Source organism: Abrus precatorius, unplaced genomic scaffold (genome assembly GCF_003935025.1).
Source record: "Abrus precatorius isolate BTA unplaced genomic scaffold, Abrus_2018 Scaffold7, whole genome shotgun sequence".
Classification (NCBI taxonomy): Eukaryota; Viridiplantae; Streptophyta; class Magnoliopsida; order Fabales; family Fabaceae; genus Abrus; species Abrus precatorius.
The window spans coordinates 19,115,500-19,187,588 of record NW_020874417.1 but is presented as its reverse complement, the minus strand read 5'-3'; the positions used below and the strand labels follow the sequence as shown (position 1 = coordinate 19,187,588).

The 72,089-nt window shown below is 35.4% G+C and overlaps 1 protein-coding gene and 2 non-coding genes across 5 annotated transcripts; all 3 read left to right on the top strand.

Moving 5' to 3' along the window:
* The first annotated feature begins 15,882 nt into the window (after positions 1–15,882).
* On the top strand, positions 15,883–21,322 carry LOC113872202. 3 transcript variants are annotated; one of them, XM_027509557.1, is made up of 7 exons: positions 15,883–16,241; positions 17,270–17,365; positions 17,452–17,685; positions 17,952–18,054; positions 19,930–20,159; positions 20,605–20,738; positions 20,856–21,322. In XM_027509557.1, the coding sequence occupies exons 1-7, from the start codon at positions 15,949–15,951 to the stop codon at positions 21,080–21,082; spliced, it is 1,317 nt and encodes a 438-aa protein (XP_027365358.1). In that variant the 5' UTR covers positions 15,883–15,948; the 3' UTR covers positions 21,083–21,322. The 3 variants fall into 3 exon arrangements, with proteins under 3 accessions (XP_027365358.1, XP_027365359.1, XP_027365360.1); XM_027509558.1 differs by lacking the exon at positions 20,605–20,738 and having other exon boundaries at positions 20,739–21,322; XM_027509559.1 differs by lacking the exons at positions 20,605–20,738; positions 20,856–21,322 and adding an exon at positions 19,043–19,080 and having other exon boundaries at positions 19,930–20,137.
* A 30,145-nt stretch (positions 21,323–51,467) lies between these two features.
* Positions 51,468–51,574, top strand: LOC113873910. The gene has a single exon (XR_003505976.1). It is a non-coding gene; the product is annotated as a small nucleolar RNA R71 (small nucleolar RNA).
* A 3,614-nt stretch (positions 51,575–55,188) lies between these two features.
* On the top strand, positions 55,189–55,293 carry LOC113873947. The gene has a single exon (XR_003506012.1). It is a non-coding gene; the product is annotated as a small nucleolar RNA R71 (small nucleolar RNA).
* Positions 55,294–72,089: the final 16,796 nt, after the last annotated feature.

The following is a 72,089-nucleotide window of genomic DNA, read 5'->3' as shown; positions in this document are numbered from 1 at the left end:
AACTTAACTTTTTTATTATTTATATTTTATTATCATTAATATTTTTTAAATCTCTTAAAGAAATATATAAATATATTTATGACATGAGATTTTATTGTTTTTTAATTATTTTTAAAATATATTTATAAATATTTTTATAAATTTTAAAATATGAACATATATGATATGTCAATTTCATAACTTATTTTTATTAATAAAAATTTAAAATATTTTCATGTTAGGTTAATTAACAAAATATTGATAGATTTATTACAATTTAATTAGATACAAATAATTTTTAATAAATAATATCACTTAAAATAATATAATTTTATATTTACTTAATAAATTAAAATAAAATACCTGAATATAATTTATTGAAACAAAATAGAAAATATCAAACTAAAAAATATATTATTTATTTGTTTGGATAACTCTTAAGAGTAGACATGATTACAAAACACAGAAATAAAGGAAATTGATAAAATTACTTACATAGATTAGGGATGGCAATGGGTAGGGTATGGGTAGGGTACTATAGTACCCATCCCCATACCTGCATTTTAAAACAAATACTCGTACACGGCCCTATACCCGCGTAGGTATGAACATTAATCCCCGTACCCATACCTTATAGTACCCGCATACCTATCTTGTACCTATTATCCGCGCTTGTTTCAGAAAAAAAATATTTATAAAGAAAAATATGTTTATATAACTTCACATAAGTAGCATAATAATACAAAAATTCAATATGTAGTTGCCAAACAAGGTACAAACATAGATAAAAAACAAATATTCAAAGATCATAAATGCTAAATGTATCTTAATATAATAATTTTCTAAACTAAAATTCTTACAAATAATAAGCGAAACCAAACACACAAGTTATTTGTCAGTGATAACTCTATCTTGTGTGAGATTTGATCGATTAGTAATGTCAGAGCGACAACGAAATAGATCGACACAATGGTTGTCCCTTCGTGTGGGATCACTTAGTGACCTCTTGTGACGGCATTGACAACTAACTCTAATGAATAACGTTTCACAGTTGTTAGATTTTAATGAGACAGACATTGAAAATGAGAATAGAGTTAGAGTAGAGAAGTTCAATACTAACAACAAAAAATGGATACATAAAATATTTTTTTAACTTTTAAATTTGAAATTGTAAAAAAAATAATAGATTTAATTAAAATAATATAACATAATTAATATATATATATATATATATATACACATATTAATACTAGTATTTTTAACTCATATATTATACGAAAGTATTTTATTAAAAATACAAATTTTTGAAAATTTATTTTAATGAATTAAATATTTATAATGTATATAAATTTTAAAAGAAAGAATTTAAAAAAAAGATAAATGGTTACAATAAAATTTTATAATAAAGAAATATACGTGTATATTAAAAAAAATTATACTTTTTTATCTGAAAAAAATTAACAAATAAAAATTAACAATAATTTTTTATATTTATATCTTTTCAAAAACTTCTTTGAATATGAATAAATAGTAAGAATAATATTATTTAGATTCAATTGATTATAATTGTGCTTGTAATACATTTGTTGCATAGAAAAATATTATTTTAAATTAAAATATAAAAATAAAATTTAAATATTATTAATAAATAATAAGTTTACGGTAATAGTAGGTGATTGTAAAATTTATAAAATATTTATAATATATTTATTATTTATCATTCACTTTATGATTTAAATATCAATATGATTTTATTAACAAAAATATTTGTGTAAAAAGTATTTTATGTGTGTCATATATAAATAATATTTTAAAAAAAGTCAATCTCATATTAACCATATAATTATTAAATTGTATTAGCCTAATTAAATAATATAAAATAGTAAATAAATTTTTCTATTAAAAATATAAACCAAAATAAATTTTTTGGTTTACTTTATTATTAAATATATTTTTATATTAATCTTATATAACTTCACATAAGTAATATAATAATATAAAAATTCAATGTATAATTGTAGAATAAAGTTTAAGCATATATATATATATATATATATATATATATATATATGCAGGTATGGAGTGAGGTGGGTACTTAGATACCCATACTTGCACCCATCTCCATTAAAATTTGTGAATTTTTACTCACACCCGTACTCGTACCCATATAGCGAGTAAATACTCTACCCATTGTGAGTAAATTTTGCGGGTGCCCATCGGGTACTGTACCCATTGTCATCCCTAACATAGATAGATGAATATTAAATCTTATTTAGTAATATATAAAAATTAATGTAATAAAAGTTTTTTCATCTATATTATAATTTAGGCAAAGTTAGTGTTTTTGTCATCTAATATGAAGATCAATTTTGATTTTGTCATCTAATATGTTTTAGTTCCATTTTTGTCTTTTAACTTGTAAAAATATTTCAATTAGATCTTTTTCCATTAAAAAATTATATTTATTAAAAAAATTTATCATTTTTTTGTCATATGTATTTTTCATCATCTTCTCTAGTCTATCCAAATTGTATTGCTTTCACTTCTTTCCTTTGCCCCTTCATTTTTTTTTTTTTGTCTTTTTCACCACTATAGTCACTCCATTAGCAATCATAGCCTTAGATGAAGATCCAAATGTCATTTCCTCGTATTTCCATGACTGCCTTTATCAAGTTTTGCAATCCAAACACACCCTTCTTACCATTTATTATCACAACCTCTCCAATGCTCTTACCATGACTATATTCTCCCTTTTTGTTTGATGATGCTTTTTTAATTGATATATCAATACCACCTCAATATCACTTTTCACTAATGTTGTAACTACTTGAACTTTCCCTGCATTAGCAAACACCACTCTAAAATTCCAACTACTTTTGCCTTAAAAAATTATTTGTCTAAATACCCTAGTGTGTTATAAACCTAATTTTTCTATGGTTTATCAAAATTAAGCCTAAAGAAAAATTAAAGGGAAACTATGGCTATATTAACAGTGGACCACATGGTGATAATGACGTCAAATTGTCATTTTGCGGATTCTTTACATTATTTTTCTATTAGGGTGAAATAGCAAACACCAATTAATGGACAAGTAAGCCTCTTAACTTGTTGCATTTGAATTTTATCTTATTAAGAAATGGTTCATGCAAGTCTTGAAATAGATATGAGTGGTGCTGAGATTGGAAGAATAATTAGGAATTGGAAGAAATGATAGAGGAAATGCAAATCAGACATTTGAGGAAGAGATGAACATTAACTTGCACATTACATATGGTTGAAAATGACAAAAACTTTTAATGATGTTTGTTTCTGTTTGAGAAACACTAATCTTCAAGTCTCTGATCCGTAGCGATGACGTCTCTCTAACTATTGCTGACGTGGGAGGGTACCTGCAAAAGGCACTCCGATGCTGAAGTCAATATTCGGTTCTGAGCAATAAATGCTATTTAATACTGAAAGTCAACCCTTTACCTGTACTTCCTACCTTTCTTTTATAGGCGTTATTATGGGCTAATAGGCCTGCTGAGTCTGCCTTGATTTTGGCCTTTTAGTTAACGTCGATAATACTCTGATTATTATTCTTAATTGGGTTAATTACCTTGTAATCCTGATAACTAGATATTCGGCCAAACTAGGCCGAATAGATATTCGGTTTACTTTTTCTACATATGGGACCGAGCAGTTTCTCTTCCAGTACACTAGCCCCCAAGCCCGAAGAGGTACGAGGTAAGGGCTTTTAAAGATGGACAAGTATCAAATAGATAGATGAGGGGGTACTCGATTTATTAGGAGGGCCAAATACAAAGGGGGATAATTAGTTTAAATGGCGAATAAGAATACCGAGGGGGTATTTGGTTTGAAGAGATGCGTACTAGGCCAAATAGGGTATTCGGTTAAAGTACTTGTAACCTTTTTTGGTGAGCCGAGATGCAAATTAAAGGGTATTCAGTTTTTCAAAAAAGTGGTGTAGATTGAAAAAGTAAAAAATAAAAGATAAATCATAAATAATAATAAAAAAGATCATTCTAGAACTTAAGAGTTTTTAGGGTTTTTTCAATGTGTGCGCGCAAGACGAAGGGGTGCCCGCTCTTAACCGTTGATCTGGAAAAGATCTAACGTTTCAGAAGGGAAGTGAACCTTCGTATACCCGACTGCTCCTCTCCTATAAGTATATAGTGGTCCAGGTCTTTTGTTCTCTACTTTTTCTCTGAGCCGAATAGTATTCATTATTGTTTCAAACTGAAGGGTACTTAAATTTCTATCTTCCAAACTGACTACTTGTGAGGTACGCTTTGTTTTCTTTTCCTTTCCCTATTTAAACCATGGCCGGATCCTTAGAATAGAAGGACTCGTTGTCAGATTCATCTATGCCGACTAGTGTCGATGAACAGAGCGTTGACAGAACCGAAGGGGGGTGGAAACTTCTTCAAGGCTGAATAGGGTAACTAAAGAAGTAGAAACTCATCTTAGAGAATGTAGTGATGAGGCTGAATCATCTGAGTCAACTGACTCTGACTCTGCTGAGCTTCTTCCAAGCATGAGTCCTCCTAGGGAAAGACCAGTATTCCCTCCTTGTACAGTTCCTGGATACGAGTGGGTACACGGTTAAGTAGCCGTCTACTTCTCTCAGTTTAATAAAAATAGGAGTCTTCAATCTTTCATGAACCATTGAAATATTTCACTATGGAAACCTTTTGATCCCTATCCCATATCTATTGACCCTTGCCGAGGGGATGAAACTGAGAACCCTAAATTTGTTTTTCTAGGGGGTGCCAGGATGGCCGACACCTTCTTTGTATATGAGTATATGTTTAGAGAACTAGGTATAAAATTTCCCTTTGGTGACTTTCAAATGGGAATATTAAGGGTTTTAAATGTAGCGCCGACGCAACTCCATCTGAATGGGTGGGCGGCTATCCAAGCCTTTAGAGTACTTTGTAAATTTCATTATATAGAACCTAGTGTAGGCTTATTTCATTACTTCTTCTGTACTCGTTCATCAAACTTGGCAAGATGGATATCTTTAATAAGGCAACCAGAATTGCCATTGTTTAAGCCCTACGCTTCGTCTTTCAAGGGTTTTAAGACCGGTTACTTTAAAGTAACCATCCACCCTGTAGGTAGGAATTTTTTCTTTGATAGTGAAAATAATCCCCTTTTTCCTTTCCACTGGACCCGAATACCTTGCCAGTACGACTGGATTCCTGAGGACTTGTTATCAACTAGGGAGCTGTCGGCTTTAGATTATTTGAAGTCTCTACCTTGAGAACTTCCTGCCTGACACATACTTTTAGTGTTAAAATCTCCTCATCCTCGCCTTGACATGGAGGGTACATTTCGTCACCATACTTGATTTTTAATTCAATTTGTATTGATTTGACTTGTTGTTTTTATTGCAGGTCTGATGGCTCAACGAGTTGTTGACGTGCTGACCTTTCGTCATACTTTGAAGAAAAGGATACCAGAAGGTACACCAATTGAGGAGCACCGACACCCTCAACTTGATCATCTTCCCAATGTGTCCGAGCCTCGCCCTCCTCCCTGAGACCTAGTCCTTGTGGAAAATCAACCCAAGAAGCGCAAGGACAAAGGCAAAAGCAAAGAACCCGAGAAGGAAAGGAAAAGAAAACATGCCCATTCGGGTTTGCCGAGTGGTGTAGAGGAGGCGCGCAAGCAAACCTGAATCGCTATTATAGAAGGGGCCAGTAGTTCCTCCCACTCGGTAGTTCCTATTGCTATGCTTACCGAGTCCTTCTTGGCGTCTGGTACACATACTGGCCAGGTAGCTGCTCCTGATTTGCTGTCTGATTCGGGGAAAGAATTAGTCGACAGCCTAGACCTTGAATCTCTCTGGCGCTGCTTTGCAGAGCTACAAGTGCGATCAACAACTATGCTCCGAAGGCTGGTTGTGGATCCTATTCTTGAGATGAAGAATATGCAGAAAGCATATTCGGCTTCTCAACAAGCTTTGGCTGAATGCAGAGAGACTCCATCTGTCTTGGCGAGACTATTCAATCGCTAGAAGCTGAGGTGAGTCAATATAAAGAGCACTACCGCATCGTGGAGGGTCGAGTTCAGGCGACCGAGGAGGCATTGAGGGTCAAGGAAGAGGAAATGGAGGCACTAAGGGTGAAGTCTTCACAGATGGAGGAGGCCTTAAGGGCCAAATTAACCGAAATGGAAGAAGCCCTGGCACGTGAAAGGCAGAGAGGGCTGAAACCGACATGAAGGCTTTTGTCGAGAATTGTTCATAGCAAGTTGCTTTTGAACATGAGTCTGGTTTCAATCATGCCATTCGTCAATGCCATGGATTCTGTCAAGTCCCAGCTGATTTCCATTTTGACATTACTAAAGACTTCTTCGGTAGCAGGTTCATACCGTATAATTAAGTAGATGATGATGTGGAACCTGACGCCGAAGCCCCTAGCCGAGCTGCCAATAATGAAAATGCTCCTGCTCTCGAGGCCTCCAGCCTTGATGCCGAACAAGGGGAAACTTAGAACTTCCTTTTTTGATTTTCGTTGTATTCATGGGCCAGTAGTGCCTCGATTTTGTAATTCCAGTTAATTTTGAAATACAATTTCTCTTTTTTCTTCAATTCTTGTACCATGTATTGGAAGCTTTAAATAACTCAACTAAACATAACTGAATGCTTGCTATATAATCTGACAACTATTCATAAAGATAACGTTTGTAAGGGATACTCGGGAAGGAATTTTAAAGAGTCATCCTTGGCCAAGTAGGGGTACTCGGGAGGAAATTAATTAATTCGGCCTTAGCCAAGTAATACTTGAGGAATTTTGAATAACGATTCATCCTTGGCCGAGTAGGGGTGCTCGGGAGGGAATTTAAATAATTCAACCTTAGCCAAGTATTACTCTTGGGAGGAAATTTTAGTAATGATTCATCCTTGACTAAGTAGGGGTACTTGGGAGGGAATTAAATTGATTCATCCTTGACTGAGTAGGGTACTCGGGAGGGAATTAAATAATGATTCATCCTTAGCCGAGTAAGGGTACTCGGAAGGGAATTTAATTAATTCAACCTTATCCAAGTAATACTTGGGAGGGAATTTTGATAATGATTCATCCTTAGCCAAGTAGGGGTACTCGAGAGGGAATTTAATTAATTCAACCTTAGCCAAGTAACACTTGGGAGGGAATTTTAATAATGATTCATCCTTGGCCGAGTAGGGGTACTCAGGAGGGAATTTAATTAATTCAACCTTAGCCAAGTAACACTTAGGAGGGAATTTTGATAATGATTCATCCTTAGCCAAGTAAGGGGTACTCGGGAGGGAATTTAATTAATTCAACCTTAGCCAAGTAACACTTGGGAGGGAATTTTAATAATGATTCATCCTTAGCTGAGTAGGGGTACTCGGGAGGGAATTTAATTAATTCAACCTTAGCTAAGTAACACTTGGGAGGGAATTTTAATAATGATTCATCCTTGACCAAGTAGGGGTACTTGGGAGGGAATTAAATTGATTCATCCTTGATCGAGTAGGGTACTCGGGAGGGAATTAAATAATGATTCATCCTTAGCCGAGTAGGGGTACTCGGAAGGGAATTTAATTAATTCAACCTTATCCAAGTAATACTTGGGAGGAAATTTTGATAATGATTCATCCTTAGCCGAGTAGGGGTACTCGAGAGGGAATTTAATTAATTCAACCTTAGCCAAGTAACACTTGGGAGGGAATTTTAATAATGATTCATCCTTAGTCGAGTAGGGGGTACTCAGGAGGGAATTTAATTAATTCAACCTTAGCCAAGTAACACTTGGGAGGGAATTTTAATAATGATTCATCCTTAGCAGAGTAGGGGTACTCAGGAGGGAATTTAATTGATTCAAATGAATTGCTTGAAAGAAATCTTGACGTATTAAATCCATAACTGAGAAGGAGTATTTTATTGATAAGGTGCCCCTTTAAAAATCTTCCCAGGAAAACCTCTTCACATTCTTTTAAGAGGACAAAACCTGGGCGAGAAAATGAGTACACCGATTACAAATTACAAGTCTTTAACTAAAGTATTGCTTCAAATGTGTAACATTCCAAGTTCTTGGTATAAGCTTTCCTTCAAATGTCTCCAACTTGTATGCTCCATTGTCTAATCTCGTCGATACCCGAAAGGGTCCTTCCCAGTTAGCCGCTAACTTCCCTTCTCGTCGATCTCGTCGTGCATCTCCGATTACTCGCCATACCAAGTCATTCTCATGAAATTGTCTTGGGTTGATTTTAGAGTTAAACTTTCTTACCATCATCCTTCTGCTAGCCTCGTTCATAATTGCTGCTTGGCCACGTACTTCATCTATCAAATCCAAGTTGACGGCTAAAGATTCGTTATTGGCCGAATCCTCAAAGTTCTCCCTTCGAAATGAAGGTTCTCCAATCTCTACAGGCACCATGGCATCAGTACTATAGGTAAGACGAAAAGGAGTTTCTTTTGTCATGGTTTGCGGCGTGCATCGATAAGCCCATAGTACCTCGGGTAGCTTCTCCGTCCATTCTCCTTTTGTCGACCCCAACTTCTTTTTAATTCTCGTAAAATAACTTTGTTTGCAGCCTCGGCTTAGCCATTAGTTTGAGGATGTTTGACGGACATGACCCTGTGTTTGATGTGAAGCCCTTCTAAAAATTCGTTGAACCGTCAATTTGTAAATTGTAGCCCATTATCTGTAACCAACGCATGAGGGAGACCGAAACGTGTGATGATGTTTTTCCAAGTGAACTTTTGAACATTATTAGCCGTGATGGTAGCAAGGGGCTTGGCTTCAATCCACTTAGTGAAGTAATCTACGACGACAATGAGGAACTTACACTGCCCTTTTGCCAAGGGAAAAGGGCCGAGGAGGTCCATACCCCAAATAGCAAAGGGCCAAGGAGAGCTAATAGGGCGGAGGGTGTCAGCATGTTGGTGTAGGTGACGACTGTGTTGTTGACAGGGGATGCATTTCTTCACAAACATGTGGCTATCTTGGGTGAGTGTCGGCCAATAGTACCCAGCTCTGAGTATTTTTGCTGCCATGGTTCGTCCACCTGAATGGGTACCACAGATACCTTCATGAATCTCCCTCATGACATAGCTAGCTTGGTCATTGTCAAGGCATTTAAGCATAGGTGTTGAAATCCCTCTTCTATACAAGTCTTTGCCGAGAAGGAGGTATTTAGCCGCATGCATTCTTATTTTCTTAGCCGAGTCTGGATTATTTGGCAGGCTACTGTTGGTAAGGTATTGGATAATGGGGGTCATCCAATTGTGACGCATATTTTCTATGTCCATGCACTCTTGTTTAGCTATGCTTGGTTTAAGGATTTCCTAGTGAATTAAACTTTTTAATTGCCCAGGTTTTCTTTGACTAGCCAACCTAGCAAGCCTATCAGCTTGTTCATTCATTGTTCTCGGTGTGTATCGAACACATACCTCGTCGAATTCAGCTTCTATATTTTTAAATTCTTGATAATATTGGAGCATGACCGAGTCATTCACCTGATATGTTCCATTGACTTGTTCGGTCACTATCTTTGAATCACTCCAACAAGTGACACGTTTTACTCCAACATCCTTTGCCAATTTGAGACTGGCCAGTAGGGCTTCATACTCAGCTTGATTATTGGAAGCTTCGAATCTAAACCGAATGGATTGTTTGATTGTTACAATGTTCGTTCCTTCAAGTATAATTCCTGCTCCACTCCCTAATCGGTTTGATGATCCATCAACATGCAGGTTCCACATATCCAAGCTGGTGTGTGGCTGGGCAGTAAATTCATTGACAAAGTCGACAAGTACATGAGCTTTAAGGAGGCATCGGTTTTCATAGTGTATATCAAATTGGGATAATTCTATCGCCCACGCTACTAACCGACCAGCCAACTCCAGTTTTCTTAACACTTTGGACATTAGACAATCTGTGCGTACCACCACCTGATGACTATGAAAGTAATGTCTTAACCGACGAGCTGTGTGGACTAGGGCGAGCACCACTTTCTCCATTAATTGATAACGGAATTCGGGTCCTTGGAGTTTCTACTAATGAAATAGACTGGAGCCGGTTCAGGTGTTTCTTGTTACAGAACCGAACTGATAGCATTATCCGACACAGCCAGGTAGATAACCATCTCTTTCTCATGCTTCAGTTTTGCTAACACGGGCGGTGCTGCCAGCATATTTTTGTACTGGGTGAAGGCGGTCTCACATTCATCAGTCCAAGCAAATTTTTGAGATTTTTTGAGCAAGTTAATGAAAGGCCGAGATCTTTCTGCCATTACAGGAAGGAATCTGGAAAGGGCAGCAATCTTGCCGGCAAGTCGTTGAACTTCCTTGACATTCTAAGGACTAGCCATGTCGATGATAACTTGACATTTATCAGGGTTTGCCTCGATCCCCCTTTCGGATAACATGAAACCCAAGAATTTACCGCTAGCTACTCCAAATGTACATCTTTCAGGATTGAACCGCATCCTATGTTGTCGAGCCTGACCGAACACCTCTTTTAAATGCATGAGGTGGTGTTCCAATTTGGCAGATTTGATCACCATGTCATCAACATATACTTCCATGCATTTTCCTATTTGTCCCTCAAAAATTTTATTCATCAGCCTCTGGTAGGTCACCCCCGTATTCTTCAAACTGAAGGGCATTACTCGGTAACAAAAATTAGTAGAGTCAATGATGAATGCAGTTTTTTCCTCATCCGGTGGATACATTCGGATTTGGTTATACCCAGAGTAGGCATCTAAGAAACTGAACATTCTGTGGCCTGCTGCACTGTCTACTAGGGCGTCAATGCTCGGGAGAGGGTAAACATCTTTTGGGCATGCTTTGTTTAGATCTGTGTAGTCGGTACACATTCGCCATTTGCCATTTGCTTTTTTGACCATGACTACATTGGCCAACCAGGTAGAGTATTTAACCTCTCGGATAAAACTGACCTGTATTAATTTAGCAGTCTCCTCCTTTACCACTTTCGCTCTGTCGCCTCCCAATTTCCTTTTCTTTTGTGCTATTGGTTTTGCTGCTTTATAAATCCAGAGGTGATGACAAGAAATGCTGGATCAATTCCGGGCATGTCTGAAGCCGACCAGGCAAATAGATCAGCATTTCGTATCAATGTTTTTTGGAGCTCCTGTTTTTCTTGGCCAGATAGGCCGACTCCTAAGTAAGTAACATGCTCAGGCTTCGGTCCAAGCTGAAAAGGTTGCTTATTTTCATTGGGCTTAACCCGACACCCTTCGTCAGTCCTAGGATCAAGTTCAATATCTAAGTCCTCCCCAGACCTAAGGGTGACATTGTTAACATCTTGTTTGTAGTCTTGGAGTGGTTTGATGCGTAGGCTTGCAAAATAACACTCCCTCGCTTTCTTCTGATCAGCATGAACTATGACTATTCGGCCCTTTACGGATGGAAATTTCATAGCCAAATGTGGAGTAGATACTATGGCTTTAAGTTTGTTAAGGGACGGCCTGCCGAGTAATATGTTGTATGAGGTATTTGGGTGAACTACCAGGTACGTGACCTTGATACGCTTTCCTTCATGCTCTGATCCAAATGATATGTAAAGATCAATACACCCACGAGTCTCCACCCTTTCTCCTAAAAAACTGACTAGGGGTTCATGGTATTCTTTGAGTTCCTCCTCTGGTATTCCCAGTTGCTTAAAAGTATTCTAGTAGAGGATGTCGGCTGAACTCCCCTGATCAATGATTGTTTTTCGGATAGTGTAGTTGAGAATGTCTACACTTATCACCATGGGGTCGTCTTGTACAGGGTCCACTCCTTGAAAGTCTTCATCAGTAAATGTAATAGAGGGATCCGAATCCTACTACCAAGTGAGATATTGTTGACTGATCTGACTTGTCTCAAATGTCTCTTTCTGGCCAAATAGGTAGGTCCTCCACTGGCAAACCCTCTAGCTATGGTATTAATGACCCTTTTAGAATACTTCTCACGTTCATCGTATCGTCTAGTTGGAGGCTCCCTAGATCTACTCCTCTGTCGTTCAAGTCTTTTGTCATTGTATCTCCTCGATGACTCAGGGTAACAGTCTCTTCCTTTATTGTATTGACTGACGAGGTTTGTCTGCACAAAATCTTTTAAATGTCCTTCCTTGATTAATTCTTCAATTTTATCCTTCAGCGCTGTGCACTCCTCAGTGGTGTGACCCCTGTTTTGATGGTAGCAGCAAGCCTTGCTTTTATCTGCCCGAGGAGGGGTGTTGGCGCGTCTAGGCATTCTCAGTATTTCTGTGGCCAATGCCTGATCAAGTACTCTGGACCGATCAGTGTTGAGCATAGTGTAGGAAGGATATTTGGGTCCCCTGGGCGGCCTTTCAAGTTCATTTCTTTTCTCCTTATTTTCCTGCCTAGACTTGAAAGTTTCTCTCTTATCTGTATTTTTTGAATTGGACCCCTGGTCCATCCGTACCTGGTTTTGGTACTCGGACTATTCCTCCATCTACATATACTTTGCAGCCCGACTTCTCAATTTGTCTAGGTCAGCAGGTGGTTTCTTGCAGATGCTGTTAACAAAAGGTCTTGGCTTAAGGGCCGTTATGAGGTGGTGTATAGCCACTGCTGGTTCCAAGTTATGGATCGAAAGGCTCACTTTGTCGAAGCGCTCCATGAATGCTCTAAGTGATTCTTCCTTTTCTTGCCTAATATTGACCAGCGCCAAGGATGTTAAGGGATGAGGTCGGCTTGTGGCGAATTGCAAGCTGAACCGTCTTGTGAGAGTTGCAAAAGAGTCAATGGATGAAGGGGAAAGTCGGGTGAACCAACTGAGGGCTGGTCCTCGAAGTGAGGTGGGAAAAATCCTACACCATAAAGAATCGTTCTCGGTAGACAGACCGACCTGGGTTGTGAAGACGTCCAAGTGTTCCCTAGGATCAGATGTACCATCATATTTTTCTATTGTTAAGCCTCTCCAGTTGTCGGGTAGCTTAGCTTCCAAGATGTGGTGAACGAATGGGCTTCGACTCACAAGATCGTCTTGGTCATTTTTGGCTTCAGATTGAAAAACATGCTTTGATTTCTCCTGCAACGCCGAGGATTCCCCCTGATCCTGGACGAAGGGTGTAGTTTGGGAAGGGATGTGTGTTCTTATTTCTTCTCTCAAGTTAGCATTTTCCCTTCTTAGAGCCAAGAGCTCTAGTGCATCCTTTTCTTTCTCCCTCTTGATCTTCGTCATTTCTGCTTTGAGTTGTCTTAGTACAGCTAAGAAGCTCTCGTTAGTTCCTCCTTGCATCACAACTTCAGGTGTTGGTTCATCTGGTGTGACACCCTCCAGCTGTTGCCGAGAGGTTCCTCCCTGTTGAGCATGTCCTTCCTGCTGGCTTCTCGTTAGTACCATGATTAATATGAAAAACGAGGCTAATCGTGCCCCACGGTGGGTGCCAAAATGTTCCTGCTTGGGAAACACTAATCTTCAAGTCTCTAATCCGTAGCGATGATGTCTCTCTGATTGTTGCTGACGTGGAAGGGTACCTGCAAAAGGCACTCCGATGCTGAAGTCAAGATTCGGTTCTGAGCAATAAATGCTATTTAATAATGAAAGTCAATCCTTTACCTCTACTTCCTACCTTTCTTTTATATGCATTATTATGGGCTAATGGGCCTGCTGAGTTTGCCTTGATTTTGGCCTTTTAGTTAACGTCGATAATACTCTAATTATTATTCTTAATTGGGTCAATTACCTTGTAATCCTGATAACTAGGTATTTGGCCAAACTAGGCCGAATAAATATTCAGTTTACTTTTTCTACATATGGGACCGAGCAGTTCCTCTTCCAATACAATGTTAGCATTTTTAATAGAAAATGACTCATTTCAAACATTTTTATAAGTTAGATGACTAAAATGAACTAAGAAAAAGTTAGAAGACAAAATTAAAATTTATCTTAATATTAGATGATGAAAATACTAATTTTTCTTATAATATATTTGTAATGATGTATACTATTTTTTATTTCAAATATATTTTAATTTTTAATACATATTTTTAAATATTGAATATATTAAAATAATAAATGAAACTATTTAAATCAATATTATTCAATTGGAATATGACTTGATACATTTTTAAATAATCAGTATTGATAAATTTTTATTAAATGTAATTCATAGTAAATTTTTTCTTTATGTTTGACCTAAAAACATTTGCAATTACTATATATAACATTTAATTTTTATAAATTGTCACAACATTTTTTATCATACTATTTTAAAATATTTTAAAACTCAATATTATTAAATACATCTATATCTATCTATCTATATTTATATTCATATGTAAAATTAACTAAGACTATTTATATCTATCTATAGTTATATTTACTTTTTATATATATAATTTGTTTTAACAATAAATCAAAGCTCTTCAACTTTTTAATATTTTTTCACATTTCAAATATTTCTTTTATAATTATAAAAAAAAAATCTACAATCAAATAAACACATGAATTAATTTTAAAATATTATAAAAATATTTTTTAATATTTTTAATATTAACATTTTAAACTAATACTTTATTTATTAACATTTTATATTCTAATTATGTGATTATTGAAATTTTTTTGAAATTAAAATTAAATTTTGATTGCTTTTAAATATTTTTTGGAGTATTCAATCATGTAATAGGCTTACAATTCATTGTCTTGTTGTAAATTAAATTATACCTAAAATATAAAGTAAGATAAATATATATTTTTGCATTCATATAATTATTTATAATATTATATTCTTAAAATTAATACTAATTTAAAAGTTAAAAAATATTTTAAATTAAAATCATTAATTATTAGTATACATTTATTTGTTATAAGCCAAATTTAAATATGTTATTTTAAAATTATAAATTAATAATTTTATATATAATTTATCAAATAAGTTTATGTTAATATTTATTTTAATTCTTGAGAAATAAAAATTAGACTTTATTCAAATGGATCTTACTTGAGTATAATACTAAAACTAATTGTTTATTAAAATATATTTTTAATATATTTCTACTTATTTGTATATACTTTCTTTTATGTATTTTTATTTTTATTTTAAAATATTTAATAATAATAATAATAATAATATAATAGATTTACATTATTTATATTAAAAAATAATTAAAAAATTTTACTATTTATTTTCATATATTTTTTAATTTATTTTTAAAAATTTATTTTTTTATGTTTACATCAACTAAAAGAATAACAATTTTTATTATTGAATAGAATGAAAAATATATAAAATATATAAATAATTTTTATATAAAAATATATTTATTATATTTTTAATGTAATTATATTTGATATCATTTAATATGATAAAATTTTATTATTATATAATTTTATATTTAAATTATAATTTTTATTTATTTTATAATAAAATAATTTAACAAAAATATAACTAAATTTGTATAACACACAAATATATTTACTAATTTATAATTAAATTATTATTATTAAAATTTGAAGTATTTAAAATCTATATAAATTAAGTTTAACTGTAATATTTATTTTTTATATATAATTTATTTTAAAAAATAATGAAAATTTTTATTTTTTATTTTTCTGTTACGTTTAAAATAAGTATTATTTAAATTATAATTATTTTTAAATTAAATTATTTAATACAAAATATAAATATACTTATAGAAATTCATGAAACACATTAATATATTTATTAGTATTATGATATTATTAAGTGATGATAAATATTATTTTTTAAAAATAAAAAGGTAAAAATGAAAGAAAACTTATTCATAAATAGTAAAAACATACATTTAAATACGGAATAATATTTATTTATTTTGTAACTATGGTCTTTTTTATTAACTGAAGTATCCCACAGAATAAAGCTAACAATACAGAAGAGGAGGTTTCTTTTTACGAATAGTTGAATACTGAAGAATCTAATCTGTGAAATCTGCCTCACTCCCTCAACAGCAATAACAACACAGACGTAGCAGAAATTTCGATGGCATTTCACAGAGGCGCAAAGACGAAACCGAAACCCGCGAGATCTTCAATTTTGCTCCTTGTCGCAGCAGTGACAGCGATTGCAATCCTCTTCCTCTTCTCCTCTATGCTCTCAACCGACAACGTACGACGACGACAACAACAACAACAAAAACAGGAGTCAGAGGAGAAGTACCTGTATTGGGGAACCCGAATCGACTGTCCCGGAAAACACTGTGTATCTTGCGAAGGCCTGGGCCACCAAGAATCCAGCCTCCGATGCGCCCTCGAAGAAGCCATGTTTCTTCAACGGTGCTTTTTTTCTCCATCCATCTCACACTCTCCTCTTCCTTGTATTTATCCTTTTACTATAATTGCCACCCAACGCAGTGGTGTTTTTCTTTATGTGACGTTAGTGTCATTTACCTATTAAAATTAGCTTTTTATTTTTTTTTAAACTCTAATTTTGATTAACAAACAACACTTAAGCAACTGCACCTAAATTTTCTTCTATTCAATATGGCAAAATTAGGAATACGTGACTATGATTGGGAGTGTAAACCATTTTAATACTTGAAAGGGAGTATGCTTGAATTTGGTTCATTTATTTAAATGACACAACTTTAAAGCTTGAACTTGAATTGATTAAAAGTTTCAAAGCTCGTCCTTGACTTGTTAACTTGTTTGTTCTTCTTTGTCGAATTTCTCTTTGAATTAGTTTTGTTTATTAATTTATTATTTAAGAGATACTTTTGTACTAATAAGTAAAGTACAATAGTGATAACATATAATTTTATATTTATAAAGATAATTTAAGATTAGAAATGGAGTCTTTGACGACAAAAATAGTGCATTTCTTTGAAAAAAAATTATTATTCATTTAAAACATAACACTAGAAAATTGAAATTAAGTAAACATTATGTATATATATGATAGCAGACAAAATTCTGATTTTTCAAGCAAATATAATAAATAGAATTACAATTATCTGAATATAGATGTACATATGCAGATGTATCATGTCAGAATACTTTCGTGCTAATAAGTCAAGTTTAAGCTTGTTTGTTTACCTAAACAGAGAAACTTGAATGAGCATTTAATAAGTCAAGGTCTAGCGATTTACAAATAACTCAACTCAGAAGCTCATTTACTTAAGTTTTCTCATATGAATCTCTTATCTCTTGCTATTGGAGATCCCATTTCCGTACTAGCTCTAGATATTTACACCCCTAGCTATGATTGCAGTTGTGGGCAGTAGTTTAAAGCCTTAATTGTTATCAATACAATTGCAAGGGCATTACTGCAAATCCTAAGTGAAGTTGTTATGTCGTGGTTGCAGAACTTTTGTGATGCCATCGAGGATGTGTATTAATCCCATACATAACAAGAAAGGAATCCTTCATCATTCCACTAATGCTACTACTTCTGAGGAAAGGTTAGTTGAGTTGTTTTGTCATTGTTAATATACATATTATAATTTAGCTTTGCCAGATTTTGGTTGATTTAACTGGCCTTATTTAGGTGGGCTGCGAGTTCTTGTGCCATGGACTCTTTGTATGACATAGAACTCATATCGGGAATTGTTCGTGTGATTTTGGATGATTCAAAAGAGTGGTATACGGTTCTATCCACAAGCATGAAGTTGGGAGCCAGAGGAGTTGCACATGTGGAAGGAGTTAACCGTGTTGATCTTAAAGAAAATAACCGCTACTTGGATTTGTTGCTCATTAACAGAACTGCAAGCCCTCTGTCTTGGTAAGTTCTTAAGGCTTTGTTTGGGAGTAAAATTTAGGAGGGGAAGGGGAAGGGGAAGGTTTATTTAATGGTAATCCTTATTCGGGAGTTTTTAAATGTGACCCTTCCCTTCCCTCTCCCTCTACACTCCCAAAAAAAAAAGGCCTAAAGGAAAGTTGTTATATGATAGAGATATATTTGTTTGGAAAGACACTTGAGCTATTAGAACTGCTGTACATGACAAATATGTAACTGACTGCTTTGTGGTTCAATTGATGACCTTCCAGGTTTATGGAATGCAAGGATCGAAACAACCGTAGTGCCATAATGCTGCCATATTCATTTCTGCCATCAATGGCTGCTGGGAAACTAAGAGATGCAGCAGAAAAGGTCCATTTGCCATGTGGTCTTTTAAAGTCGTTAATATTTGCAAGTAGGATTAATTTAATTTTAAATTTGTTTTTTATTTTTAAAAATGGGTTTTAAGTCTATTGCTTTGGAGCATACAACTGTTAAAATTTAAATATATTTTACTCTTCTATATTTGGATTTGAACCTAAATGAGTTATATCAAGGTTAAATATTGGTACACTAGGGGTTTTCTCGAGTCTATTCCTGAAACATATACCCTTTTGAACTAGCTTCGTGCATTCCAGTGACAGGTCAATGACATGACTACTTAGGACTCTTCTGATGTATTTTTTATATTAAGAAAATGAAAGATAATTTTATGGAGACTGAATTTAGTCCATTTAGCTATACTTTGTGCATCTCTTAATGCAGAGAGGCATGAAGAAATTTTATAGAATAATAAGGCTTGTGGATATGATTTTCATCTGGCCTATACTTGACCCCCTTTGCCCCCTCCCTCCCTCCCTCCATTTCTTTTCTTTTCCCCCTCAATAAGAAAGGAACTGAGGCAGGAACAAACAAGTAAGCATAATGGTAGATGAGACATCCAGTAGATGAAAAATAAAAACTAATTTCTAAGGGTAAAATTCTTAGAACTAAATTTAGGTATAATTCAATTGTCACTATATGCTGTCATTTTTCACAGGTAATTTTCTCTTTACAATAAAAGAAAAAACACTGACAATTTAATCTGCATTTAGTTGCGTGCATGACGGCTGGCAGTACGAGTGGTTAAGGGATTTGATCTATTCTTTCACATAGGTCCCTGTGTTAATGCCTGTGTCTTTATATAGTTTATATTTACATTTTTATGCAGGTAATCAAATTTTAAGCAGCCAATTTGATAGACTAACGAGGTCAAAATTGACATTAGGATTAGATAAATGCTTGATTTCATCTCTCCTTTATAATATACTTCTGTTTTCCATTTATTTTTCTTGCATACAAGTGGTGCTTTTGACTACAGGATGGGCCATTTGGAAGTAGATTATGGTTAGCTTTTATGTGTGTATATTCTGTTTTTTTTTTTCATTTTCCTCAAAGATATTATTGTAAATTCATTTATATTTTTTTTGGATAGAAAAAGAAATTGCTGAGACTAAAGTAGTGAAGTACAAGTATGGGGAGGGTAAAGTATCCTCTAAAACAGAAACAAAGAAAGAAATAAAAGTGAAAATGGAAGAATCAATAATGCAAGAAAGCTGCTCTGTATTTCTGCACATCAATACAGTAATAGTAACTCCCTTGAAATGGACAGGAGTAAATTACCACTGAGAAGTCTTACACAAATCAATGAGGGAGGGTTAAGATATTGGTTAGCCTGATATTGTGACTTCCTGCTTCATACAAAAATGAGTGAGGGTTAAGCAGCAGCTGACTGTGTGTACTGTGTATTCTTCTATAAGGAGTTCAACTGTTCCATTGGCAAAAATGGGATTTATCTAAGTTGTAACAAACTTGCATACATGGCAAGAAATGTGGGAGGCATTGAGGTTAGAGGCTGAGTGGGGATATAAGGGGAAATGTGAAGGTAGGCAGGCAGTCAAATTGGGCAGTTTTGGGTGGCTCTTGCCATAGGGCAGAGAGGTTTTCCTTCAATGATTCGTTTTCTTTCAATATCATTTTTTATATTTTCTCCATATTAGCCTTGTAATCAGAGTATTGTTCTCTAAATATTTCCTTTATTATTCCATAGGAAATTCAGTTCCTATCATGTACATAGATAATTTGCTGTCACATGCCTTGAATGAATGTTATATCGTAATATGCTTGATATATTAAAATTGTTGCATTACAATGGAACAGTATCACTGTGTTACACATTTCAATTTCTTATCAGACTCTTGTTCACAGATTAAAGCACAACTTGGTGATTATGATGCCATCCATGTTCGTCGTGGGGATAAAATAAAGACCAGGAAGGATAGATTTGGTGTAGCAAGGACCCTGCATCCTCACCTTGATAGGGATACACGGCCTGAGTTTATTGTATGTAGGATAGCAAAGTGGGTCCCTCCTGGAAGAATCTTGTTTATTGCTTCAAATGAAAGGACTCCAGGGTTTTTTTCACCACTTTCTGTCAGGTAACTTTTCTCTCGCATGCTCTAGTTTTTCCCATGGGTGCAGCATGTACGCATGGGGAGGGGGGGGTGTTACCTATGTAATTATTTCTTGACAGTAATTAAAATATGTGTTTAATGCTATGTGAAGTTGACTCTGTTTATGCAGAGGTCATGGAAGCAATATGCATATGCTTTCATTCATTTTCTGCTGGAAATTTGCGTCAATTTTATGTTAACATCTTGATTTGTTTTAAAAAAAGCCAATAATTGTAGTTTGCTAATATGCATCTCACTGAACCTTAGACTATACTCATTGCACTAGGTATACTTTTTTGCCTCTTCACTTTTTATCGTACCATGTACTTTATCTGTTTTCTGATGGATTATTTCTGGCTGGTTATTAAATTTGAATGCTTATGAACATTTGATCATTTCTTGTCCATATTCTTATTTACAATGACTCTAGTATGCTTTGGAAGGCGAAGCTGATCATAGACAAATATCACAAAAACAAGATTCCAATAGTCACTTCCGTTTCTGCAGCAAACTTTTGGCAGGCATCAAATACTCTTCTTTATGTCCTTTGTGATTCTCTTGCAGGTATAGATTGGCATATTCTTCAAATTATAGCCATATCTTGGATCCATTAATTGAGAACAATTACCAGTTGTTCATGATCGAGAGGCTTATAATGATGGGTGCTAAAACGTTCATTAGAACATTCAAGGAAGATGAGACAGATTATAGCCTCACTGATGACCCAAAAAAGAACACTAAAGTTTGGCAGATACCTGTTTACAACGCGGATGAAATTTGCTGACAACTTGACTCAGTATGCGACAATTTCAATGAAGCTGAAGTATACTTGCATACCCAAAATCTTTATGAAGAAATTCTTGCTGAGGAAGAAATCAGAGGCGATTTGTTTGTGTTGTACATTGTGATGTTAGCTAAAGTTCAGATTTAATTTATTCATTTAATGCATGTATTTGTCACACAGTAAAGCTGAAGTGGCCACTAAATTGTTTTTAGGATGGAAACTAGTTAGATGGACACTAGTTTGTATGTACGAGTCTTAATAAAAAAATTGGCTTTGTAATGTAAACCATCTGCGTTGGTATCATCACTCTAGCATGTACTTACCAGTGTTTATAAGTTATCTTCAAATGTTTGTTAGTGGATTTTCAAGCTTCTAAATTTGTTTTTTAATTGGATTACTGGCTACATTTGTAACATCAACTTATTCCGTGATTAATAAGTGTAAAATTTTATATATGGACTAATTTTTCTTAGATTTAAAATACTTTAGTATAAATCTAATAATGCTTCTTGAATTTTTTAGTTAGGCAAAACTTTTCATTGCAATCACTTGGAAATATAAAGTGTATAGGCAATACTACTAGTGTGTTTAAGAAGGAAAGTGAATAAACACATTCTAAAGTAGAACACAATCAAATTTTCAATAGGAGGGGAGGAATTTGTGGGAATAGGTGGAGGGGTCTAATTAACTAGAAATTTCAATTGAAAAACAAGTGTTAAAAGGAAGTTAACGTGAGTCAAAAAAGTAAAAGGAATTAAATGCGAAATTGGATAAGGAATAGGGGAATTGGTGTAGTAAATAAAAATTTCAAAATGGAAGACTTGATAAGTCTAAAAGAATAACGTGAGAATGAAGTAGTAAAAAATAAGTCAAAAAATAAACTATTTCTAAAGAATAGTAATTAGGTTGATTCTAACATCATTCTTTTAACTTTGACAAGTAAGGAAATTAGAAAAGTAATGCTTTTGAATAAGCAAAGTGTAGATGATTTGAGACTATTGATCTGATTTCATGTTAAATGACTAAGATTGAAGCTGAAGAAATTTAAAGTTGGACGAGTAACAATTATCAGATCTTATTCATGAAGGTAAAACTATAAATAGATATCAATGCTTTAGGGTGGCTTTGCTTAGTATAATTTGCGTTACTAATTGAAAGTGTATTTTCTAAATTGGTTGAAGTTGTGAGATAATAAGGAATAGGGAGAGAAGGACGAAGAGGAAGGTGAAGAAGTAGACGAAGAAATATAGGAAGATGCAAAGGAAGGCGAATGCTTTGACGAAGAGGAAAGTGAAGGCATAGATGAAAACACATAGGAAATGACAAAGGAAGGTGTAGGCGAAGGTTTCTAGCAAAGACAAGGACGAAGACTTAGTTCAAGGCAAAAGGCAAAAGGAAGACAAAGAGAAAGAGAAAGGTGAAGAGGAGGATGAAGAGGTAGGGAAAGGAAAATGTTTGCAGGGCAAGTGTACCTATTGAGAAGTAATAAAGGGTTCTTAAATTAAGTTCCCGAAATATCGTCCCACAAGGATTGATTTCCAATTACTAAGAACTTCCTAATTCAATTGTTTAAGCTTCAAAAACACGAGATCAATTAAAACAAGAATTTATAAAATCAACTATAAAACTAAGAGCAAGGAATACAATACATGTCTTGGTTAAACTTAATGGAGAGGAACCGAGGGCGTATGGGTTTTCTCATTCAATCCTTTATGTTATTTTTCTGTTTAACTCTAAATCCGATGTTCTTGTGATTACTAATCATTCATACGAATACTATTAATACCCAATGGTCATGCAATATTAATATTCTTTTCTTTAAATTAACATCTTCAATGGTCATACAAGACATCAATTTAAGAAAGCTTAAGGAACCTATGAACTTGTTAATTTAATAACGATAAAGAAGAGAAAGATTCATTTGGTCCACCTAATCCTTTGTCTCGTTTTACCCTATAGATCTATTAATTAACCGAGGTACGGTCGCCTGACGAAATAATTAATTAGGATTAAGAGAGAAGCGCAATAGGATAAAATCTAATCACGAAACGAAAATCAAATTTAGATTCAAACGTCAAAATCACATAAATTCATGAACAATAGCCGTAGCTATGGACTTAGTTACTCATGCTAAAAAAAAGAACTAAAACAATCATAAACAAAGTCATAATTAAAAGAAATAACAAACTAGAATGTGAGATGTGTTCCCTGTCTTCAAGTACGATCGCTTGAAGCTCCAAGTCCTGCCAAGAGTGTGCCAAAGATCCCGTGCAAGAGAGACGAGATGAGATGTATCCCAGAGCAAAAGTCAAGGTCAAAATGGTGTCACACGTGAGGCCTGAGGTCCCCTTTTAATAGGGTTTGAAAATCCTAAAGACTCTTCGTAATTAGGCTTCCTGCAGATGAGCACGGCTGTGCAAGGCCTTAAGCACAACCGTGCATGGGCTCGAAGTACCCCCTATGCTTGTTGAAAGGGTCTGGGCGTGCTGCCTGTTGCGAAACTGTAATCTTCCATTAATTTGGGTCCAAAACGCACCTAAAGTCCACTTGCGGCATCTTTACACCAAACTGCATAATTAATATATAAATTAGTGTAAACTCTAAATAAAATATAGGTCAAATATGAATATATGGGCTATAAAATAGGGCCTAATTATAGACTTATTAGGAAAGAAGACTCATTTTAAAAGGAAAAGTAAGATGGATTTTAGTGAAAATGACGATGGAAACGAATGTTGATTTGGATAGGCTTGTATGTATTTTAGTGCATGACCTTTGTTGTTTTGTTTGATTTGCATGAACCAAAAAAGTGTTTTTATTAGTTTTTATTTTTGTTTTAGGTTTTTGTTGTGGAATGCAATGTTGTTGACAAATTTGGAAGTTCAAATAAAGTCGTTATGCAAAATGATGGGTACGTGAATTTCTTTGATTTATGTAGCAGTGACATTAAGAAAATAAAATTTGTTAATACGAATGAAGCTTATGAATTCTATTTGGCTTATGGAAGTTACAATGGTGTTTATAAAATTAAACAGTCATTGACAATTGAGATGCAACACCTTCAAAGAAAGTATGGAGATGAAAAATGTAATACAAAGTGATGGTGATCGGGGAAGTGGTAGAATTGATGGTACTAAACCTATGACATATACAAATAGTGGGTTGGGTATTTGCAATGGTGTTGCGATAAGTGACATATTTTAGTAGTCTTTAGTCTATGTTTTGACACTTATTTGATTTCTTTTTAATTAGTTTATACTTAAATTTCCTTTTATTTCATGTTAATTAAAGTCTAGTCACTTAAATTTAGTAGTTATTTGCTTTAAATATATAATTATATGAAGGCATTTATTTGATCCTCTTATCCTGTGCTAAATATTAAGGGCAAAGCATGATGAAATGAAGAGTGAAGAGAAGAGAAACAAAGTCCACAAAGCCTTCAAGTCTCGCTAGAGCGAGTTATGGTTTGCCTAAGCGAGGAGAGAGCTCTTGTCTGGAACTGCCAAAGCGCCTCTGTGTGGATCCCGCTTAAGCGAGAAATGGCTCACTCAAGCAAGAGTTCATTAATTTCCCTAAATCAAAAGAATCCAAACACGAAAGGGGCAAATGGGAGTGACCTAATTTTGCGAAGAGGAGTGCAGAGTAAAAGGAGGGAAGTGTGGGAAAGTAGCTACATCATTGGAGAACTAATTTCTATCTTTTTTTCATGTATTTCCTTATTGTTTTATACACTATGAGTGGCTCGAATTCTATAGTGGATTGGATGTAATCTTAACTTTCTGAGTATTTTAGTTTATTAATATATTTTATTCATTTTCCATGAGTTAGGTGTGTTTATTTTGATATTAATGCTTGTTTCTACCATAAGGAGAATGATTCATGATTTGGAAATTCGAAGTAAGATGAGAAACTACCTTGGGACCCAGTTGGGATAAACTCACACATTAGGTTGAAACTCTAAGAATAGATCTCAATCTATTGTATGCTAAATAACTCTTGCTATAATGTTGGATTGTTTGTTGTTAAGGTAATGAATTATCATGCAATAAATACATCTTAGAATCTTGAGTGAGAGGAATCCAATGAGTGAATATAATAGGAGTGCATCATAAAACCTTGGTCTTTGTTCATGCTATATTATGACTAAAATAGGAAGTTAGAGATAGATAAAATTCGATCCTTGCATTTTATTATCGTAGTAAATCTGCATTCTATCATCTATTCTTTACTTTAATGCATTTAATCAACCAAAAACCAAACAACCATAGTTGTAAATTTGTGAATATTTAGGACTTTGTAAATTTTAATTTGGATAACTAAAATTACTTGAGTATCAACATTTCTTGTGGATATGACAACCTTTTATACTACATCGAAAACTTAGTACATTTGTCAAATATTTAAAAAATTATTGGGGATAAAAAATGATTATAATTCTTGTTCAAGTACCTTATATTTTGAAGAAAGTTATACAGAAGAAAACATGGTACAAGTTTACCAAATTGTCATGATTGTTACGATATTTTGCCAACTACTATTATTATTGTAATGTTTAATTCTATAATGTTAAATTTATTGGATGTTGAGAACTAGTGTAAATACTAAAACCAACTTGTAATAAAATGGTGAGTGAGTGTTGTATCCACAAGGAACAACAGACTTAAGTTCTCTCAAGTGTTTAACTCTTTAAGTTATTTATGGCAAAGGTGATTTTGAAACAAGTTCTCTTTGGAAAATCATTCAGTTTGACAAAAGAATAAAAATGAAAGTTGTAAATAGGATTTGATTCAGAATTAATAGCTAGGATTGAACTTCATTAATCTCACTTTTCTGTATTCTACTGGTTCACTGATATATAATCACCCAATTCATAGATCTTGTTGCTACACAATTTTCATCTATATTGATTCCTTAATTGTCAGGTCTATATTATAGGTATATTTAGTATTCTTTTAAATTGGTGTTGTAATTATCTGATAGATAATCACCCAATTCATAGATCTTGTTGCTACACAATTTTCATCTATATTGATTCCTTAATTGTCAGGTCTATATTATAGGTATATTTAGTATTCTTTTAAATTGGTGTTGTAATTATCTGATATATATATATATATATATATATATATATACATACATACATACATACAAATATGTGTTTGCGTGTGTGTGTTCTGTATAATTACTAGATGAAAAATGAATGAATGTTGTTTGGTTTGAGTAAGGTTGAACTATAGCAAAATATCTCTCATTATAGTGAGACAAGTTGTCTAGAATTAGGCTCTCTAGAGCGCTTTATAGCATGATGAACTCTCGTTGGAGCGAGGAGATTCTCATTGCAACGAAAATGATAGATAGTAGGAAGGAGACATGGTATAGTATATCTCATTGGAGCGACAGATGCTTGTTGTAACGAGAAGATCGTGAGTTTGAGGGGTATTTAAAGGAATTTTTAGCTGAAAACTTTCATTTCTCACCAAACAACCTTTCCCTCCCATTCTCTCTCTGATATCTCACCTCCTCCCCTTAAAGAAAGCCTTCTCAAAGCTAAATTTCTTCCCAATCTAAATGAGAATGTCTATCTCATTAAGATCTAGGTCAATTTATGGACCTCAGTTCTCCTTCTTCACTCCTTGGTTCTTGATTTCTTTTCTCAAGAGCTTTCTTAGACATTGTTTCTCTCTCTGGGACTCACATGGAGTGAGATATGAAAAAAAATCCAGTTCTAGGTAAGAGAAGCTTACCCTAGAATGTCTTTATTACTTTCTTGGGTATTATGATATTGTTCATAATCTTGCTTTAGCTAAGAATGAGTGACATATGAATAAACCTTAGGGTAGAACCTAGAGTATGTTGATAAATGCAGATTTTACTAGTATTTTACCTTAGTTTTTAATACATTTGATATGAAAAATATGATGGAAAAAGCTGAAAAACTCATAAAAATAATAGAATATTCAAGTTATTTCTAAATAGTTTAATTGTTTAGATTTTGTGAATTTTCTATGTAAAAAGTACTAATTAGAACCTATTTTGCAGGAGACTCTGAGTTGAGATCATAAGATCGAGGAATAAGAGAGAAAGATAGAAGAAAAGTAGCAAATCTGGAAACATAGAACAAGAATTGATGAAGACGTGTTGGGCGTTATCACTTTCGCTGGTGAAAGTGAACACGCAACCTTTCGGAGGGCAAGTGTACCCATCGAGAAGTAATAAAGGATTCTTAAATTAAGTTCCCGAAATATCGTCCCACAAGGATTGATTTTCAATTACTAAGAATTTCCTAATTCAATTGTTTAAGCTTCAAAGATACGAGATTGATTAAAAATAAGAATTTATAAAATCAATTATAAAACTAAGAGCAAGGAATACAATGCACGTCTTGGTCAATTTTCTATTTAACTCTAAATCTGATTTTCTTGTGATTACCAATCATTCATACGAATACTATTAAAACTCAATGGTCATGCAATACTAATATTCTTTTCTCTAAATTAACATCCCCAATGGTCATGCAAGACATCAATTTAAGAAAGCTTAAGGAACCTATGAACTTGTTAATTTAATAACCATTAGAAGAGAAAGATTAGTTTGGTCCACCTAATCCTTTGTCTCGTTTTACCCTATAGATCTATTAATTAACCGAGGTACGGTCGCCTGACAATATAATTAATTAGGATTAAGGAAGAAGCGCAATAGAATAAAATCTAATCACATAACAGAAATCAAATTAAGATTCAAACATCAAAATCCCATAAATTCATAAACAATAGTTCCCATAGCCCTAGCCATAGACTTAGTTACTCATGTAGAAAGAAAAGAACTAAAACAATCATGAACAAAGCCATAAAGAAAAGAAATAGAAAACTAGAGTATGAGATATGTTCCCGGTCTTCAAGTATGATCGCTCGAAGCTCCAAGTCCTGCCAAGAGTGTGCCAAAAATCTCGTGCAAGAGAGACGAGATGAGATGTATCCCAGAGCCAAAGACTAGATAAAAATGGTGTGTCAAAGATGTCTTCAATGGTGCATTAGGTCTTCCTTTAATAGGGTTTGAAAACCCTAAAAACTCTTCATTATTAGGCTTTCCGCAGATAAGCACGGCCGTGCAAGGCCTTAAGCACAACCATGCATGGGCTTGAAGCACCCCCGTGCTTGTTTAAAGGGGCTGGGCGTGCTGACTGCTGTAAAGCTCTAATCTTCTATTAATTTGGGCCCAAAATGCACCCAAAATATACTTGCGGCCTTTTTATACAAAACTCCACAATTAATAAATAAATTAGTGTAAAACCCAAATAAAATAAAGATCGAATATGAATATATGGGCTATAAAAGAGGGCCTAATTACAGCGAGTAGCGTGTTACCACTTTCGCTGGTGAAAGTGGACTCCACAAGTGTGTGTTACCACTCTTGCTGGCGAGAGTGAGCGTTCTAGAGGACTTCAATCTCAGCAAAGCTCTGCGTGGTTACTCTTGCTGGCGAAAGTGGATGTTCCAGAGAGAAGTGTTCCAAGGCAACTAGCGCGTGGTCACTCTTGCTGGCGAAAGTGAACACGCACACTACTTGACCTCCTGCGTTGTCACTCTTATCAACAAGAGTGATAACGCATAGAATCGGGAATTTCTATAAATACTAGAAACGCTCAGATTTTCGGGGTCTTTTGCTCATTTTCTGTTTTTCACTTCATTTCTTCGTTGAGAAAGAGTCAGAGAGAGGATTGAGGACGAACATCAAGCTCCAAGAAGAGGGATCAGATTGGGGATTGTTGAAGATGGATCTTCTGCGTTCTTCTCCTTCTTCTTCTTCTTTCTCTTTCTCTGCTACAATGTTTGCTTAATTCTTCGTAGTTAAGAGTTCATAGACCTTGAATTGATGTATTGATTCATTTCTTGCTTCTGAAATTTGAGTTCTTTGATTAATTGAGTTGTTAATTCTGCTGTCATTGCAATCTTTGAATGAGAATTCATATGATTAATTAAAGTGGAACATTTGCCAATAGAAGTTGGATTTGCTTCTTTGATCTGAATTAGCAACCAGAATTAGGGATTTCTTAGGGATAAGGGAACCTAATCCTGCAATCCTACGGTTCTAAGTCTTAATGCAACTTGAAATTGAACTTTACCTAAGGGATTAGGGTGGTTTAGTTACTTATTAGGGTCAATGATTTAAGGGATTAAACTTTGACTATTAATAAGAGAAACTGATTGTCAATTAACCAATTGCTTGAATATTCAGAGGCATAATTGAATTGATATTGACATTCTTGTGAAATAAATTCCTAACTATCATTCATCCATTCCTAATCTCAACCTCAAATTCTATACTCTATTTTTTGCAAGATCTTTACCTTTTAATTGTTCTTGTTTCTTGATTTTTGAATGTTACAACTCTTGCAAATTCTTATACCTCAACTAGTTATTGTTCTGTGAATGGATAATTGATTTCCTAATTCCTTGTGGAGACGATACTCTGATCTTAAAAATTACTCATTACTTGCTGCAATTCCTAGTGCACTTGCTAGTGTTTAGAATTGTACAACATATGTTTGAATGAATGGAATTTTCGTTGTTCCGTGAATGGCAAGAAACGATCCCTGTTTGAGATGAATGTTTGAAATGTTGTGGTAGAACATAATATGCAGAGAAGATGTGATATATGTGCTAAAATTGTTTAATATATGCTAAAATACTTGAGTAATACCGTGAGCTGCTTGGTTTTGTTATGAACATATATATGGCTGTATTGCTGACACTAGTTAATAAGTGCTATGAAATGATGTGTTGAAATGCTTAATATATTGTTATGTTGCCTTCTGTGGATTTGCATCATTCTAAAGCTGAGTTACGTGTTTAGGTGGTTAGACATGTAACAATAAGAGTCGAGTTACATGTTTAGATAGTCAGACATGTAACGATAGAAGTTGAATTGTGCCTTGTCTAGATCTAAATACCGGGATGGGTCGCTCTCAAACTCGAAAAATAAACTGATGTATTGGATGGGCTAGGAATGAGTTGAACATGCTATATTAATTGGCTGATGTTGCTGTGTTGTTTTGCTGAGCATGGAATGAGCATAAGGACTGTATTGTTTTGCTAAGCATTTTGATGTATTAAGTTTATATATACTTGTATTGCATTTCTATCAATTTTATGAATATGATTGTTTGTTGTGTAAGCTCACTCTTGCATTTATTTGTGCTGGTGTATGTGCTGCGATGACGGTATGGTAGTACGTGAGCAGATGTGACAGGTGATGTAGCTACTTCTCATGCTAGAATGTCTAGCTGAGGAATGTTGGAGTCATCATGCATTTAGGAGAATTGTAGCTTTAATTATTTTGTTAGTCTAGCTCTTAATTATAGGTCTAGACTATTTAACTACAATTTTCAAGAGATGTAATTGTTTATAAATTTGTACTTTGAGCTTTATGTGGAGCAACTGTTATAAATGCATATACTTATAAAATTTTTGGGTCGTATGAAAATTGTTAGGCCAACATATTTATTAATGGATTATCCCTATTAAGTCATGTTACATATATTTGGACAATATGAAATTCCATACACTGGAAGGTGAATGGGTAAGCTGTGCAATTACCTAATGGAAGTTTTGAGTTGCAGTGCCGTTTGGTTGATAGTTGAGTAAGACTAATAGCGAGAGTTTTGATCGGATATCAAATACTTTATATAAGCATTACTCCTTTTAAATGGTGTTGCATATATTTGGATTATGAGAGAGCTGAATAATTACTGGACAGAGAGCAATGCAATTGCAGTGAGGTATGATGGTGTTGTTGAAAGTGGTTAACAGTGTGGGTTAGGAGTTGAGTTTTTAAGTATGTTGTGTGTGTGATAACTTAAGAATTATAGCCAAGGACTTGTGTTGTTTCATTTTAGGAAGAATTGAGAGTTCAGAATGCTAAGTGTCTCGTTCAAGCGAGGTAGTTCTTGCTCAAGCGAGACTGAGTTGTGCAGAATGGAACATTCTAGACTATTCTCGGTCAAGTGAGATTAGTCTCGCTCAAGTGAGACAAGATAAGACCTCTCCAACTATCCCCTCGCCCAAGTGAGAAGGGATCTCACTCAAGTGAGAGGTGACCTCACTCAAGCAAGAGAAGCTCGCTCAGGCGAGGAGTCGCAGGAAAACTAGGTAGCTCTCTGGACTGCGAGAATGCTGCTCGCTCAGGAGAGATGCATCTCACTCAAGCCAGAATAGCAGAAATCTGAGAGGTTCCACTATCTGGTTTTCTCGCCCAAGCGAGAGAATACCTTGCTTAAGCAAGTGTGCGCGGATCTGGAGGGATATTTAAGGAGCTTCAGTGCCAGAAACGTTCATTTTCTCATTAGACAACTTTTCTGTCTCATTTTCTCTCTGTTCTCTCACTTCTCCTCCTTAGGGAAAACCTTCTTGAAGCTGAATTCCTTCCTGAACAAAGTGATATTGTCTATCTCATCAAGATCCAGGTGAGTTTTTGGAGCTCATTTTTCGGTCTTTACTCTTGATTCTTTCTCTCTTTCTTAAGAGACTTATACCATGTTGTTTTGAGTAGATCTAAACCATTCGGGCCGTATTTCGTACTCAAACGCTTGATCTATCTCTTTGGGGCTTATTGATGAGACGAATTTAGCTACTCGTCATGCAAAAGATTGTCGTTAATCCTCATCAAATATGCAAGAAATGAATGCTAGGGTGTTATCCTAGGTTGTCTCCAGGGAATTTTTGGTTGGGAACATACATCGAACAAGTGTAAACATGGATTTTAAAGCAAGTAAAATGGGGGAGGGGAGAATTTTTGTTAATTTTCAGATTTAAATCAAGAACGAAATGTGAATTAATGAAATTCAATCAATTAAAATGAGTAATCTCTAGTCAATCAATGAGTTCTATCCTTATTCTTTCAAATGATTCAATAATCCCCTTTCTTTCCCTTGAATTAAGTTAATCTAACAAGCGAAAATTAACTTTAACATCCCAATTAAAATTAAGCATCTTAATGGGCTCCAATCTCTATCCCTAAGATTAAGCAACCTCAAAGATTAATCAAAATTAAGCAATTTTGAATCAGAATTTCATTGGGTAATTTAGGGTTCATTAAGCAATGTTCCCTTCATGCAAATTCCATTTCATTCAAAGATTGGGGTCAATAAATTCAAAGGAAAGAAAGATTTCTATTGCAATTAATCCCAAGAATTCAAGATTCATGTGCATTGACTAAGAATTACAAGGGAGTTTAGCCCTCCATGTGGATGGGCTTCACAAATGAAAGAAAGAAATGCAAGAACGTAAGCAGCATCAATGTAAATTCAACAAAAATAAAAAGGGAAATTAGAAATTAAAACCTATAGAGGACCCTTGGCTGTCACCCAAGACTCCAATGTTCTGGGAAATTGTCTCAATTTGGCAAAGGAAAAATGTGTAAAAGTGTTAAAAAGTCCCGTACCCTAATTCCTAAAACCTATTTATATTGGATGCCATGTCAGCAAAGTGTCCACTTTTTGCTTTGAAAGTGTCCACTTTGGGCCAAAAGAGTGTCCACGCACAGGATGAAAGGTTTGCCACTTCTCTTGAATTGCCACTTTTTGTGCTGAAAGTGGCTACTCTGGTGCGCGTGGCCACTATGAGAGCCAATAATGTCCATGCGCAGAAATGCTTCCCAAACGTCGTCCTAGAGCTCCCTGGAGTGGTCACTATGAGAGGCAATAGTGGCTACTTTGGGTCCTTCAATTTCTAAACTTACTGTAGTTGCCACTTTTGCTCTTGAAAGTGGCTACTTTGAAGCCAACCTTCATCCAAGGGCCAAGATTTCTCAAAAATTAACTTGGGGACTCTGCAAAATTATTAAGAAAATTAAAATTGCAATCTATATCTATGTAATTAAATGCAAATTAACTAAAAATTAATAAACCTATGATTTTTACTCAAAATGTAATTTTTGTACTATTTACATTATATAAGTCTAATTTTTCTATTAAGGAAAACTAAAAAGACAAGTAAAAACATGATAAAATGTGGATTCATCACTTATTAGGAGCAAGATCTTGGAACTTGTTCCTAGTAAGGGGAGCTTAACTAAGTTGATTTGGTTCAAGTGATAGATAATCTCGTTTAAGTTGACGATGAGTTGTTGTATGAACAAGCTATAAAGTAAAACCCAAATTTATGTATGGTTGAGTATATTCTCTACTGTTAGATAATTGTTTGGAATGTTGTAGTGGAATATAATGTGCTGTAATGTTGTGTTATATATGCCGAGGATTTTAATATACGCAAAAATATTCAATCATGTTTTGAGTTGTTTAGTTTCATTATATAATATGTACTAAAATGCTGGATGAAAATGTATGCATTACTGTATTGGTGAAGCTAAGATTAGATTTAACTCTACTGTATGTTGATTTAACTGTGCTGCATCACATTCATTTTCATCATTTTAGAGCTGCATAGAACATTGAGTTGTACTTGTCTGGATCCAGATACCGGGATGGGTCGCTCCTAAACCGGAACAGTTCCTCTAGATTCTTAGGCTGTAAAACCAAATGGAAACTGAATCGTTGTATTTGCATTAGATAGCACTAGGAATAGGCTAAAGATGTTGCATAAATTGATTGAAGTTGTTGTGCTGATTACTATGAATTATATGAATTGTACCAATGATTTTAATATATTCATACTCTGTATTATGATTTTTAATTAAATAAGCCCACCTTTGTGTTTGTTTGTGTTGTTGCGTGTGTGCTACAATGATCGTATTATGATATGTGAGCAAGAGTGACAGATAGAGTGTCTAATTTACCTGTTGCAAAGTCGGCCTAAAGAGTAGTCCGACCAAATATTTTGGGATATGTATTCTAGTTCTAGTAGTTTAAGTTTTAGTGTAAACCTTCACTTGGTTACAAATCTAAGATTTTGATGGCAGAGATTTTGTATTATGAGCTCCATTTGGAACCACTGTTGTAATTATATACATACTTTTATGTTATCTCTATGATATGTAAAATATTTTCGAGACTTTATTAATTTGTTGATTTGGATGTTAAAGTCAAAAATTTTCTTTAGAAAATTATACTATTTGTAATATATTAGTATTGACTCATAAATCAAACAAAATTGGCAGTAATAATTCAGAATGTCATTAATCCTTATAAAAAGGAGTCGTGATAAAAATGCCTTTGGGTCACTATTATTTTATTGATATGTCGAAGTTTAATTTCTGAAAAGTATATCTTTTGTACTATATATATTATTCTCATAAATAGATCTATAGTGGAAGTAGTGATGTATCATGTCATTGATCCTATATAAAAAGGGATTGTAACATTAATTACAGAGTTCTAAGATGAATCCATCATACCCTGATTGCTTAGGACTACAATAAACCATCTAACATTAAGTTTACATGTTTCAAAGCAATTAATACATTGATATCTATTCCTAGACTATCAACACATCAAGCAAACTTATTCAGATCTAAATCTAAGAAATACTTTCTAGTTATAACTTAGATTTTAATATCAAGAATATATTGCTCAGATAGATTCAAGCATTAAGAGTAGACCGTACTTGAAGACCGAGAATTCATTCCAATCTAGTTTACTTTCCTCTATAGCTTTGTTTATGATTGTTTTAGTTCCTTCCTTTAGCATGAGTAATTAAGTTCATAACTAGGGTTATGGAAATACTTGTTTATGAATTTATGACATTTTAAAGTTTGAATCTATGTTTGATTTTTGTTTGTGATTAGTGTTTATCCTATTGCGCATAATTGTAAAACTTTAATTAATTATATCGTTAGGCGACCATACCTCGATTAGTTAATAAATCTATAGGATAAAATTAGACAAAGGATTAGGTGGACTAAATTAATCTTTTTCTTCCACTCGTTATTAAATTAACAAGTTCATAGGTGCTTTATACTTTCTTGAATTAATATCTTGCATGACCATTGTAGATGTTAGTCTAGAGAAAAAAATGTTAATATTCCATTACCATTGGATATTGATAGTAATTGTATGAATGATTGGTAATCACAAAGAAATCGAACTTAGAATTAAACAGAAAAATAATATAAGGGATTGAATGAGAACACTCATATGCCCTAGGCTCCTCTCCTATAAGTTCAACTAAGATGTGCATGTTGTTACTTGTTTTTATTTACAATTGATTTTATAATTAAATTATTGTTTAATTTAATCTTATATTCTTTAACCTCAAACAATTGAATTAGGAAATTCTTAGTAATGAAAAAATAATCCTTGTGAGACGATAATTTCGAGAACTTATTTTAGAATATTATATTACTTTTTCACGGGTACGCTTGCCCATTGATAGTCATATTTTAGTACATCTTTCTCTTCATGTTTTTGGTTTAATTGTGCTTCATTAGTGCATTATTTTGATGTGTTAGTTTAGATTTGTGTTAGTAAGTAATTTAGGATTTAAATATAAATCTTTCTTAATTCCCGCCATAATTTCTTATTTTGACACATTTTCTTGTAAAGACCATATCCAGAGCTACACTACTCAGAATTGGACAAAATTTGTGTCCCTGGAAAGATAAGACAGAGATCTACAACTTCTCTGTTGGGAGAAAAGCCCAGTCCGAGCATCTTCAAGTCCAAAATTGCGTCACAATATTGCAGCCCTGCACTAAAATTTTCAGAATTTGATTGTATTGTTGATTTTACTTAGTTAGGAAGTTGGGTCTTAATTAAGCCCAATTATTATGTCTTTTACTTAGTTAGGTGTTTAGGAAACTCATTAGGGAGTTGGGCCTTAATTAAGCCCAATTATTTTATCTTTAAATAGAGGTTATGACTCTATGTATGAATCCTTATTTTTCTTTTTCCGCAATTTTTTTAGAATTACAAGTCTTTATTTTAAATTCTTTCCTTTATTTTCGTCTCTCTACCTTCCATCTTTTCATATTTTCTGGTTTTGGCCGAAGCAAACATGATCATGAAGCAAGGCTAATCCATCAATCGGTTCAAGGTTTCAAGAACAACATTGCGTTTGAGTTTCGGGTTAGGTTTTATCGAATTCGCGCTTTTCCTCCTCTTTTCTGATTAGGATAATTACGTTTTTCATGATATTGATTTTTCGTTTACATTCTAAACAGAGAATGAAAATTTCAGATTTGAAATAAATGAATTCACCTAATTCAATAAATCAATTGTTCTGAATTTTGTTAGAGCATTGGATTTGCGATTGCAGTTCTTGTTTTGATGAAATTCATAATCTAGATTTAGATTTTGGGTTATTAATGTCGTATTGAATTAGTATTGATTGGAAATTCGTTGGAATTATATTCGTGTAACAATGAGAATTGCGTTGTAGTGATTGAGATCTTGATTTGGTTGAATTTCATACTTCGTTTCGCTATAATTATTCCTTGTTCTTTTCTTTTCTGTTGTTTACAATTTAATTCAAAACAATCCTTCTCTAAGCTAATATGAAATCACATGATGGAACCAGAAATAGAATGTATCTTATGTCCTTGTGAGATGACCTAGGTTTACTCCTTGTATTGCAAAATTTTTAAGAAAATCTAGTTTGTTTGATACCATTGCGACGTGGTTATCAATGTAAGAACTTCTTCTTTTGTTGCCAAGTGAACCTCTTTGGGATGAATTGGGTAGCTTTAAAATTTGCCATATCAGCAAACCAAGGCATATCTTCCACTGCAAGAAGCCTTTCATCTAGAAATTCTTCATTGATTTCTAAGGAGTCAGGGGTTAGACTTTCCAATGGAAGTCTCGACAGGTGGTCAGCTACCCCATTTTCCTTTCCCTTTTTATCTCTAATTTCCAATTTAAATTCTTGTAGCAATAGAATCCATCTCAGCAATCTTGGCTTGGCATCCTGCTTTAACAACAAGTATTTAAGTGCAAAATGGTCAGTATACACAATAACTTTTGATCCCATCAAATATGATCCTAATTTGTCAAAAGCAAACACAATAGCTAGGAGTTCTTTTTCTATGGTTGTGTAATTTATTTGTGCAGGATTTAAAACTTTGCTAGAATAATAAATGACATGCAATTTCCTATCCTCTTTCTGTCCTAAAACAGCACCCACTGCATTATCACTTGCATCACACATTAGTTCAAAAGATAAATTCCAATCAGGTTTTGCAAGAATAGGTGCAGAAATCAGTTTTTCTTTCAAAATAGAAAATGCATGCAAATAAGCATCATCAAATCTGAAATCAGCATCTTTTACAAGTAAATCACTAAGAGGTTTTGTAATTTTTGAAAAATCCTTGATAAACCTCCTATAAAAACTAGCATGTCCTAAAAAACTCCTAATTTCTTTAACATTAATTGGTGGAGATAGTTTACTAATAACTTCTACTTTTGCTTGGTCCACCTCCATTCCTTTTTCTGAAATCTTATGGCCAAGAACAATGCCTTCTTGGACTATGAAATGACATTTCTCCCAATTAAACACAAGGTTAGTATCTTGACATCTCTGCAAAACAGTGGATAGATTAGCTAAGTAATCATCAAATGAATCACCAAAAACAGAAAAATAATCCATAAACACTTCAATGATGTTTTCTACCAAATCAGAAAAAATGGAAAGCATGCACCTTTGAAAAGTGGCAGGAGCATTGCATAATCCAAAAGGCATTCTTTTATATGCAAAGACGCCAAATGGACATGTAAATGCAGTCTTTTCTTGGTCCATAGGGTCCACTGCTATTTGGTTGTATCCTGAATACCCATCAAGAAAATAGTAGAAGGTGTCAGGCTTGCGATTTATTTTTGAGTGATATATAATATTTTATACTTGTTAAATGTTAATTGAAGGATTATTTAGTATTGGAATAGATTAGATGGAGTTTGAAATTATTATTGAAAAAAAAAATGAATAGTAGCATATGAACAGTGTCAAATGAACAATAAAACTGCCTATGAACAGTACAAACCGCGTATAAATAGTACAAACTGCATATGTACAGTGACCGCTGACGTCATCAGTGACATCATCCTGATGTCATGGCTGATGTCACATACACGTACAGTGTGTGTACAAAACGCGTGCACAGTATTTCTAGCATGAATAGTGTCCCGAACAGTGTTCCCGGCGTGAACAGTAAGGCGGTAAATAGTGTTTCTAGCGATGAACAATAATTTCGGCGGTGAACAGTAAATTTCAAAAATTTTCTATAAAAGGGGGCTTCACACAAAATTTTCATTTCTTCACTCCTATTCAAGGTTCTCAAAGGTTCCAAGGCCATATATCACCATTTTCTCTCATACTGAACCCTCCTAAACTTAGATTTCTCGCCAGATCTGAGATTCTACGTCTATTCTAAGGGATTTGAAGTAAGTTTCTTTAAGTTTGAAGCTAGATTTACCATTCGTTTCTCTTCTTCTTCTTTTTCTCATAGAAGTTCATGGTGTTCTTAGGAGAAACTCCATTCTAAAGTTGAACTTTCGGTGAATCTTGCATTAAAACAAGTAATATTTGGTAGATCTAGTGTGAATCATCGTTCTGAGGTAAGGAGAGCTTACTTTAGCCTATGAACTACGTTTTGAATAGTTTAATATGCTATTTCAAGATATTTTGATATGATTTTGTTAGATCTATTGAATAAAAGCTATTTTCTAAGCTGTAACTGCTGTTAATTGATTTAAAATGCTGAGATTTTGGCTGATCTATTATAAACTTGCCTTAGCTTAGCTGTTAAAATAATTTTAGCCGTGTGCATCATGCTGAGATATATGTTTTGCATCATTATAGAGTCGAGTTACATGTTTAGGTGGGTAGACGTGTAACGGTAAGTTCAAGCTGAGCTACTATATTGTGCTGTTTGGATCCAGATACCGGAATGGGTCGCTCCCGGACTGGCTCAGTTCCTTCTAGATTACTTAGGCTGTGAAACCAGTTAGAAACCGTTTTTATGCTGTGCATTAGATGGGCTGGTAATGCATGGGACTGTTGCTGTGAGTAATGTTTTGTTATATATATATATATATATATATATATATGATTTTAGTTTATTTTTGTAAGCTCACCCTTACATTTCTTTCTATGTCGTTGTGTGCGTGTGTACTGTGATGATCGTACGGTGGTACGTGAGCAGATGTAGCAGGTGTTGCATCTACTTCACAGGCTGAGGGGCCAGTGGAGAAATGTTAGAAGCTGGAGTCGAGTAATTTTGCATCAAAGTTCTTTTTCCTTATATTTTAAGACCTCATGTAGAGGGAGCTACGCAGTATAATTTTGGGTATTTTGAATATTATGAACTAAATGTAATAATATGTTGTTCTCTTGGATATTTGTTGTAAGAAACTTTGTTTTATTTTGAATGAGAAGTGAATTTTACACTTATATTCTCTATTATTTATTTATCTTAAATAAGTATGTGATTTAGAAACAATGTTCTCGGTTCCTTATAAAAGGGGTCGTGACAGAAGGAATGTCCAGCAAGTCTTTCCAGCATTTAATCAGCAAATGGTAGTGGAAAATGGTCCTTTCTAGTTGCATCATTTAACTTCCTATAGTCAATACACATGCGCCAGCCAGTAACATTCCTAGTAGGGATGAGTTCATTCTTCTCATTAGGTACAACTGTCATCCCTCCCTTCTTAGGAACAACTTAGACTGGACTCACCCATTGGCTATCAGAAATTGGCTAAATGATCCCTACATCTAGCATCTTCATAACCTCTTTCTTGACTACTTCTTTCATGGTTGGGTTCAACCTTCTTTGTGGCTGCACAATTGGCTTAAATTTCTCTTCAACTAGAATTCTATGTTTACAAAAAGAAGGATTTATACCTTTCAGATCTGAAATACTCCAACCAATTACAGATTTGTGCTTTCTCAGAATTTTCAGCAGCTTTTCCTCTTCTTCCTCCTTGAGATCTGTTGTTAGCAATCTACACTAGCAAGTGCACTAGGATTGCAGCAAGTGATGAGTAAATTTAAGATCCAAATATCGTCTCCACAGGGAATTTAGATTCAAGTATCACTTCATAGAATTATAACCATTTAAGCTTTTTCGAAATTGTAAGGAGAGTGGTAACATGTAATAACAGCAAACTAGAACAATTAAAAGTAAAATGAACTTGCAGAAAATAGAATAATGAACACACAGTTATGTGATAACAGAGGAAGAAACCATAGCTAGGGAATTGCTTCACCAAAACTCCAATGTTTAATCAATAAAGTTCTGAATTAACAAGCAATTGGAAAGAATGACAATAAGTTTCACATTGTATTATTCAGAGGTTAATTCCTTAACTCAGTGAACCTAACATTCAACTAAACCATTCTAATTCCTTAGATCTGATTCAATTCAATGTTGCTTTAAGTGTAAGAAACCAAAAGATTGCAAGATCAAAAGTCCTTATCCCTAAGAAAACTATAATCTCGGTGATTGGTTTAGATCTGAAGAACAAATTCAATTTCCATTGGCAATAGTTCCTCTGAATTTAGTTAATCAAATTTCCCTTCAATTTCCACGTGAAGTTCAGAATCAATCACTCAATCTATTCCAAACCTTGAAATTAAGATCCAAATCAATTCAACATGTTCGTTTCAGATCTACAATCCCTAACTATGAACGAATTACACAACCATGGCAGCAGAGAAAAGAAAAGAAAGAGAAGAAGAGAAGAAGAAACTCAGAAACACCATGGAAGCTTGCTCCACTCCAATTCCTCTCGTGAAGCTCCAAGATTCGAATCCCCACTTCTCTCTCTTACTTCCTCTAACAAGAAGCTAACTAAAAAAAACTGAAAATGAACAGAATCCCCTTTTTCTGGATCGTTTCTGGTATTTATAAAATTTCCCAGATTTTCACGTTATCACTTTTATGAGAAATAGTAGTTACGCAGAGAGTTTTTGGTTGTGCGTTAACACTTTTCCCAAAAATAGTGGCCACGCGCATTTTCCTGATATTGAGAGCTCTCCAGAACTATCACTCTTGATGATAAAAGTGACAACGCAGAGCCAAGGTAGTTGCGCGTTATCACTATTGTTGATAAAAGTGACTACGCGCAACTCGCCAAGTTGAAGACTCTCTGGAACGATCACTTTTGATGACAATAGTGGTTACGCAGAGCTTTCCTGATATTTTGCCTCTCTGAAACTATCACTTTTAATGATAAAAGTGGTAACGCCCAGGCATCACTTCTTCTTTGAGCTCTGAAGTGATCACTTTCACTGACAATAGTGATCACGCCCAGTCTGCAATTTCTTATTCTTGTGTTTTTGGAGTCCAGACTTGCTTCTTTCCTCTTCCTTGTCATCAACCTCCATGGATATGATCCTTGCTCAATTTATTCCTTCAAAAACAAGATTCAAAACTTAATTCCTAAGCAAAAATTTCACAATTGCTAAAATAACTACATATGTAAACAAACTTCAATTCCTTCTCTTTTTCTGAGTTTTCCTGCTTTCTTTATATATTTTTCTTATCATTTGTGTTCGAATTATGCTAAAATATCAGTCAAAATATGGATTCATCACTACCCCAAACTTGAATTTTTGCTTGTCCTCAAGCAAATCAAATTAAACCAAGGGTAATTCTTCCACTTCTCAAAAACCAATTCACAAACTGCTTTTCTCAAATTTTTCAATTTCCAATTCTGTGTTTTCTGTAAAATTTTCAATCAAGATGTTCATCCAATTACTCATCGTTGCAATCACAATGCATTCATCAAATTTTAAGCAAGAATTGCTATCTAAGTTCATATATATCAGCCAAGTTCATGTGAGAAACATTAAAATCATGATCACTTCTCATTGGATAGTGTTTCCCTCATTTCTCAGCAGTGTTAAGGTACTGTTTTCTTTCTTTAATCATCAATTCAGCTACACTCTCCCATATGCTTGCCCAATTTCTCCATCTCCTCTGCTTAGTACAGCCAATCACACATCAAGAGGACTTTTTACAGTTTATAACAGGGCTTAGGTTAAGGTAGATACTGAACAGAATAAGAACAAGTTGCAATTTCAAAAGATCAGAGGCATTTTGAGTGAATGACTTTAAAACTAGTCTGGTTTAGCATTAATTCACATTAAATCCCTCAATTATGTAGCAAACAAATTGTTTTTGTGCAGCAGAATTTTCATTTTCCCTTTTTCTTTTCTTACTTCCATTTACTCTTTCCTTTTCCTCGAATTTCTTTTCCTTTTTCTCTGCAACAGTTTACTGCATAATTTTTCATTTTTCTGCAGCACTTTTGTTCTTTCTTTTTCACTTTTTGAACTCAAACTTAGATAGCTTGCTATTCCCCTACCCCAAACTTAAAAATTTGCTTGTCCTCAAGCAACCTAAATGGATGCTACCCCAAACTTAGTTTTAAAACTCATTCTTGATTAAACTCACAATGCCTTTGATAAATTTGAATGGTAAAATTGGTTTTTCAGCAAGGCTTGTAATGAAGTTAACTCAAGAAAAGGGAATATTAAGCTCAAATGGGTAAACTAGGGCAATTAATCATAAGGGAAGGCATTTTATGCTATCTAGGTATATCAAACATGGCCTCTATCATGTGTGTGAGAACTGTAACATGCATATTCAATTAAGAACAAGAGCAAGTTCTAGAGAATGCAGTAAAATCTGATTAATCACACAAGAAAAAGAAATAGGCAGCGCAAGTCTCACTAGGTATTTATAAGTGATCATGTGGATTAATGAAAACACAATGCACTTTTCAGAAGTATATGCACCTAGTGGCAACTGCCTCATTTTTTAAAATACAAGTGTGATCTCATTTTGAGAATGGGAAAAACAACTTAAAAAGAAATTCACACAAAATTCACAGCCAGCAGTTTATTATCTATTCCAGTATTTAGTGTTTTTCAAAAACAATTCAGTGTAATGTGAGGCTACACATGAATAAGAGGTAGAGAATGAAACCCCCCTTTCATGGTAGCTTGTGCAAGAGTCACCATCCAATGTGTGTGAGAGTTGTGTGTGCGATATTCTCTGCACAAAAACACCAGAATTCCATCAACTCGTAGCAAGAGAAAGGTAATTAGTTAAAAACTAATATAATTGCAAAATAGGTAAGTGAAAATTAAACCAAATTGTACCAATTAGTGATTACAACCCAAAAAGTTTAAAACTACAGAAATTTACAAAATCCTAATAACAGAAAATAAATTCCTAAGCTAATCTTCTGCTGCATCTTCTTCCTCTGAACTTTCCTTATCAGAACCTTCTTCTTCTTCTTCTTCTTCCACTACTTCTTCAAATGGTGGCTGAGGAAAGTGGGTTCTGTATATTGTCATATTCTTGAAAACAGAAGAACAAAGGCACTGGGCATTCTCTGCCAAGTCTGGAGTATGATACATTTCTTCTTTTGTCATTCCCAATTTCTGACCAATATTCAGCATAATACATTCCATTAACATGACTCCAGCTTTGAGGCTATTGTGCAGCTCAGTCTGCCTTTCAGCAAGTTGATTCTGCCCTTCAGCTAGCTGCTTCAAAGTGTCCTTCATCATCATTGGTTTCTCTTTCTTGAATTGTGAAGGAATTGGGGCTGCAGAGGTGCAGGATACAGTTGCATAAATCTCTTTGATCAGAGCTGTAGAAATAGATGGTGCAGCTCTGATTTTCTCTTGATAATCACCAAACTCTACTCCTGCGTCTTCACAAAGTAATGTAATTACTGAAGGGAAGGCTAATGAATCCTTTTTTGTCTTCAGTATTCCCAAGATACATTCACTTATTACTTCTCCCACATCTATGTAGATGTCGGATACTATGGCAAAAAGCAGAGCAGCCCTCTTCACAGCTAGTGTGGAGCTATGTTTGACAGGCATGAAAGAATTTAAGATAAACATGCTCCATACTTTGGCAAAGGGCAGAAGATTCTTGGTGACAATATGCTTTGGTTTCTTAGATTGGTTAAGCTCCCATGTGGTGCCTGGTTTCCCAATCCTTTCCAGAATTTGCACAAAATCAATATCTGGACTTTCCTTAAATGTTTTGAAGTCCAGCTGTGCAACATGTTGTGCAGAATTAATTTCCAGCACCCTGTTGATATTTGCTGGTGAGAAGTCAATTCTCATGCCCTTGACCATGGAGCTGAACTTCGGGGTTCCTTTCCCTTTAAACCTCATGGCATTGGCATAGAATTCCTGAGTTATTTCCCTCCAACCCAGGCCAGCTGTTGCACAGAAGAATTCCCAGCCTCTGTTCTAGATTTCCTCCTTGAATTCAGGGTAATTGTTCCCAGCTATTTGGAATGCTCTGTCAGGAACAATTTTTCTTCTTAGAATATTGGCTCTGAAAAAGTTTTCATGAGCCAAACTTCTGAATCTCAGATCATGTGTGGCTGGAGGTGAGGATCCTGAGGGTGCAGTTGTTCTTGGTGGGGGTGATGGTGTAGGTGCAGGCGATCTTGTTGAAGGTGGTGAAGAAGGTGAAAGTTTAGATGTAGGTGCAGATGATCTTGTCTGAGGTGAAGGAGAAGGTGAGGGTTCAGAGATCTGAATATGTGAAGAGCTTGAGACACCATCAGTTCTGGCCCTCTTTGATGCTGCAGCTTGGAGATTTCGGCTGGATCTTCTTGTTAGGGTTGTGGAAGATGCAGCTCACTTCTTCTTAGGAGTGGTAGAAGATGCAGCTTGCTTCTTCTTAGAAGGACCTACAGGTGTGTTGAATGAAGTCCTAACCATTTTGGAATTTTCTGCAAGAAAGGAGTAATTGTCAGTTTAAAATTTTAGAATCAAAGAATAATCCTATACTGCAAACAATTCAATCAAGCATTTTGCAGAAATTTAAATTTTCTAATACTTCTCATCATGCAATATGCTAATAATATCATTCACATTCAAATACCAACACCCAATTGCACAACTTAGTCAAAACATGCAAAATCTAACAGTAGAATTTCAGAGTGCACACTCTTATCAAATATCAGGGTAACGCAGAAAGATAATTACATGCCTTGACCAAATTTCCAAACAAATTTTGTGCTGTCAGCAAAAATTCTCAAGTTGTATTCATTTTGCAATGAAGTATGCATTTCAGATATTCCCAATTTAATGTCTAACTCAATTTCAGCACAACTATGTATTCTAATTTTCAATTCCACAATTCTATTGCTATCAGTTCAGATTCTGCAGAAATGTGGTTCATATAATGCAATGTGATTTCAACCTTTCCATTAAACTAACATACATGACAGAGAACAACTATTTTAGAGTATTATTCATTCTATTTTTAACCAATTAGCTTCAGAGTGTGATGAATTTAAATCTGCTATCAAAACATATATTATACAGATGCACAGAATAAATGCTCAACATTGATCCATCACATTCAGAGAAATTTAGATACTCCTAAGGTGAAAATTCAGGATGTGTTCACTATCATTAAAAATTAGGGTGGCACAGAGCAATATTTTCAAGTTTCAACCAATTTTCAAACATAATTTACAACCCAATCATTCTCAGCAAAAAGTTATTCTATCAAAGTAATGCAGAATTACTTGTCCTGGTATTTTCCTAACATTCGATTGCATTACATGCAGTGTATGGTTCCAATTAATCTCATTCAACAGTCTTAGCTCAAACAACTTTTCACTGAATTCTTTTTAGGTCATCCCAATTTTTTGCAGAACTTTTATTCAAATATGTACAATGCAGATTCAAATGCTCAATAAATGACAGGGAAGACTTCTTCAGTGTATTGTTCCTACAGTGCCTCAGTACCCTATTCTACATTTTTCCAAGTTTTTAAACGCAGAAAACCCTAGCTATAGTTACAGAGGGATGAGAGTAAGTGTACCTTGCAGGAAGATGTAGTATTGAATGAGAAATGCTGGTTGATTCTAGGTCGACGCACACAGAGAGTGAGATTTGAAGAGAAAACTTAGACAGAGATGAAGTTTCAAGCATGAAAAGTGTGTGTGCGTGCTCAGGTTAGGGATTATATATGGTTACGCTGGGCACGTGACAATTTTTTAAAAGAAATGAACGTTGTAAAATTAATTGTTCCCAGCGTAATCACTATTATTCGAAAGAGTGAATGTTCCAGAGAGTGAATTTTCAGAGTGAGGCGCGCGTTATCACTATTGCTGAGTAAAGTGATAATGCGCAGCAAAGTGATAACTTTTTTTTTTAATAAAAGTACTAATGCAGAGATATTAGAAGTTTACTTACCTGTGCGTTGTCACTCTTGACAGAAAAAGGAAGCGTTCCAGAGAGCTCATTTTCCCATCTGTCTCTGCGTGATCACTTTTATCAGTAAAAGTGATTGTTCCAGCAGAAAGCCTCAAAATGCATTCTCTGCGTAGCTTCTTTTCTGCAATAAAGTGACTCCTCTCATTAATCAAATACCTCTAAAACCTCAATTAATTCAATTTTCACTCTTTAATCCATCAAATACACACTCTCCACATTGAATCTTAATTCAAGTATCTCAATTATGCCTCAGAAAATCAGATTCAACAGAATATTCACATACATTATGCAGAAACTTCCAGAAATTGATAAAATCAGATTATGCAAAATCTTAAACTCTTAACTACACATTCACCTCATCAATTCTCAGATTAAGCAAGCAAATGTACCTCAGAAACTCAGATTCAGCAATATTTGTGTGGAATTTTTGCAGAATATTAGAAATTTACAGAACAATAGTATGCAAAATTCTAAAAACACTATAGAAAGCTTAAACTGGGTTAGAAATGTGAGTTGCCTGTCACAAAGCGCTTCTTTAATGTCACTAGCTTGACATTAGTTGTTCCTCACTCAAGAGGAACCAATTTCAAGCATGATATGTTTCTTGCAAACTCTTCTCCATGATAGATCTTCAATCTTTGGCCATTGACCTTGAATTCTCTCCTTGTTTTCTGATCTTCTATAAGAATTGCTCCAAAGGGAGAGGTCTCCTTAATTAAAAATGGTCTAGACCATCTAGATTTCAATTTCCCTGGAAACAATTTTAATCTCGAATTGAATAGCAGCACTTGCTGGCTAGGTTTGAAATCTTTTTGCAGAATGAACTTGTCATGGATTCTCTTGGTTCTTTCTTTGTACAACTTTGCATTCTCATATGCTTGCTGTCTGAATTCCTCCAATTCATGCAACTGCAAAACTCTCTTCCTTCCAGCACTTGACAGATAGAAATTAAGCCATTTTGTAGTCCAATATGCTCTATGTTCCAGCTCTAGAGGTAGGTGACAGGCCTTTCCAAATACTAACTGATATGGAGACATACCAATTGGAGTTTTAAAAGCAGTTCTGTATGCCCACAGTGAATCATCCAGCCTCTTTGACCAATCCTTCCTTGAGCTGTTCACTACTTTCTCCAGAATTTGCTTGATTTCTCTATTTGAAACCTCCACTTGTCCACTTGTTTGTGGATGGTATGGAGTAGCAACTTTATGCTTCACACCATATTTCATTAATACAGCTTCAAGATACTTGTTGCAGAAGTGAGTACCTCAATCACTTATTAGCACTCTAGGCACACCAAATCTTGAAAAAATGTTCTTTCTTATAAAAGAAATCACTACCTTTGCATCATTTGATCTGGTGGGAATTGCTTCTACCCATTTAGACACATAATCCACTGCCACTAGAATATATTCATGTGAAAATGATGGGGGAAATGGTCCCATGAAATCAATCCTCCATACATCAAATAGTTCTACTTCTAAGATGTTGGTTAATGGCAGCTCATGTCTTCTTGAGATATTTCCAGTTCTTTGACATTTGTCACAGTTTTCTACATACCTCTTGGCATCTTTGAAGAGTGTAGGCCAAAAGAAACCTGCTTGCAAAACTTTTGCAGCAGTCCTTGAACTTGCATGGTGACCTCCATATTCTGAATTGTGACAATGCCATAACATCTCAGCTTGCTCACTTTGTGGAATGCATCTTCTAAGTAACTCATCTATTCCAATTTTGAACAGGTATGGGTCTTCCCACACATAGAATTTGCTGTCATGTAAGAACTTCTTCTTTTGCTGCCAAGTAAACCTCTTTGGAATAAATTGAGTGGCTTTAAAATTTGCAATGTCAGCAAACCAAGGCATGTTATCCACTGCGAACAGCTTTTCATTTGGAAATTCTTCATTTATTTCCAATGATTCAGTGGGTGAACTCTCCAAAGGTAATCTGGATAGGTGGTCAGCAACACTGTTTTCTTTCCCTTTCTTATCTTTGATCTCTAGCTCAAATTCTTGGAGGAGTAGAATCCATCTTAATAATCTGGGCTTTGCATCCTGTTTTGTCAAAAGATATTTAAGAGCAGCATGATCAGTGTATACAATTACTTTTGAACCCATTAAATATGATCTGAACTTATCAAAAGCATATACAACAACTAAAAGTTATTTTTCTGTTGTTGTGTAATTCACTTGTGCAAGATTTAACACTTTGCTTGAATAATAGATAGCATGTAATTTCCTATCTTTCCTCTGTCCTAACACAGCACCTACTGCACTATCAGTTGCATCACACATGAGTTCAAAAGGTAGTTTCCAATCTGGTATTGCAAGAATAGGTGCAGAAATCAATTTCTCTTTTAAAACAGAAAATGCATGCAAACAATTATCATCAAATATGAAATCTGCATTCTTAATAAGTAAATTACTCAAGGGTTTAGCAATCTTGGAAAAATCTTTTATGAATCTTCTATAAAAACCAGCATGTCCTAAAAAACTTCTAACTCCCTTAACATTGATAAGTGGAGGCAATTTACTAATGACTTCTATCTTAGCTTGGTCCACCTCCATTCCTTTCTCTGAAATTTTGTGACCAAGGACAATGCCTTCTTGTACCATGAAATGGCACTTCTCCCAATTTAACACAAGGTTAGTGTCTTGACATCTCTGCAAAACGGTGGATAGATTAGCTAAACAATCATCAAAAGAATCACCAAAAATAGAGAAATCATCCATGAATACCTCTATGCTGTTTTCTACCAAATCAGAAAAAATAGACAGCATGCATCTTTGGAAAGTGGCAGGGGCATTACACAAACCAAATGACATTCTCCTATATGCAAAGACTCCAAATGGACATGTAAATGCAGTTTTCTCTTGATCTAAAGGATCCACAGCTATTTGATTATATCCTGAATACCCATCAAGAAAATAATAAAATGAATGTCCAGTAAGTCTTTCTAGCATTTGATCTGCAAATGGTAATGGGAAATGGTCTTTTCTGATTGCATCATTTAATTTCCTATAGTCTATGCACATTCTCCATCCAGTCACAGTCCTAGTAGGGACAAGTTCATTCTTTTCATTAGGTACAACTGTCATACAACCTTTCTTTGGAACAACTTGGACTGGACTTACCCAATTGCTGTCAGAAATAGGGTATATTATTCCTGCATCTAACAGCTTCATGACCTCTTTTTTAACTACCTCTTTCATGGCTAGGTTTAACCTCCTTTGTGGCTGCACAACAGGCTTAAAATTCTCTTCAAATAAAATTCTGTGCTTACAAAATGAAGGATTTATACCTTTCAGATCTGCAATACTCCATCCAATTGCAGATTTGTGTTTTCTCAAAATTCTCAGCAGTTTTTCCTCTTGTTCTTCCTTAAGTTCATTATTGATGATGACTGGATTTTCATGTTTCTCATCCAGAAATGCATACCGCAGGTGGGAAGGAAGTTGTTTCAGCTCTAGCTTTTGCTTTTCCTCTTCTTTATCATCCTTTTCTAGCTTCTCCTTTATTGAATTTTCTGCAGATTTTTGAATTGGCAGAGCTTCTAGTTGCTGCTGCACTTTCATAATGTATTCTTCATGCAGAAGTTCAGATTTGTTATTCCCTGCAGATATTATTTCTTCTAACACAGCAAGTTCATCAATTTCATTAATATGGCGTTGTGTAATAAAAGCATCCAGTATATCTACCTTCATACATGTACTATCTTCAATTGGATATTTTAAAGCTTCAAACACATTAAACACTACCTTTTCATCTTGAACTTGAAGCATAAGTTCACCTTTCTGCACATCTATTAAGGCTCTCCCAGTTGCAAGAAATGGTCTCCCTAGGATCAAGGGAATGTTAGAATCCACCTCCATGTCCAGAATTACAAAATCTGCAGGAAAAATGAACTTGTCTCCCTAGCTGCAGTGTAATGTTGGTGGGCTTCACTTCCTCTATGCCAAGTTTCTGCAGAACAGCCAATGGCATCAAATTTATGCTTGCTCCCAAGTCATACAATGCTCTTCCCACAGTGCAGTTTCCTATTTCACAAGGAATGCTAAATGATCCAGGATCTTTCAGTTTTTGAGGAAGCTTTCTTTTAGGAATGGCACTGCACTCCTCTGTCAAAGGTACTGTTTTATCATGCTCTCGCTTTCTTTTTCTGGAAAGTAGTTCTTTCATAAACTTTGCATATGAAGGCATTACTCCAAAGCTTCTGCAAAAGGAATATTAATTTGTAATTTCTTAAAGACATTCATAAACCTTTCAAATTGTTCCTCTTGTTTAGGATTTTGGACTCTTTGAGGATAGGGTAGCCTCTTGTATTTTTCTGGATCTATTGGCTTACAAGCTTCCTCAAAGAGTTGCTTTTTGGTTTTCCTTTCAGAATTCATAGGAACATCTACTTTTTCTTCTGAATGGTCTTTCTTCAATAGCTTAAAATTTCCTTGTTGCAGATCTTGTTCAATTTTTCTCTCTGCTTCATCATTCACTTTCTTTTCTGCTGGTTTAGGGCTTGCAACTACAGCTCCACTCCTTGTAGTTATGGCTTGACATTGCTCTTTAGGATTGATTACTGTATTGCTTGGAAATCTTCCTTCATCCCTGCTGGATAGTTGTTCAGCTAATTGTCCGATCTGTGTCGCTAGTTTCTTCATGGAAGCTTCTTGGTTTTTGAAACTTGTTTGAGTCACCTTCATGAATTGCAGCATAGTCTCTTCCATCTCAGTCAACCTCTCATTCGTAGGCTTGGAAAATTTCTGATTTCCTTGAGGTTGAGTGGATGAATTCTTCTGAAAATAAGGCTGTTGTGTTGCTGGACCTGCATTAGAAAAAGGCAAATTTGAGTTAGAATTCTTTGCAGCAGAATATTGATTATTCCAATTAGAATACTGCTGAGTTCTATTATTCAAAAATTGAAATCCTGGAGGATATGATGGCTGTTGTCTCTGAAAATTATTCATATAATTCACTTGCTCTTGTGTTTCACTTGTGGGTGCCTCACATGCACCATTTGTATGGTTTCCTCCACAAAAATCACAACTCAGCTGACTGGTAGGCATACTCCCTATTTGCAGGTTGCTGATTTGTTGTGTTAAGGCAGCTAATTGTTCTGAAAACATTTGATTTTGTAGTTGATTCTGTGCAAGAAAAGTTTCCAGAACGTTAGCTTCATGACCAAAATTTCTTCCTTGATTTCTTGAGTTTGAATTCTGATATATTGAAGATGCCATCATCTCAATAATTCTCTGAGCTTCTTCCAAGGATTTTGTATTTGATGAACCTCCAGCAGCAGCATCAACCATTGTTCTTGTTACTGCATTCATCCCATTATAAAAAGTCTCCAATTGCATCCAATTTGGAATACAATGATGTGGACACCTTCTAAGCAATTCTTTGTATCTTTCCCAGGCTTCATACAATGATTCTCCTTCTTGCTGCACAAAGGATGTAATTTCTCCTCTCAACTTAGCAGCTTTGGATGGAGGGAAGTACTTAGTTAAAAACTTATTCACAAGTTCTGTCCAGGTTGTGATGCTTCCTTGTGGTTGAGATTGTAACCAACATTTTGCTCTATCTCTCAAGGAAAAAGGAAAAAGTCTTAATCTGATAGCTTCTTCACTAACTCCATTCATTCTTATGGTGTCACATAGCTGCAGAAAATTTGAAATATGCAAGTTAGGATCATAAGAATTTCCTCCAGAAAACTGATCCTGTTGGACTAAATGTAGTAGGGCAGGTTTAATCTCAAAATGGTTGGCTTGAATAGTTGGCCTAATTATAGAAGAGTTAAAACCTTGCATGTTAGGAATAGCATAGTCCCCTAATGTTCTAATTTTATTCTGCTCTGCCATTTCTATTGCTGGATTTGGTTGTCTCAAGGGTGTAGATGTTCTTTTCACTCTAGGATTACTCTGAAATTCTGGAGAATGGACAGCTTCTAATTCACTATCACTCCCTATGGCTTTTTCTGCTCTAGACTCTTTTCTCAATCTTCTCAAAGTTATGTCTATGTCAAGATCAAAGACCAAAATTGATTTATTCTTGTTTTTACCACACATATACAAATCAGTTTGAAGCAAAATTAGACTACAATTGATATTCAGAAATGTACAACAGAATTCATGCAAAATCTATTAGTAAAAGCATATAGAAACTTAAATCTAGCAGTTGCAGAATTGTAAAATCATGTAAAAATATGCAGAATGGCAATTACAAATATGAAGAACAATGAAAACTGAAATTATGCAGATAAACAATGATGTAAAAACTCTATGCAGCAGACAGAAATATTATGTAGAATACTACACAAGGTGCAGTAATATTATGCAGAAAGCAATTTGAAAGCAAAGCAACAAAATAAATGCTCAATCTAGTTACTTTTCTACTACTAATGATATTGAAATTCAAAATTCCCCAGCAACGGCGCCAAAAACTTGTTGTTAGTAATCTACACTAGCAAGTGCACTAGGATTGCAGCACGTGATGAGTAAATTTAAGATCCAAATATCGTCTCCACAGGGAATTTAGGTTTCAAATACCACTTCATAGAATTATAACCATTTAAGCTTTTTTGAAATTGTAAGGAGAGTAGTAACATGTAATAACAGCAAACTAGAACAATTGAAAGTAAAATGAACTTGCAGAATACAGAACAATGAACACACAGTTATGTGATAACAGAGGAAGAAACCATAGCTAGGGAATTGCTTCACCAAAACTCCAATGTTTAATCAATAAAGTTCTGAATTAACAAGCAATTGGAAAGAATGACAATCAGTTTCACATTGTATTATTCAGAGGTTAATTCCTTAACTCAGTGAACCTAACATTCAATTAAACCATTCTAATTCCTTAGATCTGATTCAATTCAATATTGCTTTAAGTGTAAGAAACCAAAAGATTGCAAGATCAAAGCTCCTTATCCCTAAGAAAACTATAATCTCGGTGATTGGTTCAGATCTGAAAAACAAATTCAATTTCCATTGACAAGAGTTCCTCTAAAATTAGTTAATCAAATTTCCATTTAATTTCCACGTGAAGTTCAGAATCAATCACTTAATCTATTCCAAACCTTGAAATCCAGATCTAAATCAATTCAACATGTTCGTTTCAGATCTACAATCCTTAACTATGAACGAATTACACAGCCATGGCAGCAGAGAAAAGAAAAGAAAGAGAAGAAGAAACTCAGAAACGCCATGGAAGCTTGCTCCACTCCAATTCCTCTTCGTGAAGCTCCAAGATTCGAATCCCTACTCCTTTCTCTCACTTCCTCTAACAAGAAGCTAACTAAAAAACCTGAAAATGAACCGAATCCCCTATTTCCGGATCGTTTCTGGTATTTATAAAATTTTCCAGATTTTCACGTCATCACTTTTATGAGAAATAGCAGTTACGCAGAGAGTTTTTGGTTGCGCGTTAACACTTTTCCCAGAAATAGTGGCCATGCGCATTTTCCTGATATTGAGGGCTTTCTGGAACTATCACTCTTGATGATAAAAGTGACAACGCAGAGCCAAGGTAGTTGCGTGTTATCACTATTGTTGATAAAAGTGACTACGCGCAACTCGCCAAGTTGAAGACTCTCTGGAACGATCACTTTTGATGACAATAGTTGTTACGCAGAGCTTTCCTGATATTTTGCCTCTCTGGAACTATCACTTTTAATGATAAAAGTGGTTACGTAGAGCTTTCCTTCTTCTTTGAGCTCTGAAGTGATCACTTTCACTGATAATAGTGATCACGCCCAGTCTGCAATTTCTTATTCTTGAGTTTTTGGAGTCCAGACTTGCTTCTTTCCTCTTCCTTGTCATCAAACCTCCATGGATATGATCCTTGCTCAATTTATTCCTTCAAAAACAAGATTAAAAACTTAATTCCTAAGCAAATATTTCACAATTGCTAAAATAACTACAAATTTAAACAAACTTCAATTCCTTCTCTTTTTCTAAGTTTTTCTGCTTTCTTTATATATTTTTCTTATCAAATGTGTTAGAATTATGCTAAAATATTAGTCAAAATATGGATTCATCAGTGGGCATAGGTGCAGGCTGCTCTTGGCTCTTAACCTCTCCTCCTTCATCTTCCGCAGATAGAATGCAACTAGGATCCTTCTCCTAGGCATTTCTGGCTCTTGCATCACCTTACCAGATCTAAAGGTAATGGCACTCACATTATTTGGGTTTGTTACAGTTTGTGCAGGGAGATTGCCAGAACCTTGAGATTGAAGTTGACTCAGGGATGAAGCAAGTTGACCCATTTGATTCTCCAAGGTTTTAATACTTTCTTGAGTCTATTGTTGGAAAGCCTGACTCTGTTGCTGGAAATTGAGATTATTCATAGTGAGTTGCTTCACAAGGTCTTCCAAGGATGACTCACTCTTTTGAGGTGCAGGAGCTAGTGAAGAAGATGCTTGATGGTGCTGTTGAGATGAAGATGATGGATGGTGATGTTGCTGGGCTGAATATGGCTTGCTTTGTCCAGCTTGATGCGGTTGGAAATGGTTGTTGGTTGGTTGGCTAGAGCCTTGATGCTGTGCATTTCCTCCCCACCTTAAGTTAGGATGGTTCCTCCAACCGGGAGTATATCTATTAGAAGATAAATCCCAACTTTGTTGTTGTTGCGGCTGCTAAAAAGGAAATTTATTGGCATAAATATTAGCAGCATAAGCTTGAGGATTACCTTCTGAAGATTCAGTTTCTTACAATGTGGGGCAACTATCAGTGAAGTGATCCATAGATGAACAAATCCCACAAAGCATGGCTGGAATGGATGGAGGTGGAGGTGTATATGCAGCAGAATTCTTTTGGATGGATGCCAATTGTTTTACCATAGAAGCCAACTCATCTAGCTTATGCTCCAGCTTATGTGAATCTGAAGTTTGAATTTCATTAACACTCTTGGACATGATGGAGTTTTACCTTGTAGCAAACTGTTGAGAGTTAGCTGCCATATTCTCAATGAGGTTTCTAGCAGTAGTGGGAGTCTTGTCAACTAGGGCTCCTCCGCTAGCTGCTCGATCATGCTCCTATCCATTGGATGTAAGCCCTCATAGAAGTATTGGATTAGGAGCTGGTCACTTATCTGATGATGGGGGCAGCTAGCACAAAGTCTCTTGAAATGCTCCTAATATTCATACAAACTTTCCCTCTCCAGCTGCCTAATACCACATATTTCCTTTCTTATTGAGGCAGCCCTTGAGGCAGGGAAAAATTTTTCCAGGAACAATCTCTTGAGGGTGTCCCAACTTGTAATAGAGCTAGGTGGAAGATAATACAGCCAATCTTTAGCCAAATCCATAAGAGAGAACGGAAAAGCCTTCAATTTCACATACTCTTCAGGCACACCTTGTGGTCTCATTGTAGCGCAAACAATATGAAATTCCTTGAGGTGTTTATGTGGATCTTCACCTGCAAGACCATGAAATTTAGGCAAAAGATGGATTAGGCCAGTTTTAAGAACAAAAGGGGCATCCACATCCAAGTATTGGATACACAAAGTCTGGTAAGTCATGTCCGGCGCGGCAAGCTACTTAAGTGTCAGGTCATTTTCTGCCATTTCTAAAGGTTAAGAATTTAAAGAATGCAGAGAAGAATATATGGAAGATGGAGAAGATGATTCTTCAGTATGTGCAGAGTTTTGTCTATTAAGCTTCCTAAGATTCCTATGGAATGTCCTATCAATTTTAATATCTGGAGGATATAAATCTCCCGGATTTGATCTGGTCATTCATTAGGAATTAGCTATGGAAAATTGAAAAGAAGTAAACTAATGAAGTAGTAAAAATGCAGAAAAATTCAGATGACAATTATGCAGAAAAACTAAGAACCAAGTGCAGTAAAATAAAGCATTAACACCAAACAGTAAAAATAGAAAGAAATTGCAAACTATGGAACGAAAATATGCAACACACAAGCATAAATTCTGCAGAATTATGTAGCAAAAATAGAGTAGAGTGCAGCAAATGAAAATACAGTGTGGTAAACTAAATTGCAGAATTAGAATTCACAAAATGCAGAAAACAGCAATTTGTTGTACCCAAATGCAAGATATCTCTACTTACCTATGAAACTACAACTATATTGAAGTATTCACAATGTAAAAGTTAAAAGAGAATTCACTAAACATGCTGAAAATGAAAACAGAGCAAATAACATGTTTATGAAAAATCAATACTAATGTTTCCCGACAACGGCGCCAATTTGATGAACGAACTTTCTCATGTTCTGTTTAAAAGATTTGTCGCAAATCCTCATCAAAATTTAAACAAATTAATGTAGTACTATGGTTACCCTGGATTGTCTCCCGTGAACATTGGTTATTAATCTTCATTAAACACGTTGAAGATTAACTAATTCAAACAATAAAAAAAAGCAGCAATCCTTAGTTCATCCACAAAGATTCTATCCTCATTCCACTCAAGATTTAACATTCATCCTCTCTCCTATGAATTATGTTAATTTAACAAGCGAAAATCAATCTTATAGTCCTAACGAAATTATGCAATTTGCTAGGCTCTAATCCCTCATCCCAAAGTTATGCAACCTTAGAATTAAACCTAGGATTAAGCAATCCCTAGTTTAGAATCTCCTTAAAACGAATTAGGGTTAATTAAGCAATATCCCCCTCATTCACCATTAATTCAATTCAAGAGACAAGGAAGAAGTAATTCATGAGAAGAAAGAAATTATATTATCATTAAAATCAAGGAACTCAAGAATCCGTGTGAACTTACTAAGGATTACACAAAATTTAGCCCTCCATGGAAATGGGGGTCAAAAACGCAGTTGGGAAATGCAGAAAACTCATTAACATTAATGTAAAAGCAAGAGAAATGAGAACCCAAACCCTAAGTTGAACCCCTGATTGTCACGGAAGGTTGTCCTAAGCTCTAGAAAATCGTCCTAATTTAGTAAGGAAGAGAAAAGGTATAAAAAAGTGTAAGAACTCTCCACCCTAATTTGATTTATATTAAAGCTGATGCCCTCCAAAGTAATTACTTTCATTCTTTCATAGTAAACACGCGCAGCATCAGTTGGGTTTTTCCTTTCTGGAGTGATTACAATGAAAGTTCATAGTAACCACGCGCAACACTGGGATATTTTAGACTCTCTGGAGTTGTCACTATGAACTTTGATAGTAACTACGCGCAGCACCTTTAATTTTGCATGCTTTGGAGTGATTACTATGAACTTTCATAGTAACCACGTGCAGGTTTAGTGGATTCTGGGCTACTGTAGTTGTCACTTTAAGCTTTGAAAGTGATCACTTTGGTCCCTTTGCTGGAAGTGGCTTGCTGTAGTTGTCACTATCAATCTTGAAAGTAGTTACTTTACCTCAAAATCCAATAATTCTTCAAAATAAGCTTGGGGATTCCTGCCACATTATTCAAATGATCAAAACATGTAAAATAAACTATATAAATCAATGTAAATTAAGCAAAAACTAAGAAACCTATATTATCTAGCCTAATTGGAATATTCATATTCTTTACACTATCTAAGTCTATTCTTTTCTATAAAAAGTAATAAATGATGTATAAAAATTTAGTAAAATATGGATTTATCATTACTCTATGAACCTTATATCATTTCAATGTCTCTTTCTTATTAGAGAGTTTTGGAAAGAAAATTTACTTTACCATTTAAATTTTTATGAAAATTTATCATATATTGAGAAAAGAAATATAAGGTATTACACCTTCAACCACTTCTTGCCCTTGCTTTACTTCTGAACCTGAGTGGAAAGACATTGGAGTCATCGAGTCCTCTATCCGACCTGTATGTCGTTGTTCCTTGAGACTTCCTGCATCTTCTTCTGATGAGGCTGGACCTTCTACACGACGCCCTTAACAACCACCTTCATGTGTTTCTCGCTCACCGCCACCCACTGTTGGATGGATCGATAGCGACCCAGATGACTTGCCACCTTCTCCTTATGCTCAGCCGGCAAATGACTCACCTAATTCTGATGGAATAGAATTCGATCCAAGTGAAGATTCTCTTCCATTGGAATTCTATGTATAGACTAGTTTATGTAGTCATGGGTTGATACTGCTTGTAGGACTTTGGTTTTGTTTATTTTGAAATACTATACTTTTATGGGTTTGTTTTATGACTATGCTTACTTTTGTATGGTTGATTTGGATGATTTACTTGCTTTCTCTTTATATAATTATGCGTTTATACTTCTCAAATTTAGTTTTAAAGCGTCAAAATTTCAATATGCATATTTTACTGTTTGATGTGAAACAATATTGCGGATGGTTAGAATGAGAAATGGATGTTATGAGTATTTATTGAAACAACAAAATAGTTAGATACTTGATGATGATGTGGAAAAATTGGAAGTAGCTAGTGTTGAGTTAATGTTTCTCAAATTTTCAAATTTATTATAATGATTTATCTCCACCATTTGATTGAATGTGGTAGTGAATTTAATTGACAGCACATAATTGAATAAGAGGGAAATTTATATTTGTGACCTCTTGAAATGTGACCATGATTTAATGACAAGATATGAAAATTTGAGGATAATTCCTTTATGACATTATTCGAGGATGTTGAATGAATGTGTTATGATGTTCATGGTGTGATTATATATACATGTGCATGTACGCGCACGTCTCATTTGAGAATGTTATTAGGACTTGATGATGTTAGAACCTTAGTGAAAATTTGGTGTTACACTTCAATGATATTAGAGTAGTTCAATCTATTTGGCCCTGAGTATGGTCCGAACTACCCATTCTTGTGTGACTTGAATGATAAGTTGTTTTTGCTGTGTGTTTACTTTATTACCCTGACTGATTTATGATTTTGAACCTTAGGATATTCCTACTGTCTTACTTGCTTGTGACATGCTTTTAAGAGTTTTTATGGCTTAGAGACAGAAGAATGGGACCATTGATACCCTACTCGAAAGAGTAATGGGTATCCTTGAGAGGCAACACGAGCAGCTCCAAATCGAGGATTGTCCGAATTCTGTAAGAACAAACCCTCTCATTTTCATGATGGGTATGACCCAAATGGAGCCCAACTCTGGTTGAAGGAGTTGGAGAAGATATTTGAGGCCATGGCATGTTCGAAAGATGAGAAGGTTGTCTATGCTACTTTCATGCTCGTGGGTGAGGCGAAACATTGGTGGAGAATTGCTCGCCAACAATTGGTAATGGATGGGGCTGCCATAGATTGGCTGACCTTTCATCGCAAATATCTCGAGAAGTAGTTTTCTGAGGACCTTAGAAGGAGGAAAGAATTGGAGTTTTTGAATTTGAAACAAGGGAATATGAGCATAGGAGAGTACGTAGCCAAGTTTGACGAGTTATCAAGGTATTGCTCTTACTTCACTCACGCTGATGATTAAGCTAGATACTCCAAGTTCGAAAGTGGATGATGACTCATATTTTGTTCCCACATTTATAGTTTTATTGCATCCTTTAGATGTCTTTTCATTCCCCTATTTCTTCCATTAGTGTATTTTTGCATTTCTCACATTAATTAGGAACTTTGGTAAATACTCATTTTTTTAGTTTCATGTTTTCTATTCTGACCTTTATTCACTAATCTGGCCATAACTTTTTCTATAGATATCCTTTTTGGTTGATTCTTTTTGTATTGGATTCTTTACTTCTGGGGCTTCAATTTGGACATATGGATTTGGATTTTTGGAGTTCGGATCTATTTTATATGAATTTTAGAAGTTCATACTTTTAGCTTGACTTTTGTATTGCTTTTGTTTTTGCGGTTTTGTTGTATTTATTATCGGCCCAGCCCTGGTCCATTCATTTTTATTCATTTTGGACTACTATTTAAAGAGGTCAGGGGCTGATTTGGAAGCACACTTAGTTCATTTTTTTGTTTTTCAGCTTTATAAACTTTTTTGCTTCCAAGAAACCTCTCACTTTTTTACCTATTCTCTCATTCTCTTGCACCTTTTAGAATTCCATTGCACTTGCTCTGCATTTTATGGTTGAAAGATGTTTAGAATTCTGCAATTTTGAGTTGTTTTCTTCCGCATTTTGCTTTCAATTGTGTTACCAAGTTCTGGATTGCACTTGCTCGAACAAGAATTGGAAGATCGATTGATTGCTCTGAGTTTGTTTTCTGACCTTACATTTTGCGATTGCATGGGAAGTATAATTCGATTGAGTTATGCCTCCTTTTCTTGATTGTATGTGTAACGGCGATGATTATCGTGACCAACAATCGTACTACTTTTAAATAACTTGACGCGTAATGTATACAGATTGCTATTAAGAGTCTTGGACCAAATGGGATTTTTTTTTCTTTTAACATGTGTATAGGATTATTCAACCTGGTTTATGGATACCATTATCATTCTTGAGTATTGAAAAACTTGCTTCTGATATAATTTAAAGTGACACGTGGTCACGACATGGATCTTAATTCTTCATGCACCTGATAAGCAACAGTTTATAAAGATTCATGTCATACTCTTATTACTAATAATTACTCATGAGATTTTGTTTTCTTCATTTACTCATAGTTTAGAAAATCATAACATTAGTAAGTACCACTTGAATAATATAGCCATACCATGTATTGACATAACTATACAAGTGGACTCCAATCTTTTTCCCCTGCTCATGAGCCAATTACTAATAATATGAGATACAACATGTGGTTTATCACTTCAACTAGAACTCTCTTATGGGACGAACCCACAAAGTTCACGTTCATTACCTGAATGCATTGAAGAACCAATTTTTCTGCCTATTTAATTCCATCCAAATAAAAATCAGAAGATAATTGATAAAATAAACATGGTCATATAAATAATCCCATAATTATCAAAAGTAACTGCAATTTATCCAAGAATCTTAAAACACAATCCACGAACATCAGAGTACCAAAACAAAGTACATTACACCCAAGCTACTAAATAAAATATAAAGTATCGAATTCTCCACTGTACAACAAGAGGAGTCCCTTAGCAGTGGACAACAAAAGAAATAACAAAACATCGGTCAGGACTCCTTGGAAAGGTCCTCTTCTATCTCATTGGTATTTGAAGGATCCTCTTCAAATTAAGCTTAACGTGGAGAATAAGACGGAGAAAGGTCATCCTCAAGATCTGTGACAACTAAAAGAAAATGTCCAACACCACAACATATTTCAACAAAGAAAAGAAGGAGTGAGATATATTTTCAAGTAACAATCTTATTTTCATGCTTATGCGACTCTGGATACATAACAATCCTATTGTTCAGAAGTTGTTAGGAGTTTCACTAGCCAGCCTACATTTCGCATGTATGGTGGGCACTCGAACCTCCACCGACTGATCTAGCTCGACCAACAAGATAAGCCTCAGGAGAAGGTCAGGATAAAGGAGCATCGCGTGGAGACTCCCAGCTAGAGTTCCGGGGCCTAGGACACTGATAGGGCTATTGGTAAGTCACCCAACTCCATTAAATCCCCTAGACGTCGAGGTCTTCCCTGTCTTTCACCAACAGCAGTTATAAAATAACTTCATGACTTCCTTCACAGGGGAGTGGAATTTCTTACACATTTGCCTTATGAATAGTCATGCATACTTTTGGAGTTGCACTCCCTTAATCACGCACATAGGCGTTGGCCAAATTTAAGATTTCACATGACTTTATCAACTATTCAGAACCATATATATGTAGAGAATTGGCAAGTACTTATATCCGTGCCTCAATGCACTTTCTTTAAGTGTTCGAAGCTCACTAGCTTCATCTCTTTCCTTGAGTTCCAACCATTACCCAACTAGAGTTACACTACTCATTTATTTTCAAAAAGAAAACAGTTTTCATAGAGGTTTACTTTTGGTTATTAGATTCAATTATTGAACTCAAGGTTGAAGCTAAAACCATGACCAAACTCCTTAGAGCGCATATACTTACATACCAATAATCATCACGCATTTCCCACCCTTAAAGGGCTCAAGTTTACAAATGGTGCCCACTCAGCCTGCATATGCCTATATGCATATTCTTAGTGCTTTACATAACAAATGCGCCAAAACGCATATTTTTAAAGAGCACAACATAGATATCCTGTTCAAATATACCAAGCATATTACTCATATTGGACATTTCAATAAAGCATTCTGTTTAATTGATCTATGATTTTTGACAAGCTTTGAGTAAATAGTTCACTTAAAAAAAATTCATAATTTTCACAAAATAATATTTACTCAAGTATCAACTGTAAAATAATTCTCAACCAAAGATTGAGATTCGTCAAAATCAAAATATACTCATAATTATATTTTAAAATATCAAAAGTCTCAAGTAAATATTCAAAAATGTTAACATGTAATTCAAACAGCACGTCTCCTAATACATGTGTTCTAGACCTCAAGGTTAAGGGACAACCCTCTTTGATTTATTTTCTTTCTTACTGTTTACTTGAAATACCTCCTCCCCCTTACCTTGGTGAGTGAGGTAGTCCGCAAGTTCTTTTTCTTGGGCTTTTTGATGTCAAAATTTGTAGTTTCTTGGTTCCTTGCATTCCTAGTTCAGAGAGGAGTTTATCAGAATCTTGAGCTAAAATGGCCAAGAGCTAGTATTTTTAAAAATTTAGAAACAGCCATGCACTTATTGCAAAAAATCAGAAAACTTCAAATTTTGCAATGTTTGTAAAATTAAGTGTAACGAATTCAAACGATGTCCAAATCACGATCCGCAAATTTTGTTGCACAGCTAAGACCCTAAGGGTCAAAAATTAAGTTTTCATCCACAGGAAAGTGTAGAAAAATCAAACTTCACTTCTGTTCACGCAGTTTTTTCAGATTTGCACCATTTTTTGTAATTCATTTTGTAAGGTATTCAAACGAAGTTCAAAATTTACATAAAAATATGCGTTGGAAAGCTGTTTTCATTTAGTTTACAAAAATTAATTTTTCAGGTTGAAACAGATCAATACAGAGGGCGTAAAAATTATTTTGTTACACTATTTCTGCAGAAAACATAGAAATGAAGGTGTTAACGTATTCTATGCGATGGAGGGGCAAACGATGTCAGATTAGAGCTCAGGATACACCGTTGGAAAGATAATTCTGCAAAGAATACATAAGGATGTTGCATGTCAAGTTTTGGAGATCACAGAAATGAGAAAAACAGTCTCCTTTGCTGCTGAAACACTGAAAACGCAGAACAAGGAGTGATCTGATGAAACGATATTTTACTACTCGTCATGCAAAAGATTGTCGTTAATCCTCATCAAATATGCAAAGAAATGAATGCAATACTAGGGTGTTATCCTAGGTCGTCTCCAAGGAATTTTTGGTTGGGAACATACATCGAACAAGTGTAAACATGTATTTTAAAGCAAGTAAATTGGGGGGAGTTTGTCAATTTTTGGGTTTTAATCAAGAACGAAATGTAAATTTAATGAAATTCAATCAATTAAAATGAGTAATCCCTAGTCAAGCAATGAAGTCTATCATTATTCTTTCAAATGATTCAATAATCCCCTTTCTTTCCCTTGAATTAAGTTAATCTAACAAGCGAAGACTAACTTTAACATCCCAATTAAAATTAAGCATCTTAATGGGCTCCAATCTCTATCCCTAAGATTAAGCAACCTCAAGGATTAATCAAAATTAAGCAATTTTGAATTAGAATTTTGTTAGGTAAATTAGGGTTCATTAAGCAATGTTCCCTTCATGCAAATTCCATTTCATTCAGAGATTGGGGTTAATAAATTCAAGGAAAGAAAGATTTGTATTGCAATTAATCCCAAGAATTCAATATTCATGTGCATTGACTAGGAATTACAAGAAAGTTTAGCCCTCCATATGGATGGGCTTCACAAATGAGAGAAAGAAATGCAAGAACGTAAACATCATTAATGTAAACTTAACAAAAATCAAAAGAGAAATTGGAAATTAAAACCTATAGAGGACCCTTGGCTGTCACCCAAGACTCCAATGTCGTAAGAAGTTATCCCAATTTGGCAAAGAAAATTGTGTACAGTGTAAAAAAGTCCCGTACTCTAATTCCTAAAATCTATTTATAGTGGATGACATGTCACCAAAGTGTCCACTTTTGCCTTTGAAAGTGTCCACTTTGGGCCTTGAAAGTGTCCACGCGCAGGATGGAAGGAATGCCGCTTCTCTGGAGTTGCCACTATTTGTGCTGAAAGTAGCTACTTTGGTGCGCGTGGCTACTATGAGAGCCAATAGTGGCCACGCGCAGGAAGGCTTCAAAATCAGCGTCCTGGAGCTTCTGAAGTTGCACTTTTGGTCTTTAAAGTGGCTACTTTGGATGTGCGTAGCCACTTTGAGAGGCAATAGTGGCCACGCGCATCATGCTTCCAATTTAGCGTCCCTAGAGCTTCTGGAGTTGCCACTTTTGGTCTTGAAAGTGGCTACTTTGGAACTTTTAATGTCCAGACTTGCTGTAGTTGCCACTTTTGCTCCCAAAAGTGGCTACTTTGGGGGCAACTTTCATCCAAGGACCAAGATTTCTCAAATTTAACTTGGGCATTCTGCAAAATCATCAAGATAATTAAAATTGCAATCTATATCTATGTAATTAAATGCAAATTAACCAAAAATTAATAAACCTATGATATTTACTCAAAATGTGATTTCTATATTATTTTCACTATCTAAGTCCATTTTTTCTATCAAAGAGCACCAAAAAGGCAAGTAAAAATATAATAAAAAGTGGATTCATCACAACCCCAAACTTAAACTTTTGCTTGTCCTCAAGCAAATCAAAATTCAAGCAAATCAAATGAACAGGGTTGGATTTATCCAATTTTTTTTTTTTTTTTGAGATTTTCATTTCAACTTCATGCTTTAATTAGCACTTCCAACATCTTCACAACCTTATACTCATTCAATAGAGGAATCATATTCATGTCAAATATTCCATGCAAAGTCCCACTAAATTGAAACAAAAGAATTAAGCAAGGTTTCATGTGACTCACATAATGCAAAGAAACTATCCATCTCACAAGGTAGTGTTTCACTCATCACTCAACAACATTTCAGGCTAAGTGTTTTCCCTCAATCCATGCATTTAGCCTCACCCTACCATAGGCTTGCCGATATTCTCAATCTCCTTTGCCTAGATACAACGAACCACCTATCATGAGGGCTTTGTTGGTCACAAATGGGGTTAGGATAGGCTCAAATTTTAACCAAGGAGAGTGACAAGATCAAGTGGGTACTCAAGAGGAGGGAGTTCTTTTGAGTGATTTAGTGCAACAACTAGAGTGGAATGCCTTAAATGATGTAGCTTAAGGGGTTAAAGCATTCTTTCACCACATTAATTTAATTTGCCTTATGTGGAAATCCTTTTTCAAATCAAAATCCTTGCTATGTTTTTCTTTCTTTCTTTTCTCCTTTTTCATTCATTCATTCATATTTTTGTGATGTCATGGACTTTGACAATCATTTTTTTTATTTATTTATTTATTTTTTTTGACATGTATTATGAACATGTATGCTGCCCACCACCCCAAACTTAAGACATTGCTTGTCCTCAAGCAACTACAAGCATAATCAACACCACAAACTTAGTTTCTTGCACTCAATCTTGAGGCAACTCAAAAGAAATACCTCTATTAAGGAAAGGGAAGTAAATTTGTTGACTAAGTTTGTCAAAAGCAAGAAGTGGGGAACATGGAAGTGAAGTGCAAGGGTGGGGGGGAATGATATGTGCAAAGAGGGCTTCAATCATCCAGATGGAAAATTGCACAATGCATATTGAATTAAGAAACAGGGCAAGTTCTAGAAGATGAATGCAAAAATACATGTAATATGCACACAGAAAAAGAAGTAAAAGGTCCAATTCACTACCATGGTAAAGGTGACAAGAACTTGCAATAATGTGAGCACAATTCACCCGCAAGAAAATATGTTCAAAATGTTAGGAATGGAAATATGTACAAAAATGAGAATGAGTATGGGTTGGATGGAAAATGCAATCAGAGCATAAAAGCAAAATTATAAAACAGGACTAGATTAAAAAGAGAAGAGAAGGCATGAAATGAGGAAAAGTAAGCGAGAAATAAATGCAAAACAGGGACAAAGAGTTCACCCCCCTTTTTATAGATGATGTATTCAAAGTTCTTTCTAGGATTGCTTGACAATATCTGCAGAGAAGAAAGAATATGTGAATGGGTAGTGCAGGGAAATTGGGTCAACCCTTCATGGTAACACACAACAACAAGCAATCATACCAGGGGCTGCAAAATAATTTGATACCATCCTAAGTAATTTGTGTGCAAAAGGGTGTATAGCGCTACATATGACTCAGAGGGCAACCAATGTCAATCATGGTACATAGCCTACAAACACATTCCATTCCATAAAAAGAGGCATTCTGTGGGCAAAGCATAGAGCTCAAATAGTACAGACAAGAACAATTAAGCACAGAGAATGGTGTGGCAACGGTCACTAGGTATAGCAATCAAATGTATAGCAGAATCTGGCTTCTAAGCTCAAGGACCATAATGTAGCAATTAATGAAATTAAAGTCACGAAAAGCATATTCAACACCCAGAAAGAGCAACAATCATGGTTAATTTTGTAATATGCATGAGAATCAAGTGCAGCAAAAGTGAAATGGCATGGAATTTGAAAAGCAAAACAGCAAAATGGAGGGGACAAAACTAAATGGAAATAGGCACGAACCAAATTTAGGCACTAACACACATGAACAAGAAGTTTAATAGCATTATTGGCATGTTTAGAGCATAAAAATGAAGGAGGGGCGCACAACAAAACAACAAATGAGAGTCATGGCAAAGAGGAAGTGGGCGTGGCCACTATTGGGGCCAAAAGTGGGAACGTCCAATTGAATGGGAGTAATACGCCCCTTTGGGTGTAATTTAGGGACCTCACCCTCTCTAATTCATGTAAGAATGCTCAATTACACAAGAATTACACCTCAATTTCAATAAAAAACAAGTAAAATTGAAAAGCCCCAAATTGGGGAATCTAAGAACCCTAACCATAAATGGAGAGAAATTGAGAGAATTACCTTGCTTGAAGCCTTAGGTGTGGTGAGGGAAGGTGCGTCTTGGGACTAGGAGTGAGTGGGTGGGAGTGGGTGACGTGAAAATGGTGCGTGCTGGACGTTGGGCGGTGTGAATGCGTCGTGAAGTGGGAGGAGTGTGTGTGAAATATTGAGCGTGTTCACTTTGAAGAGAATTAGTGCCTACTATGGGTTGGGCCCAAGGGGAATAGTGCAAATGGTGTACGTGCCTACTCTAAACAAGTAACGTGGGGCACCTAAAAGGCTAAAATTTGGTTCCAATTTGCGCGTGGTTACTTTGGAGCTTCAAAGTGGGAACTACAGTGAAGGTGTGTGGAATGTCATTTGCGTGTGGCTACTTTGGAGCTTCAAAGTGGGAACTCCAGAGAGTTATTTTGTGGGACAAGTGCGCGTGGTTAATTTGGAGCTTCAAAGTGGGAACTCCAGAGAGTTATTTTGTGGGACAAGTGCGCGTGGTTACTTTGGAGCTTCAAAGTAGGAACTACAGTGAAGGTGTGTGGCATGTCATTTGCGTGTGGCTACTTTGGAGCTTCAAAGTGGGAACTCCAGAGAGTTATTTTGTGGGAGATGTGCGCGTGGCCACTATTGGTCTCCAAAGTGTCCACGCGCAAATGATTGAGCTCCTGGGCGCCAAAGTGGTCACTCCCACTCTTAAAAGTGGGAACTACAGAGAAAGAGTTGCTTACCTTGAGCCAAAGTAGTCACTATAGCCTATGAGAGTGGCCACTTTCACGAAAAATAAATTGTACCAAGCATAAATGAGTACCCAAAGTGTTTGTTGCTGCCACAATCCCTGCAAAAATTCTAAGTCCACAGAAAATTATTTACACAAAATTGAATTATATTAGAAATCTATCTACAAATGAAAACAAATAAGAACAAAAACTCAATTGAAAGAATGCAAAGGAAAAGAACAAAATTCCTTATTCACGTGTGAGTTGCCTCTCACAAAGCGCTTCTTTAACGTCACTAGCTTGACGTGCGAAGTGATTTACTCATGACAGGGGTCTTGGTTGAAGGAATTGATGGGGGAGTACACATCCACCTCTTCAATCTCCTCCAAGGGAACTGAGTTGTCTAAAAAATGCTTCAGGCGATGTCCATTCACTGTGAAACATTTGTTAGTGGAGTCACTCTTGATTTCCACTGCACCATTAGGAAACACTTGTGTGACTATAAATGGACCAATCCACCTGGAATGCAGCCTTCCAGTCATGAACTTGAGACATGAGTTGAATAGAAGCATCTTTTGACCTGCACAGGACTCTCCTCTACCTATCAATTTATCATGATACTGCTTGGTTCTCTCCTTGTAGGTTCTTGAGTCTTCATATGCTCCTAAGTGCAGCGCTTCTAGTTCTTGGAGTTGTGGCTTCCTTTTCCTCTTCCTCTTTCTCTTTCTTTTCCTCTGAAGTTGCTTCACTAGTTTAGTCCCCCCTTTCAACAGAATTTTGTGCATGCACAGGAGAGGGCTAATACCAGAAATGTCAGCTAAAGTCCATCCAATAGCTCTCTTGTGCCTTTTAATTACTTCCAACAATATCTTCTCTTGATCGCCTTCAAGCTTGGTGGAAATAATGACCAGGAGCTTCTCAGAATGTTCTGGTAGGGGCTTCAACTCTAATGTGGGAGGTTGCTCCACAAAAGGAAGTGATTTGGCACTTTCATTTGACAAAGTCTCTGCAATATTCAAACCAAAGGCGTTAGATTCAACTGTACTTGTACTCAATACATCACATTCCAACCCTATGGAATTTTCAGGTTCATCAACGTTGAAAGTAGTAGAATTTGCATTCAAATAATTAGAAATCTCAGCACAAATTTCACACAGAGAAGAACTATTATACGATTCACAATTGGAAGTATCTACATAATCAGAAAAATTAAGGAGTGAGTCTCCTTCTAAAAATTCAGACAAATTTTCATCTATTGATTTATCAAGATGGTTAATGTGGAAAACAGAGTGTTCTTCATTTGGGTGCTTCATAGCATCCAGTATGTTAAAGTGGACAACACTGTCTCCAAACTCCATAGTAAGTGATTCGGCATACACATCAATCTTCGTTCTCGCAGTCTTTAAGAACGGTCTTCCCAAAATGATTGGTGCAACACTGTCCATTGACTCTTTCATGTCAAGGATGTAAAAATCAGCTGGAAAAATGAGGTCATTCACCCTCACTAACACATCCTCCACAAGTCCAGCTGGATGTGCTGTGCTCCTGTTTGCTAGCTGGATGATGACACCTGTGGGCTGTAATGGTCCAAAAGACAAATATGTGAAGATAGATAAAGGCATAACATTAATAGATGCACCTAAATCAAGCATGGCATTATCTATCCTATTGTTGCCTATAATGCAGGGAATAGTAAACGTCCCTGAATCTTTGCATTTCTCAGGCATGGAAGTTTTCTGCCTCTCAAAAAGAGCTGATACATTCCTCCCCATGTTCACTCTTTCATTACCCTTCAGACGCCTTCTATGTGTACACAAATCTTTCAAGAACTTGGCGTACTTGGGTATTTGTTTAATTGCCTTCAGCAAGGGTATATTTACCTCAACCTTTTTGAAGGTATCCAAGATTTCTTTGTCACTCTCCTCAGCTTTTTTACTTGGTTTGGTGATCATAACCCTTTTAGGAAAAGGTGGTGGAATTGCCCTTTCAGCTTCTTCTACCACTTCTTGAGTGGTGGGTGCATTTTCTTCCTCCCTTTCATGAACCAAGGGGCGTGGGATCTCCTTCTCCCTAGGCATTTTAGGCTCATGCATTACCTTCCCAGACTGCAAAGTAATTGCACTGACATTCTTTAGGTTTGTGACTGTCTGTGCTGGGAGGTTGCCTGAACCTTGGGACTGAATTTGATTTATAGAGGAAGCCAACTTTCCCATCTGGTTCTCAATTGTTCTGATACTGGCCTCTGTTCGTTGTTGAAAATTAATGTTGCTCATGGCCATTTGCTTCACAAGCTCCTCTAATGATGGCTCATTCTTCTGACAAGAAGAGGCTTGGGATGAGGATGCTTGCTGCTGTTGGTTAGGTTGTTGCCCATGTTGTTGATCATTCCATTGGCGTGGTTGATGTGGTCTACCTTGACCAGCTTGGTAATTGTTGCTTTGCTGATTTTGCTGGTTGGAATTTCCTCCCCACCTCAAGTTTGGATGATTTCTCCAGCCTGGGTTATACCGGTTTGAAGAAAGATCCCAGTTTGGTTGTTGTTGCTGTTGCTGAAAAGGAAATTTGTTAGTGTAAATATTTGCAGCATAGGCTTGGGGGTTACCTTCAGGAGTATCTGACTCCTGCAATGTGGGGCAGCTATCTGTATAATGATCTGCAGTTGAGCATATTCCACAAAGTGTAGCTGGAACTGGTGGTGGAGGTGTTGCAGAGACAACACTCTTTTGCATTGCAGCTAATTGCTTTACCATGGAGGCTAACTCATCAATCTTGTGCTCTAACTTGTTTGGTTCTGTAGCTTGAACTTCATGCACACCTCTAGTAACACAAGAATTCTGTCTAGTTGCAAATTGCTGGGAGTTGGCAGCCATGTTTTCTATCAAGTTCCTGGCTGCCACAGGGGTCTTGTCTACCAAAGCTCCTCCACTCGCTGCATCGATCATACTCCTATCCATTGGGTGTAATCCCTCATAGAAGTACTGGATCAGCAATTGATCGCTAATTTGGTGGTGGGGGCAGCTTGCACATAGTCTTTTAAACCTCTCCCAGTATTCATAGAGAGTTTCTCTTTCTAGCTGCCTAATTCCACAGATCTCCTTTCTTATGGATGCAGCTCGGGAGGCCGGAAAGAACTTCTCTAGGAAGAGTCTTTTGAGGTTGTCCCAACTTGTTATTGATCCCAGTGGAAGGTAGTACAACCAGTCCTTTGCAGTGTCCATTAATGAGAAAGGGAAGGCCTTCAATTTGACATGCTCCTCTGGGACACCTTGAGGTCGCATAGTGGAGCACACAATATGAAACTCCTTCAAGTGTTTGTGAGGGTCTTCACCTGCAAAACCATGGAATTTAGGTAAAAGGTGAATTAATCCAGTTTTCAAAACAAAAGGAGCGTCCACATCTGGATATTGGATGCATAATGTTTGGTATGTGACATCCGGTGCAGCTAGCTCCTTAAGAGTCCTCTCGTCGCCTGCCATTGCTCCAAAACTAGAGTTAAGTGAAAATGGAGAGGAGTAAATAGAATTTGGTGTCACAGATTGCAAAGATGCAATAGGTGATGATAATGACTCAGAGTGTTCAGAGTGATCCCTATGTGTCCTAAGGTTCCTATAAAAAGTCCTATCAATCTCCTTGTCTAATGGATACAAGTCTCCAGGGTTTGATCGGGTCATGCACTAGATATCAACTAACTAAATTGAAAGCAAATTGAGTAAATGAAATAACAAGAACAATTTAAAATCTCTCTGCAGAATAATGCAGTAAAAGTGCAGAACAATAGAGAAATATGCAGCAAAATGAGTGCAGAAAATTGAAAGTGGGTGAATGAAAATTTTCAGCACTTGAATAAAGGAAATGATGCAGAAAATCTTGCAATAACAATGCAGAAATAGACTACTAAATTCGTATGACTATCAACACAATACAAAAACTCAAAATGAAACAAACGTACTAACATGCAAAACACAAAAACAGAGCACCAATCATGTTCAACATAAGTTCAGCACCAATAATTCCCCGGTAACGGCGCCAATTTGATGAAACGATATTTTACTACTCGTCATGCAAAAGATTGTCGTTAATCCTCATCAAATATGCAAAGAAATGAATGCAGTACTAGGGTGTTATCCTAGGTCGTCTCCAAGGAATTTTTGGTTGGGAACATACATCGAACAAGTGTAAACATGTATTTTAAAGCAAGTAAATTGGGGGGAGTTTGTCAATTTTCGGGTTTTAATCAAGAACGTAAATTTAATGAAATTCAATCAATTAAAATGAGTAATCCCTAGTCAAGCAATGAAGTCTATCATT

Bases quoted from the DNA above. Each gene is read 5' to 3' on its own strand.
- LOC113872202 (XM_027509557.1), top strand. From the start codon at position 15,949: ATGGCATTTCACAGAGGCGCAAAGACGAAACCGAAACCCGCGAGATCT. The intron at 18,055-19,929 runs GTCCATTTGCCA...TCTTGTTCACAG, and splicing joins TAAGAGATGCAGCAGAAAAG to ATTAAAGCACAACTTGGTGA. The intron at 20,160-20,604 runs GTAACTTTTCTC...CAATGACTCTAG, and splicing joins TTTTCACCACTTTCTGTCAG to TATGCTTTGGAAGGCGAAGC.